A 72089-nucleotide genomic window follows, 5' to 3' on the forward strand; every position below is an offset into this window, starting at 1 on the left:
GAAGGTGAAAAAGCCTTGGTAATGCATGGGATTTAAGACACACTTTTGTTGTCATGGTTCACATGGGAGTGCTCCAGGGATCTTTTACAGCTCTCCCCTGAGCAGAATCTCATCCCAAGGAGTGCAGACCTCCATGTATGAAGACTAGAGGTAAGGCTTTGGATTCCCCTGTAGCATCAGGCATGGGAAAATAAATATTGCAATGCGAAAAGTGTGGCAGCCTCAGCATCTTTTTTAGTGAATGTCTTTATCACCACAAAGCAGTATGTTCATACAGAGATGATAGTGCCTGGATAGAAAAAAATACCTCATGGTAATAAATATATCTGTAACTGTGCATATCTTCACTTCTGTGAGCTATAGAAAGTTTGTGAAGACTTGAATTTTGGTATCTGAATCTGCAAAAGGCTAAGTTCTTCTCAAAATGACATGCCTGCAGGCTTGCAGAATATAACAGTTTCAGTTAAAACCAGGACAAATCCAAAGCTGCAACTACCAAGAAGAAATGAGACAGCAAAACTTTGAAGCTGCAATGCTTCAATGAACATCTGACATCATATTAGCCACTACAGCTTTCTAACCCGGTGAACATTTTGGAATATGAGTGCATTTGCTAAGAGAGAAGGACAGTCTCACAGCAACAGGACCTCTTCTGTAACTCTCTCGGTTCTTTATTTAAGCATTATCCCATTTGGTAGACACTCAGCTCTACATAGGTCAGTCATTGCATGGAATAATTACATTCTGAAAAGGAACATTCATATCAGAAAGGGAAACTGCCTTATTTAAATATGGTGGGAAATAATTAAATAAAGTCAGTGATAGGGAAAAGTTCACGGCAGGAATTCATGACAACAATAGGTCATGCTTGCACAGTGAAAGCTTTGACACAAAGCTTATGTCACAGTTAGCTCAATGGAAGGTTAGTCACTCTGTATTAGTAAGCACTTGACTGTATGATTTCCTAACAGAAGGTGCAGGACATGTCTGAACACTTTTAAAATAGTGAGAATTCCTTTTCCACATTGCAGAGCCTTGGCTTTTCCTGGAGGCGGGAGGGAACATGCAGTGTGCAAAGCTGTTCTGGTACTTTACAGGAATACATATCGATAAGGACGTATTTCTAATCCGTAACTACTCTCTATCTCTGTTTTCATTAACAGTCCATCAGGCTTCTCCTATAAATCTCTATTTTCATGCCTTCTAGCTCAACCATAAAAATTCACTGCAGTGTAACATTTGGCAAAAAGCCTCAGCCTCAGCACAGGTCTCACCTTCACATTTAAACCAAAAATTAAAACAACATCTTAAAAAAGAAAGAGAAAAAAAAAAGGAAAAACCGCAAATATATTACAGTGTTTCACTGAATTCGGAAAGGAAATGCAGGATTCACACAGAAGGCTAACTTAGATCTTGAATGCCACATCTAGCACTCAGATATTGAAATAATTTCCTACAGTGGACCATCTTCCTGTGCAAACAGTGTCTCATTGTGTACACATGCACTAAGTCTGAAACAGGCACAGGGTTGGGCTCTGCTTCTCCATCTGTGATGGTGAGAATCTGGCTGATCTTTGCAGCTCAGTCACTCACTGTTTGCTAAATGCATGTAGATGCTGGACGCCTCATTTTACTAAACCTAATAGTAAAGCAGATCTAGTACCAGGTCTTAGTAATAAATAGCTCCACTATCAAGTTCACCGATATGTTAAATTTTTTCACAAACTTGGGAAAGTGTAGTAGAGAAATGGCTATATCTTGCACTGACCAGTGATATTCTCCCAGAATAACATGCCATGAAGTATCATTTCTGGGTCTTCTCTTGTCTATACCTGTGCTGGAACCTGCAGGCAAAGGAAGAGGTAATGTCTATACCAGCAGCATATTCACCAAGGACCCCACCACACCAGCCTTCCCAGCTGGGTAGAGTCTATTTCTTTTGCAGTGCCTGCTGGTACAAGGGGATGGAAGAGGACAGACTTCCTTCATCTTCTTATTTATTCTAACTTCTACTGAAAACACATACACTCCAATGTTCCTGCACGCAATACAGCATACAGATAGGAAGAGCACTCTTCGGTTTCCTTTCATCTCTAAAATAATCCTCCACCTCAGTATCCTTAGGCACTTCCTAATGACACATCACTAATTAAACAGAGATGATATGGCCAAAACCCATGAACAAATGACAACATAACAACCAGGCTGGTCACAATATTGTAAGGAAAAATAAAGGACTGAGAGGAGAGTCTTCAGGGATCTGTGGTTTACTGGACATACATAGACTGAGAAAATTTCATAAGCTATAACCCCTCTTAAGCTGCAACACTTCAGGCTTTGAACCTCAGCTTTCCTGCAGGAGGTTTGCAACTTTTCACTCCATCGCATCTATGGCTTTTCACACTTGTCCAGTGTGACAGGCAGGGTGGAACTGAGCCTCCAGAGACTAAGACTGCAGTTGGTACTTGAATCAATGTTTGGAGGATTTGTTGTTTAATTTACGTGATGGTTTACATACTGGGTTTTTAAATAAACCATCTAAATATCATTAATTGTAATTAAAATATGTAGAGTGCAGCAAGATTTTAAAGAAATGTTCCTAGCATTATCAAAGCAATCTTTCACATGACAACTAAAGATTTGTACCTCTACCTCCAGTAAAATGAGATGCCAATGACACTTAAGAACTTCTTGGAGGAGCAGCTACTTTTGCTGCAAATGAAGAATGATTATGTCCCAAAACATCACATTTAAGTAGATAATACATATGTGACTAGACCAGTGTCAGGAATGATAGCAGTGGCCCTTTTTAGAATTTTTTGTTAGTGTGGTTATCTTCAGTATCAGTTAATGACACACAACGAAAAGCATCAGAGATCTTCCTGCATCATGAGCATATTCTAAAGAATGAAAGCATAACTGTATTTTCAATGGCTGGAATTATTATTAGGTCATCCAACTGAGGAAATGATAGATGCTACCAGAGAATGTAGCATTGCTTACTGTTGCAAAAGAAGTACCTGGAAAAAATAAATCTCAATGACCATTTAAGAGCAGGCTTTCCTTTTGATGTGTAGACGCAACTCAAATTTGCATTAATTAGAATTATTCTTGTCATATGAAAAAAAAACCAACAAACTTGTCTGGGAAACTATTTCACTATATTATAGTGTAATAATAAATAAAATAATCATACCACTTAAAAGGAAACTGTTGCCACAATGAAACCATTGGATTTGGTTTATATATACAATTTTCACAAAGAATTTTTTTCTCTTTTTTCAGACCTGATTAAGACAGAAAATACATCTGTCTGTTTATGTCTAATTTTCTGCTTGTAGCAGAATTTCTGCCGCATTCATGTACTTCTATAAATATGTCTGCATGGCTGAATGATAGAAATGTATACTTTTTACTGCATGACTTAGGAGACATAGGACAGAAACTTAGCCCAAGAGGGCTTGAGAAAAAGATCTACTGTTAAGCCACTGTACCCATCTGTTCACCTTTAAGGCATGATATCTCCTCACTCCATTTTGCTGGTGACTCCCTAGAGACCTTACAGGCTGCTTTTCAATCAAAAATGACCCCAGTCTACAATGTTTCAGCCACATCCTTCTAATTGTGGGTGCTATGAGGAGGGAGAACAGAAAATTATTATGTCAAGTCCAGACTGCATTTTACACAACGAGAAATCCTTGAGGTTTCATTACAGAGTCTTTGCGTGCCATCATGGAGGCATTGAGAGCCACTGTGGATGTAAAAGGAATTTTTCTCAAAAGCTTTTTCTTTTAAAGGCAAGTTACAACAGGTATCCCAGGTCCTACATCCAAATTACAAGCACTGACTCCCATGCAAGCTAACCACGGTGGAATTCCTGCAGTGGCAATTGCATTCATAGCATTTAACCAAGATGTGAAATTGATACTGTAAAAAAAATTTGTTGAAGCTTTAGACTGTTGGTTATCCTTGTCTGCTAAGCATATTTTATATTTTTGTTCTCCTCTTTTCCCCATCTGCAACTAGAAGATGAAATGCCAGACAGAGGCAAAAATGTTGCTTCTGCTATATTTCTTACTCAGATGTAACTTGCACAAAAAAGTCTTCCTTAAAACACTTTAGAGCGTTTTAAGGAAGTTTCCAGCAACCTGAACATTTGAGAGATTAGTCATTATTCTGAAGCCCATCCATTATTAGTGCTTTCACCCCTAGGGTGAAAGTCAGGCAAGTAGAGGTGATCTTATGCAAATCTCACTTATATGCCACAGCTGGAACTGAAAATGGTGGTAACCCAAAGAGGTTAAATTTATCTTTGCCCCAGAACACAGAAGAACACTTTTAAGAAAAACACAACTGGTAGTACTCCTATGGATCTACAAACTCCAATCACTTGCACAGCCTGAACAAAGTATTTTGTGGTTGGTTTTAATGCACATAAATTTAGGCAATGATATGCATTCTATCTCCCCACAGTTCCTCACCAGATAGAGAATTACTCAGTTTTGTGCTTTTGTTGTGAAAACAGGACAGAGAGAGAGCGGAAAGGAGAATTTGTAACAGTCATCATAATTAACTGTTCATAGTAAGTGTTACATTTCCACCTCCACATCAGTGTCAAGTGATGGGATTTAAAGATGTCAGATTGAATTAGTCTAGAAAAGGTATTGAAAATGAAGCTTTATTCCAAAAGGCATGATATAGGGGGAAAAAATGAAAAGTGCTTTGGCTATTGCTTGAAAAAAAATCCAGATTTCTTTCCTGCCACATTATGTTCTGTCTGGCAACATAACGTAACATATTTAGCAACACGTGGGCAATGCAATGGCAAGCCACAAAGTACCATGCAATTCTTTCAGTTACACATATTTACTTAAATATATATACATATAAAGAGAAAAAAATATTTTAAGAGACATTTGTTTAGCATTTCCCCTTCAAAGAAAGCAGGATAAACAACACATTTTTTTAATCCAGTAAAGCTGACTTGCAAACTAACTGCTGCAAAAAAGAAGGGTCTCGTCCCTGCCTTCTTGCTAAAACCTATTAAAGAGACAGGTGCTAAATAAGCTGTTGAAGCTGCTGAGTGCATGACAATCAGCGAGTAACAGCATCTCCCTTTGTTCTTCTACCTTTGTTTTCTTTTTCATTATGTTACTGTTCCATAATCACAACTCCTAATCTTCAAAACTGACAAATGTTGCTTGAGAATTTAATCAATGAACAAGTCTAGGACACTCCTGTGCCAGGCAGCTGTTCTTCTGTCTGGATTTTAGTGTCATGGTCACATCAACAGACTTAAAGTGCTGGCAGAGTGCCAATTCCACATTTCAGCTCTTGCTGTTATGTCTTTAGGTAGGGGTGGTATAGAAAAGAAAGATGTTTTGGAAAAAAAGGATAAGATAATATATTTGTCAATGTTATATCCAAGCAAGCTATAGGGAACTTGTGTTGAGGGCCTTTCTCCTCCTTCTCAAATAGGTCATTTTATATGGTTGCTTTTCTAGATTTTAATTGCTCAGGCTGCAATCCTGCAAACACTCATGCATGTGATTAACTCTGACTACCCACATGCATGAAGTGCTTGCAGGATAGGCGCTTTAATTTGTTGTGACAATGTCATGGGGAAGGGAGCTAAGTGGCAATATGTGAGGAGAGCTGTATAACTGAGGCCATCAAGAGCAGGCTGTGTTAACCCTGTACTGGGCAAGACTTTGCTAATGACTGTTCCATCTCCCCAGACCAGTAGTTCATGCTATACAGTGTTTTGTTTCTGGAGGTGCCAGAATCACTATCAAGTGATTCCTATCAGAATCACTTCTTGATAGGAAAACACAAAGAAGCTCATCATTATGCAAATTTTTCTATATATATGCCTTTCTATAACCAGTTGACTTGGGGTTTAAGCTTGGGAGTGTAATGGCTTTGCTCTCTTGTCCAGGGTGGCAGGTCAGAGATGCATCAAGTGTTTGGCATTCCTGAGAACTGACGTGTGCATAGCGAAGACTGTACCTCCTGCATTTATGAAAGCACAGTGCTATGGCCTTTTTCTCTGTACATGACTCCTGTGCTAGATGCAGCTTGTCCGCAGATTAGGGTGATTCTCTAATTGCTTGCATCTAGGACAGAGAGCAGGAGAGAAGTTGAAGAGCTGAGTTGTGTCCAATACTCAGAGGAGCTCTGCTTTGAGGCATTTTCCATAGCTGCAGTTTAGTGCCAAAACAACATGTAACTAGCCACAAGAGTAGCCCCTACGATAGGAAGACAAGAGGTACCACGTGCAAAATGGAGCGGCATACACACATCCCAATCAGGGAAAGATGACCATGCTGTCTCATGTGCTAGAAAAGACAAGACCTGCTACTTGGCTACCTGATTCAATTTAGTTATACCAGTTCACAAAATAATGTTTTTTCCTGAAGTTCTGCATGCTGTTTTTCCTGTGAAATGATGTTATTACTGTTTGGCTTGGGTTGTGCTTACTGGATATGCCCCACTGACATCTATCCCTTTTGTCTCAAGTGAAAGTTCGGTATTGCTGTCATCATCTTAAACATTGCAGGACAGAATAATTTTTCATTTTAAACACAACATAGTAAACCTTGGCAGAGAAAATGATAAGCAGCACTTGTAAGAAAAACATTGACATGTCACTAGGAAATGGAGAAAGGGCAGGCCACAAGCATTTCTTCCCAACCTGCACTAGCACAAGGGACTGTAAAGATCAGCTTGCTGTTGTAATTTAATCATAGCAATTTAATAAAAGCAAAGAATACAACTTTTAGAAATATGAGTAAACCTAATTTGTCTAATAGAAATTGGACAACATAATGCAAACGCTTATAATTTTAGCAAGTGGCTGAGCCTCTTATATAACTCCCTGCTTCACTAGACTGTGGGTGCCTGAGGAGATTCTGTCATCATAATGTATTATTAAATGCCTTACCTCCAGTTTTAAATTCTATGAACAATTCATCCACAGCTAGAAATCAAAACTTCCTATGAAATGACTGATTCACTCCAGAGGTGCCCATCACAAACATATAGGTAAAGCCATAAGGGATTGCCAGGTGTCAAACTGTAAATAATTGAGAATCAAGTGATAACATTATTGTGGTCATAATTCTGTACCGAAGATAGAGGGGCTTACAAAGCAAGTTCTATAAGCAATGGAATGGATAAAAAGTGGTTGCTCATGGCTTCCTGTAACGTGGTTAGATTCTTTCCCAGAAAGACCAAGCTCTGACTGATGCTTTTCCTCCTTTCAAAATGTCTGTCTGTCATGTAGAATCTCACATATCAAAAATAGGAAATGATACCACTGCAGAACTTCCGCCAGTGGGAGAACAGGAGGATCTCTCACTATATACTTGAGCCACTACTTCACGAGAGAATCATAGAATCATAGAATTGTTGAGGTTGGAAGGGACCTTTAAGATCATCGAGTCCAACCTTTAGCCTACCCTGACAAGAGCCACTTCTAAACCATGTCCCTAAGTGCCCCATCTACCCTTTTTTTAAACACCTCCAGGGATGGTGAATCCACCACCTCCCTGGGCAGCCTATTCCAATGTTTAATAACCCTTTAAAGTCCCCTTTCAGAAAGGGGACTTTAATCTCTCCAAGGTCTCTACATCACAATTGAACACAGAAGATATTGGCCAAAATATTCAAAATTGTTGGTAGAAGCACAGAGGCTCTGACTACAAGCTCTGCTTCTTTTGGAATTTTGCTGGTTTTGGCTGGGGTAGAGTTAATTTTCTTCATAGTAGCTAGTATGGGGCTATGTTGATAATACAGGGGTGTTTTAGTTATTGCTGAGTGGTGCTCGCACAGAGTCAAGGCAGAAAAGCTCCTCACACCACCCCGCTGGCGAGCAGGCTGGGGGTGCACAAGAAGTTGGAGGTGACACAGCTGGGACAGCTGACCCCAACTGACCAAAGGGATATTCTATAGCATATGATTTCATGCCCAGAATACAAAGCTGAGGGAAGAAGCAGCTAGAAAATCAGGCTAGAAAACTATTCATTAAAAGCTTTGTAATTTTTCCATATGGTCAGAAATTTTGAACCTACATCCACAGACAAGAAACAGAACATAAGGAAGGAGAAAAATCTTCCAAGAAGTATTTAAGTTGCAGCTTAGGAAACTCAAAATAATTGAAGGCACAACCTCACAATCTACTGTGTTGCAATGAGCCCCAAAGACATAGCCCCCTGTGATCTAACCTAATGTACAGTATGTCTACAGTATTACTCCCAAGTGTTCCAGTGCATAATCTGATAAAAAATCAAGGATACAATTTCACCTACAGTGTGTCTCAGCATATATCATTGTGAAGAATGCAAAATCTGAACCTGTATCTGGTGGTTTTTATGTCTTACAGGATTGAAATTTTTTTAAAATACTTATGGTCCTTTCAAAGTGGTTTTGCCCCACTAGACATTCAGAAGCTGCCATCACCCAGTCAGTTTTTGGATTTCCTTAATCTCTAATTTTGGATTTCCTTAATCTCTTATTTGGCCTATGGAAGCAGGGTCTATCTATTCACAATAGACAAAAGAAGCTTTCTTCCGGTCACATTCAGTGCAGTTTGGCCACATCAAGAGTTGTTGTTCTGTTGTGGATTTTGAGTTAATAGAATGGGGCAATGTTAGTATTGGAAAATTTTAACACATTCACACATAAATGTGCAGTCTGCAATGCAAAAACATTTTCTGAATTTGATTTCAGAAAACCAAAATATTTTCTGTTTCAACTCTAAAAGATTTCTGCTTCTGAAGTCTTTTAATTTTTTTATTATTATTATTACTATTAATATTATTATTTAAGTTTGATTGCAAGATTAGGCTACTTGTCCAAAGACAGGGAGATTCAAAGTCAGGCACCCAACAGACATGTTACATGATGCAGTCTAGGACCAAGTTACAGGTTCTGAACAACTTGGAACATTCACCTGATCCAACACAGCTCAAACACCATGTGGCTGAGAAGGCACAGAGCTGCATTAGTACAGTGCAACCAGAGCTAATTTACCTAACTCCTCTGTGCCGATTAATTAGGGTGTAGTGCTGGGCTGACATAGCAATTCCACATCCAGTTCCAGAGTTAGTTCAGATACCTCTGCCTGTCACTAAGTTGCAGGGTGTACACCCTGCAAAGTCATTTCTGGAGTATGTGATAATGTTCTGCACTATCCTATGCTCGTTATAATTCACCAAAGCTCTTAGCATATGCTTAAATTCTGATAGATGATTTTTTTTTCCCCTGAATCACAGCCTTTTACCCCTCAAATACAGAAGTATGGAAAAGACATAGGGCGATGAAACAGATTATCACAAACTGGATTCCTATCCTCCTATATGTTGTTAGCAGAAATGCCTTGAATAGCCAGCAGTACTTTTCTAATAACAAAAGTAAAAGAAGATGGAAAAAGAAGTCATTTCACCTCTTCTTTAAGTTAGGGTATAGTTAGGTATGTATAGAATATCGGGTATCCCTTTCGGCTTTTATACACATTGTCCTTCCAAAAGAAAACCCATTGAATATTTATACCACTTCTAATCAATCCATCAATTCCAGGCAGCATAACTGGTACCAATCAAAAAACAAAAACAAAACCAAAAAACACACTAAAACAAAACCAGAAAAACACCAAAACCCGAACGTAACTCCAGTAGCAGTGCCAAAATCTCTAGCAGACTTATGGTTTGTATTAGAGGTCTTTTGGGTTGAGTTTTTTGTGGGGGTTTTTTAAAGCATGGAAGCTTGCATCTTTCCCTAAAGATGGCCAGAGTCTGCAGTCAACTGCTCCCCTGTGGAATAAGTCTCCACCGTCATAACTCCAAGGCTTATTTTCTTCCCTCCTGGTCTTTCTGAACACAGGAATTTCAATTAGGTCTTTACTAAGATGCTAGGTATGTCTACCCTGCACAGATATGTGTACTCAAGCCAGCATTAAACATGCTAACTGAAAAGCGAGTAAGGCTGCCTCTGCACTGTTAACTTCTGTACACCTTGGGTCATTCTCAGCACTGAGACTTTAAATTAGCTGCCTGAAACTAGCCCATTTTTAGATTTTTAACTCCCTCACTGCCCCAAACATGATGATCACATTGCAGATGCCTTTTAGGAATGCTCCTCAAACCATGGTAAGTCCCTTACCACGTTGATGAATTCTCTGGGCCAGAGTTAGCTGGCTCAGGTTAAAGGTGTGCCCAAGTCTAATGATCTAACTGTATAAACAATTGAGTTTCAGTGCCCAGGAATGCTGTCTAGCACTTTTTAATTTAACTATATAGAGGAGTCCAACAGTCTACCAGTGAGAACACAGAATTCTGTACGGGTATATTTACTCTGACTGTCTAGCACAGCTGAGCACTCTGAACTGAGCCCTGTGGTGTAGCCACAGAATGGCTAATCAAATTGCTCTTTAAAAAGGCCGTGAGCTTCTGTTGTGTAGATAAGATATGCCCTATCTTGTTCCAAGCACTGTACGTTATTCAAAAGGGAACTGCAAAGACACTGTGGCATGAGCAGCCCCATGACATCCTGCAATCTCTACCCACAGTGTTCTCTGCATGTATAGTGCCAACCGCTATGCCCTGTTTTGCCTGACAGGAAAGACATTAAAAGTCCTTCTGTAGTAGATTACATTAAGTGTCCTTGATTCCAGACAAGATCAGGCTCTCTGTAGAGGCTTAGCCATTTATGTATTCTGCGATCATACAGGAGTGGCACAGTAACAGACCAGTCCTGTGGAGATTGTTATACACTTCAGATTATTACACAGCAGTACACAGTTAACAGCACGGGCATCTAGATGAACTACTTAAGAGGCCTTTTTCCAAGAGTGCCATCCAACAATGTTTGTATAAATACTTTAATTATCATCCCAGAGCTCTTTTTGGCCTAAATGTTTGCAACAAAGATGAATTATTAAGTTATGCAGTCTGTGTCTTGTCACTGACAATGGCCAGCACTAGACGCTCCAAGAAAGAGGTCTGAGAAAGCCTATTGCAGACAGTGGAGGAATAACTTCTCCAATCAGAAGTTTCATTCCGCTCTCAGGCAATTATAGATTGAGTCACATTCTAAAGCAACAATCTTTATATCTCCCCTGAAAAACTTACCATCTTTTGTGTTATTCGGGGTGATTATGTTTGTGCAAGTGCCAAGGGGCTTTTGAACATTTTCCAAGTCTTGGCCTCACTGCATCATTTGGCAAATAGTTTCCCAGGCGGAATATCTCTTCCCTCTTTAATGTATGCTGCAATTTCAGTATCATTGGATTCTCTCCCCATGGCATGTTCTTTGATTAGGAAATAGGACCACACAGTTTACTTTCACTCAACTATTCCTATCTCTACAATCTCCCTCTTGTTCTTTTCTTGCCTAAGTGTTGCTGACATTTTCCAAACTTGAGAAGGAAACTATTTCAATAATACATACTTGATAGGATATGTCACATACTCCCTGCAGCTCTGCATCAAGAAGATTTGAAAATAATCACCATCTGTGTGGATGTCTCTAGATCCATAATAATTTAGAAATTGCTTGGGGTTTTGATCCAAGGTTTGGGGTTTTTCTTTTTTTATATATAGTGAGAATCTTGCACAGGAGTTAGAAGAGATCTCCTGTTGGGAGGAATCTTATTTATGTTGTCTGCCCAACAACAATTGGAAGAAATAACAATAATTAACAGTCAACAATAATTAACAGTCAACAATAATTAAACGCGAAATTAGCAAAGATCAGTCATGACACAAGAGAATGTGTTACCTCTGTCCTCACACTTAATGTAATGCCTATCTTCATGCTCTGAATGTCAATCTGAAGTGGAAAGGAAACAGACTCATTTTTAAAAAAATTACAATTATATGATCTGCCTGAGAAAAAAAGGAAACCAGGATGCTAGCCCTACTCTTTTCCTTTTCTTCTCTGCAGGCTTGGTGACAGTGAGAGTGAAGGCTCTAAGCCCTGCTTGGATATAAACCTTGAAGGATTTGCTGATACAGAGAAATAACCTCAAACAGCTCCTCCACAAAAGGTATGTTGCACTGTTCTTAAAAGTGCCTCTTTGAATGGCTAGCTCAGACCGTTTCTTCAGGTAGAGAAGCTTCTAAATGCGACTTCATTTCCTTTCATCTATTGACATTAAGAGTATAACAGCATGAGAACCTGTGAAATGCTATCACAAATATCTGCTGTCCAGAGAGTATATTACCAGGGAATTTAACATGATAAGCTAAGCTTTATCTTAATGATCTAAACCTGGTCCCTGAGGAGGCAGCTTTAGATCCCTTTTATAGCATAGTTCCTTTGTCTACAAAGAAACACCAACGGACCAGTTTTGAAATTAGGCATTTATGATGATGAGTAAGAGGATCAGAATCTGGTCTTCAGTGAATAATGTTTATAAAGAGCTGGAAAAATGTACATGGCTCTTGGGCAGGAAACAATACCAAAGGAGAGGAGGCCTTTGGCAGATACAGCCTCTCAAGAACATCTTGTAGTGACAGTCCCATTTAGGCCCTATGGCTCGGCTATAGGTATCAATCTGTTTCCCTATAACTGACTGAAGAGGCAGACCTCATACTGAAAACATTATGCCTCAAGAAATGAAGAATTATATCTCCTAGGAGAAAAATCCTATATATTCAGAACAAACCAGGAGAGAGGGTAACATGGCAAAGATAAATGCAGTGCCCTAGTGCTGATAAGAGGGAACAAACATCCCTTTAAAGATACTTGTCCAAAAGTTTGTATCTGCATAAAGTGAAGACAGACATACAGACAACTCAAAGATTTAATACATACAATGTTTTATATTCTGCCATCAGGAACAAATCCACATTTAAAATACCTAAGCTTTCCTTACCAGGAGTCTCTCTAGCCTTTTTTTTTTCCTTTGAGAGAGAGAGACGTGTATTTACAGATTTAAAATTTTCAGTAGACAAAAAAAACTTTCTGTAATGTTTTGTTTAAGCTTTTGCAGGCAGAAGCTACAGAAAACTCCAAACCATCAGTGAAATCTTAATGGTGATGAGTACATCAAAATGGAAGGGACAAGATGATTTCACAGAAGAAAATTGTAATTTTCTATATTTAAAAGGGTTTGGGTGGTTTTTATTGTTTAAGCAGAGATGAGGTGTTGATTTGAACTCTAAAGTAGTGGGAGGTTTAATGATACAGAGATGGAGAATGTTTGGAGATTACATGATTCATCACACCAGCATGGTTGTTTTAAAGTAGATATTTACGTAGCTATATTGATGGCTACAGATCTTCCACTGTTTCATCTATTTCACTGTGCAATGTTTTGGCATGCAGGATATGCATGGATCTGAGGTCAAACAGAATCAAAATACCATATACGCATAGGGATCACTGTGCTTTCATTCCAGATTATTACATATTTCATAAAAGTTCTCCAGACCTCACAGTAATACAAAAGTGACAAGACCTTCTGTCCTCTTCCATGTTATGCATTAGATCATTAGATTAGGAAAAGCACAGAGCCAGTGCCATTTTCCTTACAGACTTCACATACATGCTCTCCTACTGAAAAAGTAGCACTGCTACTAAGTGCCAGCAGTATGGATCTCAAACAGACCAATCACTGGAATTTACCCAACACTCAACAGAGTCTTGCAGCCCATATGGGGCTCTGTGCTACTGATACCCACATCACGCAGTTTACACTGCTTTGGGTACATCTACAAGAGAGGCCACAACAACAATATCAGCTTCCCAGACTAATTCCCAGATTGTTAATACTATCAACCATCAACATCTTCTGTAGGCCACGAGGCACCATTATCATCAAAATTCATGCAGAAAACAAAAGCAGTGCTACAGACCACTTAACATGGCTTACAAAACTCTTGTGACACACAGGAAGCACTGATGGAAATGCAGTCTTTGACTTTATTGATGTTACGGGTGAATAGGAGGGCAAGAGGAACTCCGCAGAGGTGGAAGATGGCATGCTGCACCAAGTACTACTGAAGGAGATTCGACCTTGTCAGCCAAAGGGTATATCTGCATCTGGATCACTGCAAACAAATTGACCATGATAGTAACTTCTAGTATTTCTGTACAAATGACTATATTTGTATTTGCTTTCAATCATGTTTCCCCATCTTTGTCAACAATTCATTTTATAGCAAGGCAGGGAAGTCTTTATCAAAGAGGTAGTGAACTGTAAAGGGTGGAATATATAAACAGAAGCATCTCCGGTCTACAGAAATCACTGCAAATTAGTGATAGTTTCAGGATTCTTGATGTATTGGCCTTTAATCCTGGGAAGAGGAGAATATGGGTCATCCTTTTCACATTGTTCTGCAGAGAGTAAAATCTAGTGAAATAACATGAGCTTGTTAGTTTCAGTTGATAATTTCTACCCTTTTCACAAACTGTCAAATCAGTCAGCTGAGAAATGCAGTACTAATGGTATAAGAGAATAATGCAATCAGGGCAAAAAATACTGAAAGATATTTTTAGACAGTTCAATACAATGCAAAAAAAAAAAAAGTCACAGTGTACGGTTGAACATAAGTTAAAGAAAATGTGTCCATTCCCATAGGGGGCTTGAAATATATAGCAGAGGCACCATATGTGTCTTATGAGTAAATCACATATGGATTGAACTGTTTCTTACAAAAATAATTTTTCAAAGCTAATTGTCAAATGCCAATTTAAAAATACAATTCACAACATTAAATAATTTAATTGCACTTCATCTGCAAAATAAGCTGCTTTTCATCTAGAGCAGCTTATTTATACTTCAGCATACAAGACAAAGAAATTTATTACCTCAGATTTGTTATATTGCTTTAACAACAGAAAGAAGAAATCTGAAGAATAGACTAAGGACTGCTAATCCTGAGGAAAGGGTAAAGCAGACAGGTGAAACAACCTATCAGTCTTGGTCACAGACAAGGCACTTAGTTTTTCCTCTTCCTTAAGTACCAATCAGAAATTGTCTGAAATTAGAGGCCTATAGTATTCCAGAATTTAAAAACAGAAAGATTGACCCGTTTTTTTGGTGCTTCCTTCATTCTGGAAAGTGCTCAGAAGTCAGCTCAATCAGCAGTGTCAAGCAAAGCAGCTCCCAGCCTGCTCATTGTGGTCTGTTCCCACAGCATCCAACAGACTGGCAGTGGCAGCACAGAATTAAAGCATAACAATCCCCAGCCTAGATTACAGCATCTTGTGGCTACCTGCAAGATACTTCCTTTGCTAGCAGCTGGTAGATGAGTTCGCTTTGACTTGCCCTAGCTGTTCTACTGCTTCTATATGGTAACTTTATTGGGGTTTTTCCACTGAAGCTTTGCCTACTGCTTTATGATATCCCACTCTAGCCAGCCAGGAACTGTGCCCAGTGCGGCACTAGGAAAATCAAGGATATGATGGGTGCCAGGCCTGGTTTCATTCCAAATAAACAATGTCCAGACTGTGTTGTTTAAATAAAAGAGTGCGTGAACTCCTGCATTAGATATTCACATTGTGTTAGCCCAGAGCACAGCAATAAGATGTTCAATTACTTTTGCGGAGAACAAAAAGTGTATTAGCATATTTATCATTATACTTTAAAATAAGATAGAATACTCATTAAACTTGCATAAAAGAATGTAAATGAAATTAAATCCTCACAGGCAATTTTCAAACACAGGACATCACCACTTGAACAAAAACCTTTTGCCATGGTGCTCTGTTAAGATTAAATGTACATGTAAATTGATGTTTTCCCACTGCTCTGCAAGAAAGCAATTACATTTTCACAGTAGTTAGTATTTACGTCTCCTTTTGCCCCTGCTACCACCTTTTCATCCCTTCAAATCAGATGATATAAGAAAGTAGGCTACATTCTTTTTCCAGTCTGACTATCTACAGCCTTTGCTAACAGCTTCCTTCCTGTAACAATTCCTGAAAGCATTAGGTATTTAATAAAATCAGTACTTTTTTCCCTTTGTGATTTATAATCTATTCAGAATAGCATGGCTTGACTTAAAAGAATCGTGTTACTTTCTGTGTACTCACCTATGAGTGCCTGTGTTAAAGGGAACATATTAATTGTGATATTTGAAATTACTGTTTTTGGAAGCTAAATCTGTCTAGAGACTAACACTATATATCATCAAAATAAACCAGGCTGTTTGTTTATTTGTCAAATCTATGTTGTTATTATTTATTATGTATATGGCTTAATTGATAGATAGGATGCTTTAAAACGAATACAGATGAGTTCAGTTTTCTTTTGATTTGAGCCAGCATAGCAGTCTTAGGGTCTTGTACAACAAGTGCATCAGGCACCAGTTCGAGCTCCAGCTTTCCCAAAAGCAGGAACCTTTCTTACTAAATCTCCCTTACTATGCTAAATACACATTGAAACTCTACAGTTTATATCTAGTAGCACACTCTTTATATCTGCTGTGTTCTTCACAAGCAGTTTGGCTGGAGAAAGACTGGCTAAAATTTGAGAAATATTTCACAATTTGGACTAATGTCAGTAAAGAGTATTGAAGGAGTAAACCTAGCCCTGTTCTTTAAATGTTTTCCCTGCTTCTATGGACTGAGCACTGAAATAATCACAGTATCAAGTATGACAGATAGAAATTATGTTTCTTTCACTCAATTTGCAGCACTTATGTAAGAAAAAGGGTTGGTTTATCTTCTCTAAAGTAAGAAATTACAAATTTGATAACATACAATATTCAATTAGATTGCAACTATAGCTACAGAAAGGTGCAGGAGAAGACAGTGCTAAATGGGTCAGGGAAGGTGGAAAAGTACTGTATTGGTGTTCCTGCTGTAAAGAATTACCTTACTGTGACACTCTTCATTATTCATGCAGATGTTGGTTTGGCACAGAGAAACTGTCAAATTTGTAAATCTGCTCTAAAAAGCTGAGGTAAAACATGAGGTGGCTTAAGTTTATCTAATGAAGAACTGTACTTCAGTAGAAAACCAAAAAATTAAAGTGTTTTAGGAAGAAAATAATCAATATATTTGCAGCATTACTGTTGGAGAATAGTAATACATACAGCAGGGTAATTCCAAAAGATCCAGGCAGTTAAATAACAGATGCATATACTGGACAGAACATCAAAACCATCTGTATCTTCATAGACAATACGGTGTTAAGAGTAGATTTGACCTTGGAAATATAGCACTTAACATCCTTGGTTTAAGAGTACAATGCTTTTTTATAAAACTCACAGCAATGCTTATTAAAAGGCTTTGAAATTCCTGATTTTATTATTTCTAAGTACCAAGTAAAATAAAAATCAAGCCTTGCTCTATAGCAAAAGGCTTAAAAGTCAGTAGCAAGGAGACAAATGAAATTTGATCATACAATGAACACTCTGATCATACAATGAATGTTTACTTCAAACTGGAACCACCAAAATGCAAAAATGAGACACAATTGTTTTAATTGCTTCAAAAATTGAATCAGCAAAAAAGGTCCAAACAAGTGTGAACATGACAACGCTGAAACAGACTAATGTGTTAAAATACTGAGCACTGAAGTGTTTAACCATTAGCTGTTTACCACAAGTGGTATCCACAGTCCCAGGATAAGCATGAATACAAGGCACCTTCAAAAAGCTCTGCCAAATCAGGTATAGAAGCTTGCCAAACTCACCAAAAAGAAATATCGAGAAGGAAAAGTCTTAAACTTTGTACTTCTGAAGGCCTTGGACAACTTTCCCCAATCCATAAAGACGTGGTTCTGATTTTTTAAAGGTCAACAGGTCTGAAACCTCACTTCAAGGTAGTTCCCTACAAAAGCCTTTCTCCCAAAACCCTGCCAGCATCTTCCCTCCCTGTGCCAGTAAATCAATGAGTCAAGACCAGATTGTTGGGCATCAGTCCAACACTACATATGCACCAAAGTTACATCTATCACAAGTTTCTCTTCTGAGTTCATCTACCAACTTTGTATCCACTGAGGGGGGGGACTTTCCTTCTCCTAAGAAGTATTTTATCCTTCCCTAGCAGAAAAGACTGTCAGGTAATAGTATGGATTGGATAAGCTGTTACTTCCGTAAACTAGCAAAACATCTTCATAATAATTCTGTAGCACAGTGGAGTGTGGTCCACCAACATGGCCTGTGTATAATCCTCCACACCCAAGAATCCTTGAGCAGGCTATAACTAGAGAAGGTTGAGGAGGCATGGCAAAGAATAGAGAAGACTATTTCTGTCCGTTAGAAGGATAACATGAATGTTACATTATCTGACTGGTAGGAAGGGGAAGAAACTATGATGGCCAGCATCCAGGAACCTTTATGCAGGTCTCTTGTAGGTGCTTTTACAGTTCAGCATGGGATAATGTCCTTGTTCAACATATTGGGAGTGGCCAGCATGGATTTGCCAAAGCCAACCTGACCGTCATCTCTGTAGAAATGACTGGCTCTGTGGATGAAGGGAGAGCAGTGGATGTTATTTACCTTGACTTTGGCAAGGCTTTGGTGTGGCCTTCCACACCACTTTTATAGCAAAGTTGAGGAAGAGTTTTGGATAAGTAGGCTGCAAAGTAGCTGAAAAACTGGCTAGTAAGCAGGGGTTTACCATTGAAATTATAACCATTAGTTAGAAGCAGCATTCCTCAGGGGCTGATGTGAAGGCCAATATTGTTTAACATCATCATCAAGGACAGAGACGCCGGGACAACCTGCACCCTCAGCAAGTTCATGGATGACATTAAACTGGGGGAGTACTCAATACTCAAAGGGAAGTGGCTAAGGGGGAATTTAGCTGCAGTCTTCCACTGTCTGAAGGATCATTATAATAAAGACATAGTCAGACCCTTTGGATATTTACAACAAAATGACAAGAGCTACAACAAGGGAAACTGCAGTTGTATGTAAGATAAAAAATTCTTCACAATGAGGGTGGTTAAGCACTGGAACAGGTTGCCCTGGGAGGCTGTGGGATCTCCATCTTTGAAGAGTTTCAAAACTGTAGTGGACAAGGTCCTAAGCAAACTGGTCCACCTGTTAAGTTTGTCTTGCTTGGAGCAGGAGCTTGGACTAGATGGTCTAGAAAAATCTCTTTCATCCTAAATTTTTCTAAGACCCTGTTTATACATCCTTCAGATCTGCGCGTGCGACAGAGGCTTACAGGCAGGTACCGCTGAATCTTCTCCCCGAATCAGAATATTTCCTGGAATGAAGTTTGGTTTTTAACAGTTTGCATTAAAAAAAAAAAAGAAAGAAAAAAAGAAAAGGAATCTGCACTTCGAAAAGCATAAGTAGCTTTCAAAGAATCTGAGAACCTTCGACAGCTATAAAGACCATCTGTCACAGATAAGGAGCCCACTTACTTGAGATGCATTTATTTCTGTGTGGGCAACAGGAGAAAGACATCTTGAGCCTTGCCCTGTAAATCTGTTGTATAAAAATAAATAAATGAAAACTATTACATTGTTCTGACACCTTAGACTTCACCAAAGTATTTATACAGACTGGAAAAGCACCTGATCATTCATGACATCTTTGTTTTGTCAATGGAGCCTGGCAGCATGCAGAGAAGTTTTACTTTCCTACCCATGAATCTAAGACAGATTTCCATTTAAACACCAAAAATATAACATTAACATCTAGTATTACTTTGAAAGTACATAGACCTCTGCAAAAGCTCATGTTAAGAAACTTGCTTACCAGTATCACTAAAAGAAAGGTTACTTGATAGTGCCATGTGAACCATGACTTCTTATAATGGCCAGTGTCCTAGCAGGACATGGCAGAACAGTTGGCAATTTTAACAGGTCTGATACAGTCAACGTGTTTACGTGCAAACTTAAAGGAAAATTTCTGAAGAGCCTGAATGTAAGAAAATACCAAATAAAAAACGGCTTATGAGTGATCTAAAGGCAAAGCCTCATGAAACTGTTGAGATGTGAGCCACTGATGTTTACCAAATTTCTACTGAAATCCCCTTGGTACTTTCAAACATGTATGAGAATTAATCTCATGTTACAACTTCCTTTTCCAGATAAACAGACTTTATCAGACCTCAAGTCTAAAAACACTTATTTACATTACTAATATCATGTGAGTGCCTATGCTGGGAAAAAAATTGGAGTACTCCTATGATTACCTTCCTATCTGGAAAAAAAGAAAAAAATTGTCCTGTGGTTGCCTTTATGCCCAACAAGAACGTTTCAGGATCTGTTCCCAGCAGGAGAAATCCTCTCCAGCTAGCCAACTGCGCCCTGCAAGAAATTCTTCCCGTGTCCTCAGAGTACCTGCACAGCAGGGCAAAGATCTCAGAGAATTGACACAAGGGGGCTGGGAAACAAGACTGTAAGGCATTGGCACACATGGAATGCCTCCCTAGCATCACAGGGGGATCAGTACGCACTGTGTCCCTTTTCGGCCTATTCCTGAAATCTCTTCAATGTACACCACAATCTTACTAACTAGTTTTAAAATGCCTCAAATTTCCTTTTCATTATTATACCACCACAGCTTGGTTCCTCATGCAAATTGGCTTTATTGCTGAGGAGCTCACTCTAAACTTCAATTTAATCTGTGAATTAACCATTTGACTATCCATATATAGCAAGCTTGCACTGGCCTGTAAAGAACTCAGACAGGTTTTTTTGGATGACGCCATATAAAATAAAATAAATTTTTAAAAACCCCAACAAATAAACCAAACAGTTTGAAGGAAAAGTGAGGGGGCACTGTGCTCCCACAGTAGACAGCCTTCATTCAAGGCACCTCATTTTTTCTGTAAGAGTTCTTCACTATTCCTCTAGATGAACTTCCCTAAATTACCTATAAAGGATACAAAAAGGTCACAGAAAGCATCACAACGGGCATCATGCACGAAATGGCCATGCAATCCCAATCAGAATTGACAAACTTCAAGGAGAGAAAGCTGTCAGAATTTAACTCTTCAGTTTCACTTGGCCATAGAGTATGAGGGAATATTTTTTCTCCCTTTTTTTTTTCACCCGTTCCAGATATAACCTAGTTTTGCAGATTCACACAAATAAAAGATGGATAGGACATTTTATTTTTGAGAGTAGCATTAATTCTTGCTCTTTCATGGAGTAAACAAAAAATAAATTACATTGTATTTTGTGAGAGAGAATAAAAACTGAAACAGAGAAAGTGGCTAAGTGGATTTTAGTGTCATCAATTTGAATACAGAATTAATTTGGAATTAATTTGGAGTAGAAGTGTAAACCACAAAAAGAAAATGGGAAATATTTAACACATAAAAGCTAATGAGTCTTCTAGCTGAGTAGCTGCAGATAAGCAGAACAATGTGTTAGAAGAAGTGTTAAATTATCTGGTAGCATAATGACAACATTCTTAAATTTTCAAAAGAGAATAATGAATCTGAGTGTCTCAATTTTGTTTGTTTAATGAGGTTTCTTACAGGAACCAGAAACATTCACCCACTCTCTGAAAAACATATCTTCCTTTTAACCTGGATAAAGATGAACTGCTTATATTCAAGAGTTCAAAATTCAGCTCTGAGTGGCATCATTTTTTTGGTAATTAATGAGATTTTAGTCATTTTGTTATCATTTTATATTTTGCTGCACATACTATTTATAAGCCACATTTACTAGGGAAGGATTGTTTGCAAACCAGAAGGATTACTTGCAAACCAGAACAAAAAACAAGACTGTGGTAGGCAAAGAAATCCAGTATTTTCTGAGGAACTCCAGCAAGATCAGATGAAGGGGAAGCCAAAGGCACGCACATTCACAGCAGAGGTGCATGATATCTTTGTAGGCAAACTACAAAGACTAAAGAACAAAAGACTAAAGTAAGTGTCAGTTAAGATGTCAAGGAAAGCTTCTGATAAAGAAGTACAGAAAAGGTGGGATGTCAGCCATACTTCTCAGGTCATCCTATATAATAACAGTAAGTCCTGTATTAAATGACTAGGTCTTACTTAGTATACATATATTAAAAAAACAAACAAACAAAAAAACCCAACACAAAACCAACACAAAAACCAACCAAACAACCACCAACATAAGAGAGAGGGATTTTCTCACATTTTTGCAGAAACTGGCTACTTTTCCCAGTGTTTAGTATCCCACATTTCCCTAACTGATGCAGAGCAGACTGATCCAGAGTTAGCTGTTTTCCATACAATAAATCCAGAGTCAGACTTGCTGTGTGTGTACAATAGCATATGTTTGTTCTTATTGACTCACGCTTGAACACTTGTAAACGCTTAGCAGCTCTAAAATAAAAAGACAATTTCTCTCTATCTTTAAACCAGCTTTCTTAAATTGTCTTAATAAGAGAACATAACATACCTTCAGCAGAAAAAGGAAATGGAGCCATGTCCAGATAGACTAACATCCATCTAACTTGTGCTTTGGCATTGGAAAGAGCAACATATCCCAGGAGGCTTTGAAGAGAGAGTCAGAAGACCTAGCACAGGAACTAGCCCAGAAAGGAAACAAGACTTATCTGGAATTTGCACCTGAGTATGCATTTATATTATCAGACAAAACTTACCAGGAATTTTGGACAACTATTGCTTGTGTGAATTTGGAAGCTCTCCACAGCAGTTTCTTACGCTAATTTTAAAAAAAAAAAAAAAAAAGAGAGAGTGTCCAAAATTAGGAGGGCTAGTAAAAGCTAGGAGCATTCTTGAAACAGATCGAGTACAAGCAGCTATCACCACTTTCCACAGCCCAAAAAAGGCAAGTCTCATGCCTCACAGGAGGTGGCAAGTTTTGCATTAGTTCCCCCGAGGGACTCAGTTCCAACCACAAGAATCATGCTGAAAACCCAACTTTTCACAAGCCAGCTTTTGCATCTTTGCTCCAGAGCTCATCCACTGCATATTCAAGCCATGCAACTGGCAGGGGAGTAGGGGAGAGCACACTCTTTGAAGTGTGCTCCCAGGTGGTATGCGTGTATGGAAATTCACACTTCAGAGCAAATGTTTAGAATTACCCGTTTGTTGCAAATTTAAATACTTCGTGAAAACACTCTAGATCTGAAACTGAAGATTTCAGAGTTAGTGGCAGTCAGTATGTTTACACAGATGGGCACAATAGCTGTGATCACCACTGCCCATTCCAAACAGCCTAAGTGTAAGCCAGCTCTATCCACAAGCCATATAGCTATGCCATACCCAAGTTGTCGTTTTTCAGGGTGTATTTGGAATGACAACTATGAGGACCAGAGAGGCTTGCTTCTGACCAGCTCAGAGCAAAAGGAGCACGAGGTCAGGCCCATCTGCTTCTGCCTGTGGAGACATTCTCTTAAAAGTCATGTCTCTGGACTAGATCATGTTTTTCATTTGTGTTAATGGTTCACTGATCTTAGTTAGTGGTGTCAGGCCATATCGCCACTTTGCTGTGTCTTGTTACCCAGGTGTGTGACGCAATGGCCTACATCCCCTACTTTGCAAATACCGTCAGTCTCTGTATCTTGGTCCAACAGCTATCTCTGTGTTTTCTCCATATCACACCCTCTGCACAGAGTGCCTATCCTGAGTCGTTCTGCAAGCTCACTGTCCTGAATTCTCTTAAGTCCATCCCCGAGACACACTCCTTTCACAATACCTTAATAACACTAGCCAAATAGGACATACACCCTTATTAGAATAAAACAACAAACAAACAAACAATCCCCCTTAACTGCGTTATAGTGAGCACCATCCCTTGCCAAGTGACCACATAATCTTATTGTTGCTCCTCCTGTCATTCCTCACCGCCTTATTACTCAACAATTATTCTGTGTCTATAATTAGTTCACACTGCTGCAACAGGAGATACTAACTCAGCTCCTTGGGCCTGTCTCAACATTTCCTGAAATCAGAAGGGTTTTGCAGAGGACAGCAGCCACTGGTAGTAACTGCAAGTCCCTCAGGAGAAGGGATCTCATGTCCTTTCTCTTCAGAAAGACACTTAACCGCACCTAGAAATCATCAGTACTAGTCACATACCAAAAAAGGTCTGCTATCTCAAGCTCATACCTAATGAGAGCACTAGCAACAAATACAGCTTCCCTTTCTCAGTGCAGTTCTCCTGATATCAGTGGAACTGCTAATGTGACCCAGGTGAGCATGCTTTACCCATAATAAGCACCTAAGGCAATAAGGACTGTCTATTCTGTTTAAATTAGGTAATGATTTCGCATTCCTTCATTTTTGGGAAGTATTCTTCATAGACAGAGATTCCTTCTTTAAATAAGACCATTAAGTCAAATCTGGCTAAAATTATAAAACTTCTTTACATTTCTTTATTGCTCTATTCACAAAAGAAGTCAAATCTGTGCTGCAATTTCCTGTGCAGTATATGAAACACTGCAAGGTTCCTTCTAAATTTAACTTGAAACTGTGTTAGGGATTTACTCACCCCTAGGTAATATTAGGTAGAGTCATTCTACTTGTTCTCTGTGTCTGCTATAATCTTACTTTGTAAGCATTCCTGAAAGCATGAGATTTAAAGGACTTGGAGTTTTATGGTTGTTTGACATCTTTTCACTAGTAGAAAACATTGGATAACTGATCCGTTCTCCCTAGTGAACTCAGGAAGCCTTTTATAAGCACTATTGAAATTACAAACATGAAAATGCGCTTTAGGCCATCAAAGAGAGAATTAATTTAATGAAATTTCTAAAAGTCTTTTAAATGGCAGACAATACACTGATTACATTTTTCCTCCATTTTCTAGTTTAGCAGAGTCCAAATTGGTTAAAAACCAGCATTTATAAACCTCTGCTATTGACCATAATTATAATTGCAATGTCCAATACACAACCTTAGGAAATGGTAGAAGAAAGATTATTCATACAACATAAACTGGTCACATAATTACAGGATCACCCTTTGTTTTTCCAAGACCCTGGTTTCAGTAAGTCCACACCATAAATCACAGTTTGTGGAAAGAACCAAGGTTAAGTAGAAAACACCATGTCTGTTTACAGTATCCTTTCATGGGTTTGGTTGCTTTGGTTTTTTCCCCTCCCCCAAAACCAAGGTCATCACTAGTTGCAAGTTACTCATCCTCCAAGTTCCTACTTTGAAACCCTAGGAGAAACACTGAGCAAGACAAGTAGTAATTGATACAGTAAGAACTCCAAACATTTGAGAAACACTGGAGAAAGAGATCTCAAACTGATAAACAAATTCTCTCTAAGCTATGTTTTACTTTTTCAAAATGAATGTACTAGCACTCCTTATCCGACAGGCTTGTTCCGCATGGAAGTGTGTTAGTATCCAGGAAGAATTTGTGAAGTGGGAAGCCCTGCAGAAGGGCCCCTAAATACTGAACAGATCCCCAAGGGGACCATCAGCACCCCAGGTACAAGTTGGGTGGATATAACATTCAAGAAGGGGAACCACACCGTCAGCTATAGAGACAATGACGCTACAGACTCTCATTTTGGGCATGGCCCCTTTTTCACGTTGCTGAGTTGTCACTGTTTTCAGGTAACTGTATTTCCAATTTCCATACACCTCCCTGAAATCTGTTTATTGCATAAGCTGTCCCTCTACTTGTCTGTTCCAAATGTTTCAAATTTACTGAGCTCTGTATGCCAAACATGTGATACCTGGATACACAGGAAACATTACGGCTCCTGCTGCGTGGTATACTTGCTATTGTTATTCCTTAGGTTAGCTAATATGTGGGGCGTTCCCCCTGCTTCTGCAGTTATACAGATGCTGCATGATGCAAAGTTAGCCAGTAACTAGTAAATCCAGGAGACAGGAGGCTTACCGTTTTCTTCTTCAATTTACTTTTCTCATTGAAGGATGGGTGGTTACAATGATTTTCTATGGGGCTTCTACGTCAGAAACTATCTGAAAAGGGAAGACTAAGGCAAAAGAAGCCGTCTATTAAGAAGACACTAGTTTCACTTACTATGGATAAATTAGAAAACAGAAATTTTTACTTTGTCATTTATGCAGATGATGGGCAATCAAATGAAAGCAGCGACAACCAAAAATTCAGAAAATAAACTGTGGTAAAATACTTGGAGATAGGAAGCTCTGTACAGAACAGGTACAGCATACAAAAGTTACAAATCCCCATCACTGCTGAAAGCTTAGGCTCAGAAAATCAGTGGTTGGTTCTGAAAAGGCCACCCATATCTTACACACCTCAGGCAACAACCATATCCCTGGTGACCCACCCCACAGAGTCCCTGACCATTCGGGAGCTCAGCTTCATGGAAATAGGGTGTTTTCGTTGTTATGCCTGTTGTTTAGTCATTAGCCTTCTTCCCTATGAAGCCTTCCAGCAAGGATACCAATTAGTGCAAATGGCTTGTAATTAGCAGTGATGATTTTTGTAATGTGGATACCTTCTCAGTATGAACAGGAAAGAGCCACCAACTCATTTCACATAGTCCATAGTCAACCATCAGGAGGTAAAGATTTCCAGTTAATAAAGGCCCATGTGAGAACGAAACCAGTGACTCAGAGGACTAATGCATTGTCTTGCCATACTGGTCCCCAGTGCTAGCACCTCTAATCTAACTGGATCATTGTTAATCCTTTGTTTTACTGAGAATGTGAAAATTTTCTAAACACTTACTTCGCATTTAATGTCTTCAGAGATGCATATTGTGTGTAATAAGTGTGCTGCCTCCTGACGTGTCACCTTCTTCCATTATGTGGAGGGGAATTCACTCTCCCTGTGTGCCTCCTGCTTTCAACTGTCCCGCTCCACTCTCTTCTCCTCTTCCACCCCTTACCCAACCTCACAATAACCATCATCCATGTGTCAGAGGTGGCTGAAAGTTGGCCTCCCCCATGCTGGGCCTGCTGCAAGGCCTCCCTCAGGCCTTCCCTGTCCAGGCCTGCTGCAAGCCCTCGCTCCCCTGGGCCTGCCCCAGGCCTTCTCCAGGCCAGGGCCTGCAGCCAGACTGCTCTCAGGGCTGGCCCTGGCTCCTCTGGGCCTGCCACGAGGCCTCCCTTGGGCCTGCCTGCCCGCCCCTGCCCCATCAGGCACCTCACCTGGCTCTCTCCTTCCTCCCTGCCTCCACTTCCTTCACAACAGGTCTGCCCTGGGGGAGGGCCCAAAACGGTGCCTCTGCCTCCCGGGATCTCCCCTCCACTGGCTGCCCTAGCCATCCCTCCCCTATCTTTCCTTCCCAGGGCTCCCTCCCCCAAATTGTGGCTCTCCCAGCACCTTCTCTTCCGCCTGGTGTTATGATCTCCCTCACTTTTTACAGAACCCCTCTGTAAACCCACATATTCCCACATACCCTCCTGTGCCATGACTCACCCTCCCAAGCTAACCTTCTAATTATTTATAATTAACAATAACAAGAAGGAACTGACATGATGTGGAGATGATCAGATGTGAGGATGAGAAGCTCAGTGTAAATGCTTAGAGAGAAAGAAACAGCATCATATACTACTGAATAATCCTATAATCGCTCTGTGTACATTCCCCTTTCCATAACCCCTGCCTGACACCATCACGCCCTGTGTCCTGTTACGAGATATCTAACTTCAGTTGTAAGCAGAGACCATCCCCTCTCATTTCCATAGGTGCTCAGCACTAAGGGAGGTTGGCACATCTGAAAATCAGGCCATCTTTTTTCATTTGCTATGTAAAACATTACATACAACTGTTGCAGCCTGTGCTAATATATAATAAAAGGCATTTAAATTAGCACTAACTTGTCTCAGCTACCTTGGATTCCCTGTACTAAAAAGTCCGGCCTTTCCTGTTCTATCCACTTATTGTACCTCTCATGCATCTTTTACTGCACCTATCCATGACTTAATGTGATGGCAGACATAAGAAGCTGGCCTTGAGGATGATAAGCAAATTGCTTTTTTTTGCTTAGAAGATTAAACTTGCTTTGATAGCATAACCTTGCTTCTTTTCTTCCGCTCTCATTGACTATCCTCCTCTGCCACAGCCTACTTTATAACACACTATACTTCCCCCTTCTCCTCCCACCAGAACCAGTCTTTATTTACAATAAATAAGGAAAAAAGCCTATCACCATAAGTCATAAATTACAGAGGCTACTTTTAAAAGCAGAAAATGTCATATGTGTAGAATTTCTGTGAATTGTTATACTTCACCTATCAATTTTATTCTAATGCTGTGCCTGTGAAATCAGTGTTTGAAACACGAGCGGGAGCAGGTGAGGTCTTCCTGAGTCTGCAGTAAGATTGAAAAGTTGAGCTCAAAGCTTCTTTTATTCACCTTGTTAACAGTGTTGATGTGGTGGTCATTTGATGTGATATACTGTGAACTGAGTCCTTCAAAAGAATGGTCCAGAGGAATGACGTCCAAGATGACCAGGTTTTAAATGGGTCATTTGAATTACTATAGCACTTTGAAGTCATCTTTGTCTAGGAAGACCTAGCTGTGTGACAGGTTATCAGCCCCAAAGATCTTAAATCCAGGTAAATAATTGACACGAGCTGGTGTTTATTTCCCAGGGTGGGATCATGAGAAAAAAGAACAGAAAATCAGAGAGAGGGTAGAAATGAGATCTCCATGGAGGGAAAAAGGATTAGCTGATACATCTAGTAATAACAGTAGTACAGTACGAAATATGCTATGGAGCAAGTATCTAACCTTAATTATTTTTTAAAAGAAAGTTGTTGAATTTAAAAGAATTTTAATCTCAACAATTCATCCATTCAATATCCACAGTCAGAGTATTTCTCTGGACTGTCTAACAGGTCAGTAGAGAGATCGGGATTGTTCTCTGGTGGGAAGACTACAGAGGTTGTGCTGAAGTCATTGGGAAGGGTTGGTGAGCAGAAACAGAGCATGGAGCATGTTTGGGGCTCTCAGCTGACCTTTGCCTCCACTTTCTTTTGTCCACCTCTGCCTAAGATTCTTAGCATATGGAGAGATGCCCACCCACCCACTCATGGAGCACAGGTGTTCCACCCTCTCCTTTATCTGACTTTTGAAATTATCAGTGGAAAATAAGCAGTCATCTTCATGATCTTTCAAGATAAGTAAGGGAGACAGAGCATGGAGTAATCTTCATTTCTGGCCTGCCACAAAAGAAGGCAGCAATACATTCTGGCAAAGTGTTGGGGAGTTCATTCAGTTCTTCCACTCAGAATCCTTCATGGAAGCAACTGTAAAGTACCTTAGTTTTTTTTAACCTCTGAAGAAAAAGTGTTCAGTAACTCCTTACCTGGGCCAGCTTGGCACCAGTAATGCCTCTGTGCAAGGAATGGTTGATTTCTTGAACTCTTTTTATGTTCCCATCATAACAGTTTAAGGTGTTTCTTCAAATACTAAGTGGAAAAGAGCAATAAACGGTCAATCAAGGTAATCACAGAATCACAGAATTGTAGGGGTTGGAAGAGACCTCTGGAGATCATCTGGTCCAACCCCCTGCCAATGCAGGTTCACCTAGAGCAGGCTGGACAGGAACACATCCAGGCGGGTGTTGAATATCTCCAGAGAAGGAGACTCCACCGCCTCTCTGGGCAGCCTGTTCCAGTGCTCTGCCACCCTCAAAGGAAAGAAGATTTTTGCTTATGTTGAGACAGAATTTTCTGTGTTATAGCTTGTGACCATTGTCCTTTGTCCTGTCACTGGCCACCACTGAGAAGAGTTTGACCCCATCCTCTTGACATCCCCCTTTTAGATATTCATAAGCATTGCTAAGATCCTCTCTCAGTCTTCTCTTCTCCAGGCTAAACAGACCCAGGTCTCTCAGCCTTTCCTTATAAGAGAGGTGCTCCAGTCCCCTGATCATCTTCATAGCCCTCCACTGGACTCTCTCCAGTAGTTCCCTGTCCTTCTTGAACTGGTGGGCCAGAACTGGACACAGTACTCCAGATGTGGCCTCACCAGGGCAGAGTAGAGGAGGAGGATGACTTCCCTCAACCTGCTGGACATGCTCTTTTTAATGCACCCCAGGAGACCATTGGCCTTCTTGGCCACAAGGGCACATTGCTGGCTCATGGTCAACTTGTAGTCCACCAGGACTCCCAGGTCTCTCTCTACAGAGCTGCTTTCCAGCAGGTCAGCTGCTAATCTGTACCAGTGTAGGGGGTTATTCCTCCCCAGGTGCAGGACCCTACGCTTGCCCTTGTTGAACTTCATTAGGTTCCTCTCTGCCCAACTCTCCAGCCTGTCCAGGTCTTTCTGTATGGTGGCACAGCCTTCTGGTGTGTCAGACACTCCTCCTGGTTTTGTATCATCAGCAAACTTGCTGAGGGTACACTCTGTCCCCTCATCCAGGTAATTGATGAATATGTTGAACAAGACTGGACCCAGTACTGACCCCTGGGGAACACCACTGGTTACAGGTCTCCAACTGGATGCTGGGCTACTGATCACAACCCTCTGAGCTCTGCCATTCAGCCAGTTCTCAATCCACCTCACCGTCCACTCATCCAACCCACCCTTCCTAAGCTTACCTATGAAGATGTTATGGGAGACAGTGTGAAAAGCCTTGCTGAAGTCAAGGTAGACAATGTCCACTGCTCTCACCTCATCTGCCCAGCCAGCCATTGCATCCTAGAAGGCCATCAGATTTGTCAAGCATGATTTCCCGTTAATGAATCCATGCTGACCACTCCCTATGACCTTTTTTCCTTCTGCATGCTTAGAGATGACATCCGGGATGAGCTGTTCCATCACCTTTCCAGGGATGGAGGTGAAGCTGACCAGCCTGTAGTTTCCTGGGTCCTCCTTCTTGCCCTTTCCAAAGACTGCCATGACATTAGCTTTCCTCCAGTCCTCAGGCATGGAGAGCAGCTTTGCACTAACATCTGCCAGCTCCTGCAGTACTCACGGGTGCATCCCATCAGGGCCCATGGATTTGTGGGTGTGAAGTTTGCTTAAATGATCTCTAACCCTATCTTCCTCGATTGAGGGAGGGTCTTCCTTATTCCTGGCACTTTCTCCTACCTCCAGGGCCTGGTGTTCCTGAGGGCTGGCCTTTGCAGTAAAGACTGAGGCAAAGGAGGCATTCAGTAACTCTGCCTTCCCAGCATCCTCTGTCACCAGGGCACCTACCTCATTCAGCAGCAGGCCCATGTTTTCCCTAGTCTTGCTTTCACTGCTGTTGTACTTGAAGAAGTTTACATTCACATTTAGAATCCATCTAACCAGGCAGGAAATTCACAGTTACTGATGGGCAGCTGAAGGATCATTCTACAACCTATTTTCAGAAATAATGAAATAGCTTTAAAATGACTGAAACTTCTTCTAGTTTCCTAAGTAACCTGGAAAATGTCAGAAAGTTTGATCAATATTGCAGACCAGCATATAACCCAAATTATCTTTTTTTTTTTTTTTTGTCATATACAGTGTATGAAGTGATTTAATGAAATGGAATAATTTCGGAACACCTTAAATGGATTACAGAATGCCCTAGAACACTTGAGTGATGAGTGGCATCAGTGGGTAATACATTAGGTTAACACTGAAGCATGACCTATTTGAATCGTTTCCTTAGCTTGTTTGCTACTGGCAAGTTAGTGCACTGTGCTGTACAAATGTATACATATATATGTATATTTGCAAAAATATATTTTAACATTTGATAAAGATGTTTTGATAAGAGTACAAGAGATATTTTTTTTCTTGGCAATGTTAATTCCTGTGTCCACTACTAATACGTGTGAAACCTATGGGCCAACTTTCACCTAATCCTTTAATCCCTATGTTTTCATTCAAGTATGTATGTTCCCAAGCTAAACCCTTACACTGTGCTTGCTCTTGTTTTCAATATAAAAGATTAGGATTACTGCCTGACAAGCATAAAATCAGACCATATAACTTACTTTCAAGAGAAGGTAAGACATTTTTTATAAAGAGGAGTGGACAAGTACTTTTCTAATATTAAGCTTCCTATATGTGGAATTACAACAGGGATGTTACATGATGGGGTAAAGAAGGTCAATTTGTGAACTACAGTGTCTTATTTAAGACAGGATCCACCCTGGGAAAGAATTTCAGAACCTTTGCTCCTGTTGCAAGTTCTTATATTACAAATTTAAAGCAGCTTTCCTTCCTTGGGCTGAGGGGCTGGGGCAAAGGTAGTGTACTTTTAAATGGGTATTTCTCCTTAACCCGATCTAAACACCTCTGTTATTTTGCAATATGAAAATCAAAAGTGAGGTAAGAATATAGAGCACTTACCAGAAAGATACAGAAGGATTTAAAAAACGCCAAGCACTCTGGTACCACATATACACATTGCATACAAATAACTGATTCACTTAACTGTATTTGAGTGAGGTGCATTGCAACTCTCCACAACCAACTAGCCTCCTACAATAGGATTTGGAGCCTTTACATTGACTTTTAAACATCCCACACTTGAAGTCAGTTTATTTGCTGACACCAGCCTGAATTTCAGCCATAGAAAGATGATTTTGATTCTCAAAGAAATTATAGCAGCTGAAGTAAAGGTTCATACTTTCTCAAGCACACATACAGTCAAAAATGGAACTGTTTTTCCATTTGAAGAAGTACTATAGCTCGAGTAATTTTTGTTTTTCAAATACACTGAAACTGCATGCTTACTGGTGTCATAAACAAAAAGGGAGATCTTGCTTTGTAAAGGAAAAGGGCTCAACAGTGGCTGTATGCTTGCAGCAGAATTAGGTAAGTCATGGCCTCCCAAGAATAAAATCAACCATTATCCCTTCAAGAAAGCAGACAGCTGGGAAGCTGCTCACTATAGAAATTATATATATTTAACTTCACTGAACTGCCTAGAGTTACATTAATGAATCCATCTGGAGAACTCAAATTAGGTCTTCCTGTCTAGACTTGAGAAGTAAATAAATATTACCTAATGCACGGCATTCAATACAAGGAAAACAATCACATTTATACACACTTGCTGCAAGATGGAGCAAACCAGTGACACCTCCTCACTATTTTGGGTTGACATCTCTACCTTGTTTAGTGTGCACTTCATTAGACTGGCTGCCTGCTCCTTGCATTCAGCTGCTTTGAAACACTGATGGCAATAGAGGTCTGTCTTTCAGAACAGGCCTCATTCAGTTATACAAAGATTAATCCAAATAAGCAATTAACTACTGCTTGCTGCTTGAATACTGGCTTGAAAACTGGTATGTGTTTATGTAAGTACAGGTGCTATGCAATATCTAGAGAGAAATAAGCCCAGCCCACAAGTAGACATTCCCCCCCTGCACCAAGTCATGAGTCCTCAAAAAATCCCACCTATTTGCATAGTTTAACAAATAGCATTGCCTTCAGTTTGGGATAAAAATTGCTCTAATAAGTCTATGCTTACTAGCAATTGGATTGCATGAAGCAGCAGGCCATCTCTATGCTTCCTTAGCTGTTTTGAGCTGCTTTACAGAGAATTTAAGGCATACCATAAATGGTATCTGGTCTAATAATACTTGTGGTTGTCTAACATTATCAACTCCATAAAGTGAGGCCAAAGTTGATAGTAAATTGGCCTTTCATCTTGTGTTTTGATTTTACTTTGCTGGGGTTACCATTTAACCAAGGGCAGAAAGATATGCACAACAGAGGGGCAGTGATAGGTATGGACAATTCATTCTACCATTGAAGTGTCAGGATACTATGAGTGTGCCTAGACACAGGCAAACTACTAAGTGCTAGGGCCTTACATTCATATCCTGACCTGGACCAGACTTTTTTAAAATGGCACAAGGAAAGCAGACATGCAAGATTTTTGGCAATGCAAAGCAAAGCATGTTAAGTTGTCTTGTAAAAACAATGGAGAACAATGCTGCAGATTTCCATTCTCTTTATTGCCAACAGATTTATATTTAAAATGCCAAGGTCCAAAAAAAAAAAAAAGTTGTGTAATAAATACTTCACTTTAGGCTGCAATAAATACAAAAACATATTAACAAGGAATGCACTTTGCCAGCCACAAGTGTGGGTATTTTTGAAAAATAAAGAAAAAAAAGAGTATGGCCATAGTTCACAGTTAAGCAGCCAGAAGCTGCCTACTACAGCTATCCCCAACAATGGAGCTCTCCCTTCCCTCCCCTTTCAGATGCATATTCACAGTTTAACTCCATCAGAAATGCTGTCTTACAGAGCAAGCAGTCACACTCTGCTCAGAGTTCAAGTCAAAAATATCTTTAAACACACACATCAAGCAAGGAAAGCTATGGTCCAAAAAACTCCCTGTCAAACTATTATAGTCCAACAGTAGGTTTAGGCTTCTGTCCAATAGATGCGTGCCCAGCACACTAGGACAGTAAATTTTTCGTACCACCACACATCCATCACCAACATACTAGTTTCTCCACCATCTCCACTGTAGATTTCACAGTGAACAAGAACGTCCGTTTGGTTTAACGGAGTCAGTTCCTTCAGTTACATCGCTGCAGCAGCATGTTCAGAGCATATTCCATTCTGTGTTTTAGTTCCAATGAGCATCCAGAAACCAGAAGAGTTGTCAGACGACACGCTGTGGATATCCTCTCTTCATTGATGTAGGTAAGGAGATACTCCTCATTCTGATTGCAAATGATGATTTTTGTGTGATCATGATAGAAGTTCACCTGTAAAAGAGAAAAGTTCCTGTTTGTATACTTTCTCCTCTCGGTTTCTGGCACTTACTGCCATAAAACTACATAAAGTATTTTAGAAACATTGTCTCTGGTGATGCTACCAAACTTACTTGAAACGTGCCATCATTGAAGAGCATCATTAATGCTTTATCAGATTTAAGCCACTGCAAGAGGTAAAGCCTAGGCCTGCGTACATCTGTTAGGCTGGGCAAGTCTCCTCCCTAGGAAAAGGAACAGACATTACATTAATCTCTCAGTTCACATTCTGTGCATTTTTGCAGCTCAAGATCCAAAAGAAGCTGAACTTACATCCATGAGGTTCTCTTCCATGTAGTGAGAGAAATACTTCAGTACAGTTACTTGGCTAATGAACTGTTCAGGAGCCTCTGTGGCTGAGAAGACAGAGCACTGGCCTAGCTCAGCATAGTAGTGGACTGTCCTGTAGAGGAGAAAAAGTAAGGAGGTTAGAGATGAGATAAAAGCATTTCATGTTTAAACCGCCTTAGTGAGTTCTCAGTTTTGTAGTTATGCTTACTTTTTGTCTGGCAGAAGGCTCATATGCGCCCCATTGTTGAAAAGGACACCAACAGTGTGATCTGACAGCTGGTACCCAAAGCCATACTTGTTGGAGTAGTCCACCCATTTTGTAACCCACTGGAAGGATGCTGTCAGCTGTTCTTTGGGAATGCTGTCTGCTTCTGGCATGTTCTCCAGGCATCCTCGCAATACCCTTGCAACTGTATCAGCAACACTCCCCATGGTACTGTCTTCAAGGCCTGAAAGAGAAGCATTATTAGACTGACAAGAGCACACAGACAGCAGGTCTTCATTCTAAATGTTTCAGTTATCGAGACTGCAGTTTTAAGAAGTTTAGTCTTTATGGCTTTCCAGTTTTAATTCTTCCAAAATATTAGCTGTAAAATTTAAAGAATCAAAAATAGGGGTGGGAAGGAAAGCAGCTGTTCATTTCAAGCTTCTGAGTCCAACACGTGAACAAACTAAAGGTGGGATTTAGAATTAGAGATTACACTTTGCTGCACTTACATTCACTACTACTGCTGCAGCTTCCCAAAGTTCCCCTGACTATCATACGAATAGAGTCTCCAATCTGCTTAGTTTCTGGTACCGCTCCCGGCTTCGCTACTGTTGTGATTAGAGGCTGGATTTCCTAGAAGAGATGTCAGACATGTAAACATCAAACATAACACAAGCCAAGGCTTATACACAAGTTTTGCATGGCTCTCCTGTCTCTCAACAAATAAGAAATTCTAGGGGAACTGGTATTAAATGTTTCCAGCAAGTACAAAGAGCTGCTGTTAGACTGAGCTTAAAGCAGCACACCAGGTCTTTCCATTTCTTTAGATCTTCAGTTTGCATCTTACACACTATTAATCAGTACTCTGCTCTCCTACCCTAGCAAGAGAACAGCTGCATGCAGGTCTGAACACCAAATGGTAAGAGTTGGATCTCAGCAATGTATTCTTTAAGAAGTCCTAGTTAATCATGAACAGAATCCCTGTATGTGGAATACTGGGAAAGAGCACCTGGCAGACAAATTACCACACAGGTGACAATGGACTCTAGGCAGATACTATAATTACTCAAAAGCTAAAATTGATAGTCTGCCTACAAAGGCTAACATACTTTGGTGAAGCTTGGCTAAGCCCTCTTAAAACAACTCCTGCTAATCATTTAAGCTTGATTATGCTGTGTACAGCCCCAGCTCTGATATCCAAGTCAAATATAATTTAATTATAGCTACTCCACCCAACTGTTATTGGATTTGAATTGAATGGCACTTGCATTTACCTCATCTGTTCTGTGTTTGTGAGGCTGCTGGGTTATCGATGTCTTCTTCAAATCATGCCTGAGCTTGTAGATTTCTTCATCTTCTTTAGCTAGTCTGTCTGTAACTGTAATACAGAAAAAAAATAAATACTTAATGCTGCATCTGGAAGTACTGTTCAATTACAGAAAGCCTACTAAGTTAGCTGCAGAAAGTGCATTGTCTCCCTCCAGTACCTTCTAAACCTGCCACTGTTTCCCAGAACTGCAGTACCATTATACACAGATCACTAAGAGACTAAACTTTAACAGACACTACATATTAACAGATGCCCAATATAGAATTTTCAGTATGCCATAAGCAGCATTTACTTACGTAAGCTGGCATAAATTGCAGGCTACCATCTTTACTTATTGATAAAGAGGTCAAGACTAACCCAGGGAGGAGACATAAGTACAAGTGCTCCGTTGCAATCTCATAGCTATACATTACTAGTATGACATTGATAGCGTAAGAGATAAGTGGATTGTACCTATGCTTGAAACTTACTATGTGCGTCAAAGCATCTGGCTTTATCCTTTTTACCAAAGAGAGCAGCAGCTGCTTTCTTGAAGAAATTCTTAGCAGGACTTGACAAATGGAAATCAGGAACGGTGTGACAACAGATAGCAGAAAGTCTATCAGGTGTAAAGCCCTGTGGAAGTGAGATTCAAAAAACAATTATTAGACCACAGAGTGCATTTCTAAGGTGGATATTTTTCAGCCACAACACTAGACAATACAAACCTGTAAGAAAAATTCATGTCTAATTATTTCATCTAAACTGGGCCGATCTTCAGGATTTTTTGACAACATGCTAGCTATTAAGTGTTTCGCAGGTGCCAAGAGAGATGAAGGCAGGCTGTATCTTGCTTCCCTTATGCATCTGTACGTTTCTTTAAGATTTGTGGTCTCAAACGGGGGTCTTCCCAACAGCATTGTATACCTGTTTAAAAGGAAACCAATTTTATTTATTTATTTTACACACCCATGATACTTTTCTGCAACTACTGAAAAGGCTTTGTCTGTCTCCCAACACAAAGGGGCATTTCTGCACTTGGGCTAGACACGTATAAAGGGTGGCAAACTGTTGTAGTACTGCATCCCCTTTGAACTCTTAAAAGCCTAAGCCAATGATAGAAATATTTCATTTCAAAGGCACTGAAGTACTTACATTACACAGCCTAAGGCCCAGATGTCAGATTCACAGCCATGCCCTTGTTTGTTGAGGACTTCTGGAGAGAGGTAATTTGGTGTGCCACATATTGTTCTGCAAATCAAAGAGGCCACAGAGCCTGTTAGTATTTCAGATAGAAAGAGGAGGGAAGCTATTTTTCATAGGGCTGGTTTTCTTCTCAAGTTTGGACAAGAGCTTAGAGACTCCTAAAGAGGAGCTGTATGAATGTTAATATTGAAGATGTGATGAAACACATCTACGTGGTAGAGGAACAGCAGACTACCCGCACTATTCGTCAGTCAGGTACCCTGCCTCTGGCATTTGTTATTACTCAAATGCTCAGAGGAAAGCAGAAGTCAAAGCACAGCAGCCTGCTTTCTAGAAGGGCAAGCCTTGATCCCAGAAGCAATTAGCTTTTACTATGGAACAGGATTTTTCATTTCTAAATGGATTTGGTTTCAGTTACTACTAGACTTTGCATTTTTTCGGGCTCCTACCTCCTCCTGTGCTCCAGTGGTTCCAGCCTAGCTGCCAAGCCAAAGTCACCCAGTTTTAGTTCCATGTTCTCATTAATGAAGAAGTTACCTAGCAGACAGAAATTCCAGTTAGCCCTTTTCTTGCAAGGTAGGAATGCATTTGCCACAGGTGCTGAGTCATATGTTGTTCAAAGCCAGAAGCTAGCCAAGATATTTTTTTTTTTTAAGTAGGAATGCTTAATGTCATGCCTTAAGCACTCCAAGTTTCCACTGTAAAGACAGACTGAGCCAATTCTATTAATTAAGCTATCGCCATACAAGTGTAAAGTGGTACAATGCTGACAGGGCTGGAGTGTGTTTTGAAGTCAGCAAGGAGCAGACCTTACCTAGTTTAAGATCCCTGTGCAAGATTTCCTGTTCATGAAGATACTTTAGCCCTGACACAATTTGCCTGAGGTAGTATCGTACTTCTGGTTCTGTCAATACCTTCCTCGCTTTTAAGATGTGAGCCATTGACTGCAGAGAGAAAACAAATACAGAAGCGTCACAGGACATTCCCACACAAGATTCACCTTAAGCAAAACTAAATCAATGCATGCGAAAATGACAACTAAAGAAGCCACAAAAGATACCTTTTACACATCACACATTTAAATTAGTTGCAGATTCCAGGTAAGTAAATACTGAATTTCTCCTAGTTGATGCTCACCCTTCTACTGCAGTACTCCAGAAGAATGTAAATATTCTCTCTGTCTTCAAAGTAGTGGTAAAACTGCACAACGTGTCTATGATTAAGCATGCTGTGCAGCTCAATCTCTTTATCAATCTGAAGAGACAAGGCAGGGAGGGGGGGAAAGACAGCGTTGTTAGCCTTGCATCCACAAGGTTGAGCTCATATCAAAGCCGTTTCAGGAAAAGGGCTGGGCAATCCGGCACACAAAGAGAGTTTCAGAAGAAGAAAAAAAAAAGTCATTCACGCACACACACCTTTTCCCTTTGATGAGGTTTTGCTACTCTGCTGTGAGGAATGATTTTTGCAGCATAAACTTTATTTGTTGTCAAATCCGTCATCTCATAACATTTGGCGAATCCACCCTAGAGAGGCACACGAGAAAAAAGGCAATTACAGAAGGTATGAAAGAAGTCCCACACTTAGTCATTCACCAGCTCACGTATTAGTCAAGGCGCGCAACTTCCTTCGCACCGGGTAATTTAGTAAAAGACAGGTCTCGGGTTCATCCCCCATCTGCAGGTCGGCCCTGCGGCTCCCCCCGCCCCAAATGCGACACCGAAGTCGCTCCTGCAGGCTCGCCCCAGCTGCAGGCACGATTCCGCTTGTAACAAGGGGCAGCGATGAACCGGGGACGGGAAGGGTGCTCGGACCCACAGACCCGCTGGGACCTCCGTGAGGGCCGGGGTCCGGCGTCCCGGCGCAGCCCAGCGTCCCCCGCCGCCCGCTCCGCCGACCGGGAGGGCCGGGTGCCCGCCGCTGCCATTACCTTTCCCAGCACCTTGCCGCGGCAGTATCGCTTCCCCGTCGTGGGGTCGGTTATAATCCGGGAGACCTCGGCGGCGGGGTGGGCGTGCTGGTGCGGCTGCTCCTCCGCCTTCTTTCTCCGCGACTCGCCGCCGGCCGCTCTGCCCACCGCCGCCTCGCAGCCCTTGGCGGCGGCACCACCGCCGCCGCCGCCGCCCGGCGGGTAGGCGATGGTCCGCAGCAGCTCCATCCCCGTTCCTCGCCGGCTCCGTCCTGCCCGCCGGCCTTGCCCTGACGCCCTTCTCAGCTCACGACGCGCTCCAGACACCCAGCAGCGCCCCGGACCGTCGCTTATATTGCGGGCGGCGGCTCCGCCCCCGCCGCGGCGGGACGGCCCCTGCCGGGGACCCGCTCCGCCCGCCCGGCTTGGCCCGGCCCCGGGGCGGCCCGAGGGGGGCGGGGCCGGGCCCGGCCGCCCTGCCCTGCCCTGCCGTGGCCCGCCGTGGGCCCGAGCGGCTCGGCGGGATAGGGGTACATCCCTCCGGGAGGGAAGGCGACGAGGGGACCCTGGGCACAAGGGTGACTTCTCCTGACTTGTGTGGGGCAGCAGGGGTTTGAGACAGACGGTCGGTGCTGTGGCCTGTGCCAGCAGCCCCCTGACAAGTCTCTGTCGCTGCACGTGGGGGAGGGAAGGAGTTTCTCCCACCTCTGCCTAAGCAACTCCGCCACAGCGGAGAGACAGGTTTTTCTCTTATCTCAGTATGAAGCTGGGGCCCGTGGCCATGCTTGGACAGTGCAAGTCATTGGGGTGTGTGCCCCAGTGCCAAGGGTCTACCCCCTCCCTCCTTCTGCATGGAGGACCCACACTTAGTCCCTGGCGGGACACTCCTCAGAGCTGCCTGGTGACAGCTCTGAAGTCTTCCTTTCACAAGCAGAAACATTTCCTTAAAACATCCCAAATGCACACAAATTAATTTTGAAGACCCCTGAAGGCTATTGTAGTCCAGGACCTCTGATCTAGAGGTTTGAGTACAGATGATTGTTGGAGCGTGAAGTGTGTATATGGGAGAAAAGTTTTGAAATGTCAAACAGTTTTGTGTTTCTCCCATTCTGAAAATGCAAAAATGCCAAAGTTCATGACTTCCTTAGGTTTTTACACATTTCTGAAGTATTACTTGCATGTTGGCACACACTAAGAATACTTCTGCCCACTTTCATTGCTGATAAAAATCAAAGTCTAGTTGATTTAATACAAATGACTCTCAGAGCATGTAACTGTATAAATCATTTCAGTGTGAAACACCCCTCATTTCAGATCTTAAAATAACATCAAAATATACTTATGTTACAGTGTCAACATGAGGACGCATGCTTCATGAGAACCTCCCCCCAAAACAGCAAAAGTGCAGAGCAAGAATTTTCAAGTTTCCCTACGTAGGTATCACATTATGAAGGTACCAGTGCTCAAGTGTCAAATATATTGGATTGATTACACTCCAACTTCTACCCATCCATAGTTTTTTGCTGGAGACACGCTCCTGCACACAGGTGTCCTACTTCCTACCTCACTCTGCAAAGTCTAGTCAAGTCACATTAGTATTACGAGTGATTAACCATAGGGATAGAGGTAAAAACGAGAGGGAAAAACTGGGGTACGCAGACCATACTCAGACCTGTGCGCACTCACACCCTAGCCTTACAAGCGTTGCCTTCCCAGGCAAATATTGTTTCCCTCACACAATTAAACTTTCTCCAAAATAGTATCCGTTATTGCAAAATAAGTTACTTAATGTGAACGTGATTTTCTGTCAGTTGAGGTGCTTTGGTCTGCTGTCCTGAAGGGCGTAAGGGGAAAGGGGAAAAATGGCTGGATAAAGGTACACGTTTTCCCTCCGCTGGAAAGAAGTGGTACTACACACGGTAAACTGTAAATTTAAGAAAAACAGGCTTTGTCTGGTAAAGGTTTAGGGGAGATTGTTAAACTTGACTTTAAGAGGACGCAAGCACGTCGTTAAAGCTGAATATGCAAAGTGTTCTGCTAAGCAAGACTAGGACTGTTTATTCTCAGACGCTTTGGCGAAGCAAAGTCTTTAAGCTGTGCTCCTGCTGAGTTACAAAAGGCCATGAGGCTGTCGGGCTGCTCCATGCAGCCTGTTCAGTCGCTCTGAGATTACTTCTCCCACTTCAGCACAGGTAGCATTTACCTAACACTTATCTCAAGGTGCCAAGTTTACCGTACTATTCATTGCAAAGTTTTACAAAGGATAAGCTGTTGCAGGAATAAGAATTTTTGACAGCATTCTTAACCCTGTTGATGAATTGTGCTTCTGCCCTTTCTACCTCTGAATCTGCAGCTTCGACATTCCTCTTCTCCAGTCTTTCCACTCTCTTGCAAGTTCTGCCCTGCCTTCTAAGTCAAGATACACAGCTCATGAGGTAACTTTAGCTGGAGTTACTGAGTTCAATATTTAAGTGTTCCAGAGGCCTCTAAAAGCTTATGTACTGGCACTTACATTTCTTACACTTAGATTACTTATATTTCTTAGCTTCTGTGTAGAGCTACTGGATATTTTTCAATTAATATATTCAACTTTTTCCTTCTAAAGCTGTTATCCTGGATAAAATAATATTAATGTAAAGGCTTGAAACTAACCCTTTCATATCTCGCAAGATGAAAGCCATCCTAGCCAGTCCTCCGTAATATCCCACTTTTTCTTCCAAGTTACATTAGCAGAGTGCTCAAGTGTACCCGCAGCCTGCACGAGAAGCTTGTTTGCAAGCTAGCTGAGATAGCAGCAGCTTTGTAGCCAGATCAGTATGCGGTTACCCTGCCAAGACATATAGCCCAAACTCAGTCTTCAGACACACCTTCTGTCTCTGGCTCCAGAAAACTAGTAACCCCTTATCCCCACGGCTTCATTTTGACACAACTATACAGCTTTTTCATAAAAGCCTGATTATCAAGGGTCTGAAAAGCCTGGGCGTGCATAAATCCCTGGGTCAGATGAGGAATGGGAATTTGACAGAGTCATAAGTGGCCTAATTACAGGCTTGTGGGAAGAAGGTCTTGGCAGGAACCACTTGTTCTTACGCTGGCATTGGGAAAAAGAGGTGTTTGAAGACTTAAATTTCCAGAAACAAGTGCATTAAATCCTGGCTGTCCAACCCCCTGCATATCACAGGCCTTGGCACTGTTCATGGCTGCGAATTTGCCAGGGCAACCAAGTCCTTACGTGAAAGCCGTATCACCACCACCTACCTGGCCTCTAGACTGTCTCACAATTGGACTTCCTTCCTGTGATGCTGCTAACAGGCTTCCCCATCACCAGTGTGCCACGAGAGCCAATTCACTATGCTGCTGTAGTCACAGGCACCGACAGCCCTGCAGTCCACACTGGGCTCACTGGCAGCCGCCGATGGTTTGGCGGGCACAGCTGGCCCTTCAGCCGGCTACCAAAACGCCCGCCCTCCTGCCCTAGGTTAGGTGTCGGCAGGCCAGCGGTTGCCACTTAGCCGGTCATATAGTGCCCTCAGCTGCTGAAATGGAGTTATGACAGTTTGTCCGAAAATAAGCGTATTCTACTTAAAGATTGGGACAAAGTAATGAGCCCCACGAATAGCATCGTCACTGGCACACGTACCAACATAGGTGGGTGATAAAAAATACATGGCTTACTTCTAGAACGTCACCCTATACAAACTGTGTTATTAAAAATGTGACTTTTACTCAAAGTGCTTCACGATCCCTTGTGACTTGTCAGAGGATAGAGTAGTTATGTCTGGAGAAACTATTGCTAATCTTACTGTATTTTAGTGATTGATGAAATCTCATATCTCCTCTTGGCTTCTTCCCTAGCTCACCCCTCTCATTTCATTCTTCTAGTTTAACCTTTTCTACCCCACCTGCTCCATACCAGCCTTTTCCCACCACCACATATGGGTCTGTACGTGCTGTGCTTTGGTGTTCCCTGCTTTCCCTGTTCTCTCAGCACACTGCTGTTATGCTTCCAATAAAGCACCCATTTCAAAGCCTGTAGAGTATCTAGCATAGGCAGCCTCACCAAATAAAGTATAAAACACATAAAAGCTGAACTTGATACAGAACAAAACATCTTCTGTTATGCTGCCATGCAGTTTTAGTGTGTCACTCCTCTTTGCAGAATTTTATTGTCACAGAGCATCCTCACACATAGGTGTGATACCATTTGTCCTCCCTAACTGACTGCAGAGCTAGTGCAAAGCACTTGTTTCTGCTATAATTCATGTGTTTTCATTTCCTTTGTTTGAAGCTTGGCAAAGTTTCCAAAGACCTGAATTATTTCGCAGTTTCATTTGAAGTGATCTGCTAATTAAAAAGCAGGCAAACTACCAAGAGCTTAAGGCAATCATATGTTTTCCCAGAAAAATCTCCAGAAAAGAGGGTGCTTAGCCCAGTGGTCACATAGGCTGTGCTAGTTTTTGGTTCCTTCTGGGGTGCGGCCAAGGTCTGTTCCCACCTTGCTGGTTCAGTGTGAGTTCCCTGGGGCCAGCAGGAAGGCAGGGCTGCAGTTGTGGTGGTTTAGAATCCTGTATTAGGTCCCCAAAGACACAACTCTTTCTATTTCCTGGAGTTTAATGAGTACCTACATGGTCAGGAGGGATGGATGGCTCTGAAAGGTGTTCTCCCAGTGCAAAGATAGAGTATGGGAAATAATACAGCTCCAATCAAGTGTCAGTGTCAAAGAGACTCAGCTTTCTCTTATCCCTTGCTGCTCTCACACTCCTTCTCTGTGGTGCTTGGTTGACTAATGCCTCATGGGTTGACTTCAGGCACTAGCCCCTGCACTCAGGAAGAGCAGTAACACCTTCATACAGCGCCTGCTTCTAACAGTGAACTCAGACCACAGGTTTGCGCATTGTGGTATTTTTCTCATTTTGTTTTTTCACAGCTTGACTTGTTTTTCTTGCACATGCCAGACCAAAACAAAGATTATACTAACCTCAAAGTTATCAGTACTGCAAAAGTAAAGGTTTTAAAGCCTTTGCCTTTACCTCTAAAGGTTGACAAAAATTGTTATTTTAAGCTTTTCAAGGTTAATAGTTGAGGACGTGTTTGCACAGACAATACTGTCAGATACATCATTTCCTTCAACGACATTCTCTACGGCCTCTATTTGCCCCCCTTGCAATGCACTGGGGAGAACCAAGAGTGCCAACTGTATTTCCCCATCCGTAAGAAACAGTTTAACCTAATGACTGTGAACACGTGCACATACTTCATGCAGTGTCCTGTAGGAATCACACCCGCTCTGCCTCTGGCTGCAATGTGAGCACTCTTCAGTGCTCACTTAGCGAAAGACTGTCTGTCCACGAGATATTTAGTGAGACACCCTGGCCACCCATTCTGCCAGCAGCAGCTGTTTCCAGATGCTACTATTGCTTCTGCTGACGCACCGGTGATTTTCAGTACGCTGTTGAAGGTGCTTGAAACTTTGTGAGACCAGGACTTAAGATACCGCATGCTGGTGATATAACAGTTATGCCCAGAATTATCCTGCTTCCCATGTAAAAGACGGCTAGGCCCTTTATGCAATTGCATCAATCATGCAGGAGGAACAAAGGTCTGTGTGATCGTAAAGCATCATGCCCAGTATTAGAGACACTTGGCTTCAAACCTGAGGAACAATCGGAGTAGTGTTTTGTGCCCTAAAAGAACTGTCTAGATTCTTTTGTGCTTTTTTTGTAGCCCTTCTCAATGCCCAAATATCTTAAACATAAACCTCCTTGTTAAAAGAAATAATGCCAAAGGGTAGCCAAAATCCTCTAAACAGAACAAAGAGTTCACTGCTTCAGTCAGTTTGTTTCGCTTCCTGCTCCCTCTTCTCCTTACCAACTTCAGTATTCAGCTACTGCAGGACACAGGACAGGAGACAGTTTCCTACCGATTAGGCTAAGCACTTATTTTCTTTCTATGGGTAGGAAAGCAGTTTCCTGAACCCAAGGAGCAGGAGTCAGTGTTACTGGTGCTTAGATAACACGGACAACGCAGGAACAGTTATAAGATATACAGGGTAAGAGCCCATGTCACAGGTTATCTGTCTCCATGACACTCCTTTCTGTCAAGATCAACCGTATCTGTTTTTCATGCACATGTTACCAGTAACTAGACATGTACAGGCCACTTCCAACTATATATTATAAACATGAAGCACAAAAGAGGAGGGCAAGTATTTAGGAGATTGAAAGCATTTGTTGCCTTATTTTCTGCAATTAACTATGCTTGTAGAACAATACAGCTACAAAGAACAAAATGTTCTGGCAGACAGGAGTACAAGTCATTATTCCTAATCCTCAACAGCTGTATATAATGTTCAAACTCAACAACACAGTGATGCATGTCTTATGCATGCTTAGATACAGGGTAACTCTGGGAAGCTAGAGTTGAAGGTAGAAGAGCTGATGGTCTACAGAAAACTGAGTTATTGGGCAATTAGATACAAGTCAGCGCTTCCTTTCAGCACTGCAGGTGATACAGAGGCTCTTTGCTACCGAAGCAAGATGTGCCAGAAGCAATTCTGAACAGAGCAGAAGAGATAGCCTGCCCAGGAAGGAAAAGTGGCCTGAACGCTGCTGTTGTCACAGCCAGGGAAGGGTATCCTGTGCTCTTTTGCCAATTGGGATTAGATTAAACCCAGTTAATATTTATTGCCTTTCCTAGGTTTCTTCCGTCTACCACTCTAATATCAAAGAAACAGACTTAAACAAAAGCATGGAGAAAGGAGAGTTAGCACCATATGTTACCATCAAAGTCATCGTTTATCAGACACAACATGACAGAGGCACGTATTCAGAGATTCTGGGGAAAGCTTCTGAGAACGACATTTTCCAATAAGCTGTTTTCTGTTTTGTATACATTAGAAGTTTTTCTAAGTGTTTCTTACCTACGATCTGTTTTATACATAGATCACTACAGCTTTTCTAGGTAAGAGTACTTTCTCTATTTATGTAAATATTTGAAATTGTCTGGCACTACATTTAGTTTATTTGAGTTACGCTTGTCCTGACTGCTAATCTGAAGAATTGAAGCATGTCATTAGTAAAGTTAGTGTACCCAAAAAAAAAATTTAAAAAATCCCACAGAAAAAAATGGCCTCTAGTGAAAGTTAAGGTATCTAGGAAAGAGAGACATATAAAATCCGGTCTCTTTAAGAATAGAAATGAGAACAGGTGGTGGTTAAGACAGGATGGATAAAAGAAAAGATGAACAAAAAGCATGCCCTAAATAGCTAGGTGCGAAAGTGAAAATCCCTACGAGATTTTTTCCAGCAACTCACTTTGATCTTTTCGTTCTAGCATCCTTTTCTGATTGAAGCTATTATTAGCATCAGCCACCCAGAGAAGGTAGGTAGGCCAGTGCGGTACTTTCCTCTTCCTGAGCTTATCTGTGTGCTCCACCAGTGGCCGAAGACTTCAGGCAGTTATTGTACATCTTCTATTCTAACTAGGGAAACCAGTAGCTTGAATAAAGCTCCTCATCAGTACAAAGAAAAACCCAGGGGAAGCTATTTGACAAGTGCAAAGCCAGTACTATGAATGCTGGCAAAATTACTTAATCCACTAGCTGGAAGGGTAAATATTACCCTCTGAGCACGGAGAATCTGTCTGGGTGCAGCCACTGGCCCCACACACTGGACACATGCTGGGGAGTAAAAAATATGTTTGCCTCCCAGCACCATAGCAGATGCTCTTCTGCACACCTGTATTAAGAAGAGAAAGTCAGGTGTACCACAAGGGAAAATGAGAACTCTGTTCCACAGCTACAAACCGACCCAGGCATTTTGTCCAGCCCAGGGGATGTTTTGGGAAACTTTAGTTCTATCTAATCTTTAGCTCTGTTTCAAACTGAGATTTTAAGCAGGTTTGAGTTGTGGGTTCTCAGTTGGCCTTCAAAGTTCTGTATTACTTGGCCTTCAATGTTCTGTATTACTTGATGTGGGGCAGCTGTTTTTGAGAGCAGTTACTATTGGTTCAGATCAACCACAGTTAATTTGTTGTACATCACACTTCCATGTCTAAAGTGCATAGTTGTAGCCCACAGCAAATGCAAAATCATGTGGAAAGATAACGCTTGACTGAACCTGTGGCAAGGTAAAAACATGAACACAAGTAGTTATTGCGGCTCTGTGATGGCAAGAGAAGCTGTGGTACCTGGCAAAGAGTGAGCCTTCAGAAAGGAAGTAAAATATTGTAAATATAAGTTTAGCAACAGGATGTGATAGCTCTGCCCACAACATGGATTATTGGACTTTTGAGATAGGGCTGAGCTAATTTTAGCTCTCATTTCAAGTAGAGCAGGGCACTTCCTCCAGTGAAAGAGTAGCGGTGACCTTCACAGCAAACTGTGAAGTCTCTCCTATCAAAGTCTGCATTTAGCTTTAAGAGCTCCTGCTTCTATTTTAGACTTCCAGGAGGGCTGGTGCGCTGAAAGACCTGTCTCTATTTTTAGATGCATCAACCTGAGTAAATAAAAAATATTGCCTCTCCCTTGTCTGCTTTATATCTTTAGATTCTCATGGTGGAGATACTGCCACCACAAGCTTGGTGCTTTTTTCTTAGTTAAGTAGCTCATCGCTGCTAGCCTTAAATGACAGATTTGAGAATGGTGGTATCAGCAAATTTCTGACTCTAACAGACATGGACAGCTTTCAGTAATCTGTCAAATGGAGACAGGCACTGACAGTCAGGGTTCCAAGTAATACCCAATTGATAAGTGAAATGCGTGACGGAAATCCTCCAATAATCACTTGCGCAAAACATACCTATTTTTAAAAATTAGGAGTTTGTTTTCCTGCCCTTTGGCTTCTTGGTGATGGTGTTTCTGGTTAGACGTATGGTGCTTAAGAAAACACGGCTGCTTGTAGAAGAGCAATACTGATTGAGAGGGGCAGAAAGAGTGAGCAGCTTTAAGTCCACTGATGAAAAACTCTAGTTTCCTGCCCTTTTGGCAGTCACTTGTATGTGTTTTGCAAAAAACAGGAAAAGGTCACGTAAGTGGAAAACAATGTGGTGAGTGTTATTTTGCAACTACCTTAGAGTGCTTTAAAAAGACTTACGGAGACATTAAATATACATGGCCATTTGTGGTTGGAACAAATATTTTCAAACACACAGAGCACTGCGTCAAAAGCCCACTTCAGAGCTATCCCGAGTTCAGTGAGACTGGTCCCCAAGCGTGTCTTTCTACAGAAAGAAACAGAGCAGATAAACTGCTTAACAAGGTCTCTGACCAAAAAGCGCAGATGCCCAAGTCTATACATATTAAAGACTACAGACTTAGAGGACTTTGTTAGTCCCAGGCTTTCTAGGTTATTCTCCCCTGTCAACTCAATGCATGGAAATATTTGTCACGTAAGTCTGCTAGCAGAGTTCCTTCTCCTGCACAGACCTTGCCATGCGTGACAATATTTACCAGGTACTGGAGGACTTGCTGCAGCTTTACAAGCACAGGTCTAATTCAGACTCAGATAAACTCTATTTTCTTATGTCACTGTTCCCCATAGATTACCGCCAGATAACTGAGACTTTTCATAGTGACGAACTCGGTGCACAATCTCATCACTGATGAGAACAAAGAACTGACCTGTCCTGGTTTCGGCTGGGACAGAGTTCATTTTCTTACTAGCAGCTGGTATAGTGCCGTGTTTTGGATTTAGGGTGAGGATAATGTTGATAACGCACTAATGTTTTTAGTTGTTGCTAAGCAGTCAAGGACTTTTTCAGCTTCCCATAGAAGCTGAGAGGGAGCACTTTATATATTATTTTACCTTTTTTTTTCTTTCCTCTTCCACTACTGTTCTATTAATCTCAACCCAGGAGCTGTTTTTTTCCCTTCCTCGTCTCCCTGTCCCACTGAGGCAGGGGAGAGTGAGTGAGCGGCTGCGTGATCCTAGTTGCCAACTGGGGTTAAATCACACCAATCATTTTTGGCACCCAACGTGGGGCTCAAGAGGCTGAGATAATGACAGATCTGACCACAGTGTGTTAAAACAATTTTTTTTCCTATTTGTTATAAGCATTCATTACATAAATTTAATAGTCGCTGGTGACAGTGTTGCTTTGTTTGCTCTCAGAGCTGTGTTGTGTAATACCTTCCTTGTTGTACACACTGTTTACCAGTATTTATGTGCTGTTTACCACCTGCGGGAGTTGGATTAAAGGTGCTGTTCGCTGTACGGTGTAACACTGGTTTATGCTGTGATAAAATCACGGGTAGTAAGACCAGTATTGTAGCTGTATTCGGCATTGCCGTTATCTTCGTATTTCGGGAGCCATCTAGCGGAAACTATTAATAATTACACTTTTTACCTTCTCAAAGAACTGAGCGGGGGGAGACACCTTCCTCCACCTCTCCCTTCTCCTCTAGGCTAATTACAATAGCTCTTGAGAATTTTGAATATCCTTGGGATGTGTAAACCACCATGTTCCTATTGCCATGCCTCCTGAATTTGTTTCTGGTGTTGAGATTGTTTAAAGTTAATAAGCAATCTAGGAATGTGACCTAGGCTCTGTGAGAGTACAGTCATGGGTGGGGTGGCATGGCATGTGGGAGAATATAGGCAGGTATCTAGGGAACTACTCACCTCCAATGGTCTGGATCTTCACTCACGAAAAACTGCAGGACCCCAATAAAGTGACAGAACGTTTGAAAGGGAAATGCTGTGGTTATTCCAAAGAGGCACAACTCACCGCACTGTGCCAGGCCCTGGCCAGTATCTACCAAATGCTGCTCGATATTGTGCAGCACCCTCAGGGAGAAGAGACGGAAAGTAAACCAAGCACTGCGGCTACTCCAACCCCAGCAACAAGCACTGCAGCTGATCCAAGGAGCCAACCTATGTCGGTATCAGTCACCCCATACAGAAAAAAAAACAGTTCGCTTAGTAAGTGATGAAGATGAACCAGGGTCATCACGAGCACAGGAGGAAGAGGCAGAACCAGAGATAATCTCCCGATCTCTATCCCTGAGTGAACTGCGAGATATACAAAAAGATTTCAGCATTGTCCAGGGGAGCACATTGTCACCTGGCTGCTCTGATGCTGGGATAACAGGTTTTATGGTGACATGGCACCCCAGAAAGAATCAAGAGAGACAACAGGATTCATTTCCTGGGCCAAAGAGCATGGCATTAAGTGGGTATATCACATTCCCGATCGTACACCAGCCTCCAAGAAAACTGAATGATACAATGGACTCTTAAAGACTACACTGAGAGCAATGGGTGGTGGGACCTTAAAACTTTGGGATACACATTTAGCAAAAGACATCTGGTTAGATAGTAGTAGGGGATCTATCAATCGAGCTGACCCTGCCCAGTCAAAACTTTCACATACTCTAGATAAAGTCCCTGTAGTGCACATAAAGAATATGTTAAGGAAGACAGTCTGGATTAGTCCAAGGTAAAGGCAAACACATCCATGAGATTGCTTTTGCTCAAGGACCAGGGTGCACTTGGTGGGTGATGAGGAAAGATGGAGAAGTCTGATATGTACCTCAAGGAGAACTGGTTTTAGGTGAGAAGAGACAATTAATTAAATTGTATGATGTCAATTGCTATATAAGCCTGCCACTGTATGTCATCACTACTACAGTTGTTGTATGCTGTATCTATAATACTACAGTAAGAATCACCCAGATTAATGAAGAATTAATTTTGATGAAACCAAGCGAAGTGCAGTGGAACCAGAACTGACTTCAGAATGCAACAATCCAACACTACACACCATTTCCCTGCAGCACCCAGCGTCACCCACCGGCTGCACCACACCACAGCCTGATCCTGCTCTGCCGACTCAGCAGACTTCGCACCACCTCTATTGCTCTGAAAGATTGTTATGACAAACAGAGCCCAAAGTCATGGGCTAAATGAACTCAAGAGACATTTTTAGAGAGATGGCCCATAGACTAAGGGAATGATATCTGTGTGTATATATATAAAGACAGGAAAAGTGATGATGATTAATTGCAATGTATTAGAGTTGGTATAGAATATGCAATGTATTGTATTGGTATAGAATAATGGGTGGATACTGTCCTGGGTTTGGCTGGGATAGAGTTAATTTTCTTACTAGCAGCTGGTATACTGCTATGTTTTGGATTTAGGATGAGGATAATGTTGATAACACACTAATGTTTTTAGTTGTTGCTAAGCAGTGAAGGCCTTTTTCAGCTTCCCACAGAAGCTGAGAGGGAGCATGGACAGGACAACTGACCTGAGCTTGCCAAAGGAATGTTCCGTACCATAGATGTCATGTGCAGCATATAAATGGGGGCTGGTCGGGGCCAGGGACCTGTGATCCTTGCTTGGCACAGGCTGGGCAGTTGATCACTGGGTGGTGAGCAATTGTATTGTATTTTGTATATTCTTTTACTACTATTATTTTTGTTGTTGTTGTTGTTATTTTTATTATTATTATTATTTTCTCTTCCATTGCTGTTCTATTAAACTGGCTTTATCTCAACCCAGGAGTTGGTGTTTTTTCCCCCTCTCTCTTCTCACTATCCCACCAAGGCTTGAGGAGTGATTGAACAGCTGTGTGGTCCTAGTTGACAGCTGGGGTTAAGCCATAACGTGACCAAAGGAAAAAATAAAACAGACTGTAGGTATTCTGTGCTGAAGAAACAAGGGAAAGAACACCTGGAATTTGTATTGACATACATTCATTCCTGGTTGAGAAAGAGACTTTCTATTAGGACTTCTTTGTGAAAACTGATGGGAGAAAACTTTGGGGATAATGATTCTGTCCCCTAATCTTTTCCTGCTTCTCCCATCTGTGAACTGTTGTTTTGTGGGTTTTTTTGGGTTTGTTTGGTTTGGTTTTGTCTTTCTTTTTTTTTCTGCTTTTAATCTGTTTTACCTTCTCTTAGTCACTGCTTACCTCTTATGATTTTTAGTTGAGTGATAGCCTCTGCTTCACTAATTCCTGAAGCAAAACCGGCCTCCATGAGTCAGTCTCTCAGGCAGCTCTCAAACCCTTCTCTGCCTAAACCCTTTCCAGCAGCTGCCTGGGGCTCTCACTTGCATTAATTCAACCTGTTCACTTTGCTCTGCGACAAAGTGTGAAAAGAAGCATCTTCAAGTGGAGAGAAAGTCACACCCAGCAGCAGTCTTGGGAAAAAGCTCAAAACCAACTTTGGAAACATCAAGAAACAGAACATGTGGAAGCATACAGAAAATTGAGCTTGCTATGAGAGGAAGGGAGAGTAACCAAGTTGTATAGCAAGTGGAAAGAACAAAAAAATTCAATAAATCCAGAGGAGAGACAGTATTAGAAATTGTTGCTTTGCAAGAAGTTGATGCCAAACACTAAGCTAGGTGCATTTTAGGGTTAACAAGTTCGGGACCAAATGGATGTGAGTCGCCTTGCCTGAAGTAACTCCTAGGTCCTTTCTCCCTCACTGTTGTCCGAGAAGGAACAGTGTATTCAACAGTCCCCCGAGACACTGCATCAAGCAGCATTTACTGAATTACAAGGGGTTTTAAAAGAGAAGAGTATTATGTGGGGATAGAGAGCGCATACCTCAGTGAACAGCAACAGGCTCAGGAACTGGCAAACACCTTGCTCCATGAAAATTAATTATACAGCTGCTTGTTCCATGGGCATCATCCTGTGCCTGAGGAAACAGCCATTTCATCAAGGGAACAAAGCAGTGCCTGTGAAGGAGGTGAGGTACTCTCCATATAACAGTAATGAAGATACTCACCCGCTGCATAGTCTCTCAACAGATTTGATCCATTAATGTTCAAATTAGTTGCAAGGGAGAAAGGATAATAAAATCTATCACCTCCTTTGTAATCTTATGAGAAATTATGAGCAAGTCCTGTCTCAGAGACTGGAAAATTCAGGAATGAAAGTTGTAAGGTGTTTATCTACAGTTAGAATTTGTTGTATGCATTCCTTGAGGCTAAAACAAGTATTTTCCTCCTAAATGGGAAAGAAAGCTTCACACCTGCAGAGATGTGCTGACTGATCTGCTTGGGACATCTGAGTGACATTGTGCCAGGGCCAGAGAGAGCAGGTACATGCAACTGGGAACTGTTCCCCCCCCCATGGAGGGTGCAAAACAAGTAATCAGGCAACTCATCTGGCTGTTTTGAATTAACACAGGCTGAGTTCATTGTCTGGCCAGTGGAGGGATAGGAGGGATCTTCTTGCTGGGTGCGAAATACTTTTTTTTTACCATTAAACAGGACCTTATTGCAAACAGTACAAGAAGGGAATAGCTAATGGTATATGCTCTTTCCTCAACTGTGTTGAGCTCCAGACCAGGTAAACTTCTGGCCCTTTCTTCAGGCACTGCTTCTTCCAGGTCCACAGCTATGACCCCCTCATCGTCCTCCCGCAATTGAACTGGTGTATGCTGGCGCCATTTGGCTGGTTCCTGGCTGCTCCATCCCCCGTGCACTCAGGGATGTGGTTCAATAGGCTGCAGCCAGCAACTCACAAGAGCCTGCTTACAGCACAGTGAAAATGTTTTAGCAGAAAAAACCCACCACATAATGCAAAGGAAAAGAAAATAATATTAAGAGACTCCACATGTGGTTTTTATTTAAAGACAAATAGGTATAATTTATACCCCCACCCCTTTGGGGTATGAAAATGTGATTCCCCATTCTCCAATGTCATGTCATTTCAGTGTTTCCCAAGAGGAATGGCAGTTCGTCTTGCAGCTCTCGGTGTATGAGGCTTGGTAATGCTGCTTCCAAACAAGTCCAATAAATACATCCAGCTACCATTTAAAAACTCATCATTAATATTACCCTTATGAACTGTTAACATGTAACTGAAGATTCATTACAGACTATGCATAAAACTCCCATGTTTGTATAAAATCACCCAGGCACAAGGAATTCAGCTGTTCCCAGTTCTAAAGAACATACATCTTCTTGTGAAAGCAATAACTGCAAACATGAACAAACTGTTCTTCTCCCATCCATGGGAGGAATACTTTTTTTTTTTTTTCCTGGCAATAAGTGGACAGGACAGAGCCACTAGGAGTTTTTCTAAGACTGTCTTGCCATAGGTCATTCCAAATAGATGTCAAGCACACCTGTGTCAGCCCACACTCCCCTTCTCCAGCTTGTCAGGAAATGTAGGCACTTCCAGAGTAAGAACACCAGAGGTTTCTCTTTCTCAGCACTTTCCTCTGAGCAAGAAAGCCAGAGTCCAATCTCCCTCTCTGGTGTCTGGAAATAGCAAAGGAAGGCAGCCAGCTTAAGAAAAGCTTAAATATTTTCAGCTGCCTGTTTCTGAAATAAGGCCCAATGCTTCTGCTTGCTGTGAAGCACAGACACATGAACAACTCCTCAGTCCAGGACTGGAGCAAAGCCGCCTGTCTTCCTCGAAATGCAAAGAGCTTCCTATGGCAACAGTCAAATCATCCATCTTCAACCCCCTGAATTCAAATCTGTTTCAAGGTATGAATAAATGCCTTGGGTCCAACTTTTTGTTGGCTCTGCCTCTCTACATTCAAGTGGAACATTGCACCGAGAGGCAGAACATGGCACGTTCCTCTAAGAAGTACATTGCTTCCTTCCAGCCACTTGACTGGCAGGTCTGAGAGATGAATGTGTATAATTCTATCCTCAACAAGTGGCTCATGTTCATGTAATTAATAGTCCCAGTGCCTACAGGTCAGACATTTCTTTAATTTTAATGCCTCCAAACAGCTCAGCTGATGTTATCCACCTCCTTACATGAATTACATGAACTGTGACTGGTGGAAGTCAAAGCAATATAAACATTTACCGTCCTTTCTTATCCAGAAATGTTTATGTGGACCCTAAGGGAAGATTAAAGGAAATTTTTACAACCAGCAGTGTTAAAAATTGTAGCTTGGTGTTACAGGCGCAATTTTAGCTCATAATTGATTTCACTTACCTTTCTTTCCAGTACACAAAAGTTACTAGCAGGGTTAAGCCTTAGTTCTATTTTGAATATCTGTCTGTCTGAACACATCTGGTGCTCAAATAGACCTCAAATGGCTTAAGCTATACCAGGAGAAAAAAACATGCAAGACTTAGAGGACCTGACATAATATTTGCCTGAAAAATATTGGCGTCAAGAAGACGCTGCACAGATGGAGATACATGGAACTCAAAAAGGGGAAGAGAAGACACAATAAGAGATTAAAAAGAGAGCAGTGACACCTACTAAATATTTCCAGGTTCCACCTTTCACAGATTTATGAGAGATAAACTACTTTAGCTAAAGGGTTTAGTTCATGAGATAGTGCTTATGAAAAAGTAAAAAATGTTTTCTTAAGTCTGACTAGCAAGAAGTGCTCATACTTTTACTACAAGTGAAGCAACTTGCAGTTCCATTTTAAACCATGTATCTGCAGGCTATCACTTCCACCTTCTTGTGGAAAAACTCATTAATACTATACATACTCAGAGTAGACAGTGTTTAGCAAGAATGGCCCCAGGCAAAGGATTCACCCACTGCAAAATTCATTACAGTTTTCTCTGCAAATAACACTCAATATCCAAAGTAAGCCCATATTTGCTGGGAGATGTCTCAGCAGTAATGACACATTAAGGATAATGATTTTATGTCAGAATCTGCAGCCCTGGATTGGTGATCATTTATTTAGAGGCTTCCTTACTAAGGAATATGGCTACTGCTACAGTCTACATGTCACTGTTCCAAGGAGAATTTCCAACCCTTATAAATAGATATTATTTTGGAGACACATGAGCTTTCAAGGGCAGTAATCTCTAATTTAAAAATGTTCTACTACAGAGAATCTTCGAGTGAGAAAGCCTTTGAAAATGAAGCAGTTCCCAAGCAATTCCTCACTTCCAAGGTAATTATCTCCTTAACAGAGAGAATTTTCACAACTGAATATGTTTTTTGGAGACATAGGCTCCCACAGGTAGGAGAGAGATTCTCCTCTCCCCTGAAGAGTCAGTTCCCCCTGCCCCCTCCCACCCTCATTCTCTAAGCTTTTCTCACTTTTGGAAGAAAACATACAGAAAAGTAGGGACTACAAAGAATTGCTGTAAAAGTTTCACTTTTCATAGTCTCCCCAACTTCCTAGAGCAGTGACTTCCACACCTTTGTACTCACCACTCGGAAAAGTATTTTTATAAAGGTATACTATATCTGCAATAGGTAATAGCACCTCTTCATAAGTTTTAAGAAGTCAAACATTAAAACATTACCACAGATGAATGTTAATTTTTAATTGAAAAGGTCTTATCACATTGTCATAGTATCTTCTAAAACCAAAGGGGAAGAAAACAGAGAAATCTCTGGCAGCTAACTGATTATTCTTTCCCATTCAGATAAGAAACCAGTAAATCATTATGGGTATGTCTGTGGTGAGGTTGTTTTTCTTAATAACAGCTCTACTAAACTCATATTGTGTCTGACTTGTTGCATCATTGTTTGTGGGTAACAATCTCAGTGTTTGAGTTCTTCATACTTTTGAAAGAGGAATTTAATGAAAGACAAGTAGTTACACTCAAATCGTACACTTAGATCCCACAGCTGAGGTGGAAATAGCCCTATTAAGATACAGCTGGCTGTATAGTTTTAAATGGATTTATTTGCTTTAAAAATATAAAGCTATTGCATACATTTATTAATTCCAAGTTGTACACATTACATCAGTTTCTGATTTCAGCTTATTCAGTCATTGAAGATACAGAGGTGGTTTTGTCCTGCAGTATGTAACTATGCGCTTTCTTTATATATAAAAGCATTCATTTTCCTCTTTTCAATATTTCCAAATCACAGCCATACTGTTCAGGCCCCTTTAAGATGCGCTGGTTTTGATAAAATGCAAATTCTAGGTAAAAGCAGGAAGAGATTTTTCTGTCCTTCACTGTCACAGCCTACCTGCGAACATCAGGCACCTGCTCCCTTACCCTGCCCACAATTCAAAGCAGAGCATTAAGGACTGTCAGTGCTGAGTTCATTGTTTTCAAACATCCCTGAATTCTGCTGGACTACCACGACAAAAGCGTTAAGACATTTTGGAAATATTCAGCCTTACTGAACCAGACTTACAGTAGGCTAGTACTGCAGAAAAAAATAGCTGGCTTTCAGCAAGAGGGGAAAACAGCATTCAGCTGTTGCTACACAGCCCCTGCTTTGTACATGGGTGAAGCGTGCTGGCCAGGGGTCCCCAGAGTCTGGACAAGGATGAGCCAGGGAAAGCAGCAGGAGTAGTTTTCAGACATCTCCTCTGGAGATGGATAGTGGGTTTAGAGACACCGTATCCTGATTCTCCAAGTGAAGCTGGAATGGGTGGCATTGCTAAGGGGTTGCTTTTTGGTGTAGCCCAATACAACCACAGCCGCCAAAACAACTAGCCCTACACTTAACCACTTTAACTGCTTTTTTCATCTGTGTTCTACAGCACTTTGGAAAACATTGATTAACATGCACTAGCAATGTTCATGCAATACCGCTTGCTTATCAAAACACAGAACAACTTTAATACTTATTAAACAGGTGCTATCTGAGAAGATGAGCACAGTTTGACATGTGCAATCCTGTTTATTGCAGTGGATTAGAAAAGAGAATGAGGTCTGGAGCATAAAAATCTGCTTTTGGGTGCCCACTTTTGTTGAGGTGTCGAATCCTGTGTTTTGCCTTACATAAACATTAATCAAAGCTCCGGTACCCTGACTTTTTTGTGTGTTTTGATCAAAAACATAGCAGCAAAAGTGATGCCATTTTAAAAGACCTCTGCTGATCCCAGCATGACAGACCCATTGGGAAGCCTGTTTTCTCTGGGAGGCTGAGCAGAGCAGCCCCCACTTGCCAGGGAGGGCTTCTTTCCCTCCCTGTGCACCGATGCAGCCGGCACAGAGCCGCTCCAGATGGCACACCTGCGAAGGAAACTTTGTGCTGCGTCAATGGCAGAAGAGGAAAAGGAAAAGTAGAGAAAACATCCTTTGTGTTACAAGAAAGCTCAGGCAGAAGAGAGACTATTTTTAGCAGGCAATCATTTGGACACTGACATGAGAACCTGTTGTTGCAAGATGTGCAGTAGCATGAATAGTACAGTTTGTTCCTTATCAGGCTTCACATTGTTTAATATCTGCATTTAAAAATAACATTTTCCAGCTTGTTTAATCAGCTCTTTCCTTCCCAATTTTATCTGTTATTAATTACAATTGGAAGCGATAAAAGCCATAGGAGAGGGTCAACTATATAAAAAGCTATTTTTTTTGGTGACTTTTTCAGCAGCGTACTGGTGTGCAGAGTCTCAGGTAGATTGAGTTACATCTAAGATGAAAAGATTGAAGAAGGAAGGAAGGATTTTATTATTTTCCTCAGGCAAGTGAAGGCTGCAGAAAAAAATAGAAAAAGACTTCTGGGTAGATAAGATGTAGTTACAGAAATACTAGTCTAACAATTTGTGAAGTATGTAGTTTCTCACAATTTGCGTGGCTGCAGATTTTTTTCCTCTTTTGGGTTTTCTTCCTCTTTTGAAGCAGGAGTGACTCATAGCCTAGGTGATGTTTGTGTTCACAGTGTTTGTGTGTACCCTGCATGAGAATAAACAAGGTAAAATAAACCTTTTATTCTTCTGAATAGACTAGGTGTCATGAGGAAAGCGCAGAGAGAAAGATACATGCTGTATTAGTTACTGCTCCAAAGTAGCTTGATTATTTTGACTGACACAGTCTAAGTATAATAACATAGTCAAATATGGGTTGACTATTTTGATGATAGGGAAAATCAAAGATACAACGACATTGTAACTAATACATTTCACAGGGACTAGGCATAATATTTTCCAGCATCTAAACAAGATTGTGGAGAGAAGGGAGTAGACTCTTTAACTACCACAAGCACCTGGCAGGAGGGTTATGTCTCAAAACTGGATTATCTGCTGCTTTCTTCCAAAAGCCTAGCTGACAGCAGCCAGAAACCTAGCTCGTAGTCTGGGCAGCAGGATGGTACTTGTAACAAGCAGCACTCTCCATTCTCAAGGATGAGCCTAGAGGCTTGAAACAAACAAATCTTACGGCGTGTGAAATACAAATCTGGTTTTGCGCTTACAGTACTGGTTTTATTCTGTCATCAATATTGCTATGTTGGCAATGGCATTGGGAGAGTTTGCCCAGAACAGCTGAGAGCAACACAGGCAGTGTCACTGTTATGCGCTGCGCATGATCTATGAGGACAATTTTTTTAATGGTGCGTTGTGCCACAGTAGTAAGTGGGCACAGAATCATAGAATAGTTTGGGTTGGAAGGGACCTTTAAAGGTCATCTAGTCCAACCCACCTGCAATGAGCAGGGACATCTTCAGCTACATCAGGTTGCTCAAAGCCCCATCCAACCTGACCTGAATGTTTCCAGGGATGGGGCACCTACCACTTCCTTGGGCAACCTGTTCCAGTGTTTCGCCAGCCTAATCATAAAAAATTTCTGCCTTATATCTAGTCTGAATCTACCTTCTTTTGTTTGAAACTATTACCCTTGTCCTATCACAACAGGCCCTGCTAAAAAAGTCTGTCCCCATCTTTTTCATAAGCCCCCTTCAAGTAGTGAAAGGCTGCTAAAAGGTCTCCCTGGAGCCTTCTCTTCTCCAGGCTGAAAAGCCCCAGCTCCCTCAGCCTGTCTTCATAGGAGAGGTGCTCCAGGCCTCTGATCATCTTCTGGACCTGTTCCAAAAGGTCTGTGTCCTTCTTATGTTGGAGGTTCCAGAACTGGACGCAGTACTCCAGATGGGGTCTCACCAGAGCAGAGTAGAGGGGCAGAATCACCTCCCTCGACCTGCTGGCCACACTTCTTTTGATGCAGCCTAGGATACAGTTGGCTTTCTGGGCTGCAAGCAGCCATTGCTGCCTCATGTCAAGCTTTTCATCGACCAGTATCTACAAATCCTTCTTGGTAGGGCTGCTCTCAATCCCTTCATACCCCAGCCTGCATGCTGGGACTGCCCCCATCCAGGTGCAGGACTTTGAACTCGGCCTCATTTAACCTCATGAGGTTCAGATGGGCCCACTTCTTGAGCTTGTCCAGGATGGCAGGAATAGCTGTGATTTTTTTTAGCATAGCTTTTACTCAGGTGAGGAGTCTTGATTTGCTCACTGCCTCAGAAGACATCTCCATGTTACAGACGTCGATTCACTTTGCCTTTGCTCATCTTTTCAGGGAGGAAACTGCAGTACATTGAGTTTTCTGTTTTAACAGGAGTGCTATTCTTCCTGCCTCTTGCCTTCTGCAGGGCTCCTGCACCCTATTGCTTCAGGCTGCGATAAGAGACCACAAGTGTGCTTAATTATAAAGCAGGGAAAATGTTTTTATTTCTTGCATTTGAAGTTTGCAATTGTGGAAATTTTGTCAGATTATGTTATTATTCAAATGTCCTTGTTTGTTTTTTAATCCTTTGGTAATATCATAGTTTGAAATTTTAAAAAGAAAAGAAAAAAAAGGTATGTTACGGTCCTGAATAAGATTTAAGGTAGATGACTTTAGGACCAGACCTCATTTGTATTCTGCTTGCTAGAAGCTGCCATGAGAATATTGTCTCCCAGTCTGAGATCTATGTCCATTTGTCTGGACTTCTCAGACAGGCTTCAACAGTTCTTTTTCCTGCTCACCAGCAGGCACCATCAAAATGAGCTCCCTCCTCTCTGAGCAGCTAGGATTAAAAATGTCTGATAGAATGCACATTGCCCTTTACCTGAAAATCAGAGCTAAATATAAAAGAGATATGAGGTAGAAAACTCTCTCCTCAAAAATTACATCTCTCCCCATGAAACACAACCTAGCCCCTGTGACATTCATCTTAAAACTGCCTAAAATTATACTGAAGTATCCCTCATACTTTATCCAGGTATAGGTGACTTAGACTAAGCAATCCTTATATGAAATCGTGCTTCCTAGAATGACTATAGAATTAAGATTTGCTTCTTAAAGTTCAGATGAGAGGTTTGTTTTACTTGATAGTCAACAGAGGACATTTAACTGAAAGGTTTTTATTTTACACCTCCCATAAGACAGCCAAATATATCAATTACTCAATTCTTTGTGTCTTCGCTGGTGACCCGCTGTTTGCAGCCACTCAAGGTTGTTACAGAGACAAAAAGTGAAAGGTACTGGTGAGAAGATGAACGTGACTAGGAGAGGCAAATTCATATCCTAAGCCACAGTTCGGACTTTCCAAAGGAAAAATGCTAACACACCACATTTCGTTTGGCCTGTACTGGAAAGAACTGCCCAAACAAGAGCAGTTTTCCTCTTCATTGGGAATCTGCTTCCTCTCTACTACAAGTTGCTTAAGAACATGCATTTTTCTATCCCCATTGTAACAACAAATGAGGGGTTTGCTACAAAACCATTTTTAAGAAGTTAGCTATGGTGTGAATTTGCAGTGCTCTCATCACGTGGTAACTGAGAGGGAGCTCGTAGTTCTCCTACAGGGACAATCAAAGCATGAATACTGATACTTCTAGGCTGCAAACATTAAACTCATGTTTTGAACTGCATATGGTGCTATGTCCTGAGTGTATTTTAAAATTAAAAAACCCAACCAACCAATACCAAAGATAGTGACATTTCATTCATTCTTTTCTCTTTTTATTTGTAAAGGCAACACCGAAAGTGACTTACCTAGCTCTAGAAAGGAATTGTGTAGCAAACCAAGAGCATGAATCTGTATCTCCCAAGTGCCATGCTAGTACTTTGTTTTCATATTGCTTTTCCTGTGCGTTACAGAATCATAGAATGGTTCGGGTTGGAAGGCACCTTAAAGATCATCTAGTTCCAACCCCCCTGCCTGAATGGTCTTAATTTGTTAGGTAATGGAAGCTTCATTATCTGCTCAAAACACAAGATGCAGTGTATTTCAGTCGTGTGTTATGTTTCATTTAGCAGAATTAGTAAGCTCCTTTCTGAAACCTGTATTATGTTAACTGAAAAAAATTAATAAATCATCAGGGGAAGACTCAGTAGGAGGTTCTGAAGCCTGATCTATTTCAAAATATAGGCTGGTTATTAAAGGAGGCTAACTGGAAAATTAAAGGGTAGAAAACACGTCCTGCTGTAATCCTTTCAAACGCTGCAATTCTCAATCCCCCTTCTTTTGGATTTGCAACACTTGATATTTCTCCTGAGGCCCTTCAGTGGCAACAGGCCTCTCAAGAGCACCATGACCTTTCCTGCACCTCGACTCCCTCCCAACTGTTTCTAACATTCCTCAGCACCCCTGGTCTTGCCAAATACCATTCTTTCACTGGCATTTTCACAATGCCAATCGGCTTATCAAGGAAAGCTAAATCTTCTTTTTGCAGTGCGTGGTGATTCAGCCACTTCCCCAGTTCATCCAGGTGTGATCATCAGTGCTGTTGCTATCGTTAGTCCTGTTTCCAATGGTGGTAATTTTACCAGTCCCTGGCCTTCCTGCTAAAACACACAGGGTGCACAGCCCAGACCTCCTTTCTGACACGATACCCTCAGGCTATACATTTAGCAGGCTGATCTGCAGCTCTCATGAAGAAAGTGTCTTTTTTTTCTCCTCATTAAAGAACTTTGCTAATTGTTGTAAATATCTTTGCCTGAGCTTTATTTGCAAGGACAGGCTCCCTACAGGGGAAATTCTGAGCCCAGAGGAATTGGTGGCTTTGCTGATACAAGGTGGACCCCTGATGCAGAGCTCTGTGGCTTGTAAAGGCTCGGTTGTTTATATAGAAGCAGCTTCCAAGTCTCCAATTACTTTGAAGTCATTGGCAACTATGATGAAACACAATTAGGGAATATGAAATATTCAGGTTTTTTATTTCCTTCAGGATTTTTTATTTTTTCACTAAACCGAGCAGTGACCCAGATTTCTCATCAGATTTAGGTTTGCTTCTGTTGCCTGGGAGCTGGAATAACAATTGCAGTTTTCTGGTGCAGATCATGAGCCCTTTGCCCCGATCCCAGACATCTAAATAAATTCTGACACCTTGCAGGAGCACTTTAGCCAACAGTGGGCAGGGTAAGTATGCCACTTACGCACTTTGGGTTTGCTCAGTATATAGAGTCAGTGATATTAAAATGAGCTTCCATTAATTCACCCTGAACTGAAGTTTGCATATTCCCCAGGCTTCCCTACATTTACGTCTACAGATGGTACATGTTTGTTGTGCTGCTGAAAGACAGAAATAAGATTTTTATCTCCTCATCTTACGGAAATGTGCAAAGAAATATTGGACAAAAGGGTGTTATTTGCTTTTGCTGGATGGGGATTTCAATAGAGCATTTGAAGACTTCCCAGACTGTGTTTTTGTTTTTCTCAGTTTTTAATAAGGTGACAAAGTGGCTCTGATTTAAAATGATGACAAGGACAAATCTGCTCATATTCTATATCAAATTGTGATACATAATTTGACCTCCCTTCACCTTGGAGGATGTACTTCAGCTGTATGGCCCCAATTGTTCCTTTTGTGTGTGCCTTCCTTCAGGGTAAAGGAAAAAAGGAGTGACTTTCTTCAAGCTTCAAAAACCTCGACAGTGATAAAGACTCGCTTTAATAAGCAGAGTTTTCCATGCTTTAAGATCTTAGGCAAACAGCACCAAGGAAAACATGTCATTTCAGCAAGAGATTATAGTGCTAAAGAATAAAGCAAAAGATGAAAATGGAGGGGAGGGGGGAATAAAAATAAATTTAAAAAAAGTGGCTGAGTAGCAAAAGCAAGTAGGAAATTACATTATTTCCTTCTCCTATCCTAATACAAGACCAATCACATAAACACCCATAGCTTCATGTTCTGGTTCCAGCAAATGTATGTGTAGCATGAAAATCACTGAAATGGCCATTTTAGCCTGAAGACCAGGAACTGAAAGAAGGGCCAATTACTTCTCATCTTTTGCAGCACCTTCCGCTCCATGACAAGAGCAATCCCAGCTGAACACTGTGCCTTAGCAACTCTTCCCTTCCAGCCTCAGCTGGTGAGCCACCCTCCTGAGAAATCAAATAGACATCTTTTTCCCTAGTCTAAGTTATGGAAAGCTGTACGTAGCTCCTAAGGGTGAAATTAAGGCTAAAGGAGGCAAATAGTGCCACACTTAGCGCATAGGCATTCGTGGAACCATCTGTAGGGCCCATTTCAAGCTTGTGCTTTATGGCAGAGCTGTAGTTGTTAACATTGAACTGGAACCAATTGCAATTAGGAAGTGAATCAACGACACCAAGACTATTCCTTGCAGGTTACTGTCCGACCTATTCACAAATAGATATTGCTAATGCTTAACTAGCCTTCCTCTTCAGAGTTTTCCTTGTGGTTCAAACTTTGCTGCAGTATAAGCCCATCATTCCCAATGCCATTTCTGGTGAATACACAAAAGAATTTCTTACTTTCCTCCTTTTCAGATATTTGAAGAACGTTGTTTTGCCTCCCAGTCTCTTCTTGCTTAAATGAACCAAATTTTTTGGGGTCTTTCCTCACACAGTTTCTAGATCTCTGCCTGTAATTGCTGCCTGGACTTCTCTGGTTTCTTTGCAATTTGCCCATACATTTCCAGAAGCAGGATCACTGTGTCAGGACTGCAACCAATGTTTTGCAAGCGTGTCATGCAACAGGAGGACTGTGTGGTATACCTCCCCAGCCATGCTCTAGATTTCATGTTTTAGCAGATCCCATTTTTCAAAGTATTGCTCTTTTTTGCACAGTTGTGTCATTTGATCTTCTTTATGCTCTGGATACTCTATTGTAGAAGTGCAGCACAGCCAGTTGTTCCATTTTGTAAGCCGGCGCTCTTGATTGCTGCTATTTCCATGTGTGGAAATTACTGCTTTCCCTTCACTCATTCCATCCTATTTTTTCAGTCCAATTTAGTTGTTTTTTGTCTCAGAGGTAGCGTAGAAGAAGGGAAACACCTTGCACAATTTTCACAGCTGATATTTTCAATCATTTAATTGGAAAAAAATCCTCTTTCATACCTTTGTCTTTTCCCATTAGGGCAGTAAGTGACAAATGCTAAAGAATTCACTGCCTGGGGTAATCCTGGGTGGTATCAAAGACAAGGAAGAGGCACGCAGACGGTTGGCTGTGTCTGTGGTGATGTTCCACAGACAAACATGGAGATCACATCTGGGGTCTAAATGGAATCTTTACACAGCAAAAATCCCATCCTATCAGTGAAACCACATGGCCTTCTCTATACGGTCTTCCATAAAGGGTCCCTGTCCTCTGCCTTCCCCGGGGATGTGCCTGGGCACTGCTTTAGGGGTGCCGGCTGCCTGTGCTGGGGGGCACACCAATACTTATGCACTTGGGGTGGCCAGACCCCATTCTTTTGCTCAAGCCCTTGCCCTAGCCTAGTTCATTAAGACTCACAAAGATGTAGCTGCAGATCCCCTTGGTGGTTGCTAGCTTATTTGCTGCTGCCCTACTGACTTACTATTCAACCTCCCTGATAATCATGACCAAGGAACTGAACAGCTGTAACTGAATCCTGGTTTTGGAAGGATCATGTCCATCCACAGTGCAACCTCTTTTACATAAAGATGTGGTTTATGCTGGCTTATAAAGTCAGTTTGCTACCCTCTGCTAGCCAGGACTGCCAGTGACCTACAACATGGTGGCACCTCTGCTTTGTTCTTAAGTCAATTTAAAGGTAAAATGTCAATTCCCCTGAAAGTGGACTATTACAGGACATTCTTTTCCTTGCATTTGCAGGTGATTAAAATAGCCCAGAGTGACTTGCTGTAACAGTGCACTTAGGAGCCATCAGCCATTTAAAATCCCAGAAATAGGGAGAGGGTTGTTATATCCCCCCATCCTCTGCCAATAACTGTCACTCCCATTAAGAACCATGATAGTAAGTTAATTTCCATAAAGGACACTGTTAATTCAGCAGACATGAAGAGAAAAGTACAAAAAATCTAAGATGAAATGACAAAAGTGTTAGGACAAACAGGTCTTCCAGAGTGGAAAACCAGCATTTATTAAAATATGTATAAACGTATGTATGCTTCATGTTTGTACTCTGAACTCTGAACATAGACAGCAAGGTGAGTCCTAAATGGATTTAGTCTTATTAAACACATTTTTGGAATGTTTTGATTATGTTTTTTGGAAAGCAATTGTATTTGTGAGTAAGACAATTGTCCTGAATGGTCAAGATTTCACATCTTGGCTACCATAATACCTTGTTAATCTGTGAAGCATATGCTTTTTTTTATTAACAGTTACTGTATTCAGCAGGATTCTTTCTCTTTTTAAAATGAAAACAGCAGGCCTGAACTAGACTGATCAAAACATTTAATCTGAAACAGGTAATAATGGTTAAAATTAGCTTGACCTTTTAACTAAAAAACCTTTTGCAACTAAGGGAACATTTAAAATAAGGTTAGCTTGAAAAAGCCTGGTGGCTCAGAGATGGTTACTGTGTTCTTATAGGTTATGGTTTCTTTGCACACTTTTTGGGTGCCTTGTCCAACTGCTGCCCCATAGCAGTTCTCAGGTAAGATGTGTGAGAGTCTGTGCTTATTTTATATAATGTCAATAACAATAATTAGAGATGAACTCTATTTCTACACTGTAACGTACAAGGCATTTACATCAGACTAGTTGATGTTTGTTACTTGGGATGATGAATGCTATGGGCTATCTTGAAGTGAAGTGTATTTTGTTGTCCCTCCAGTAATGACAGTTCACCTGCCAGAGCTTTCTTGGATAAATAAATCTATGGTTTATCTGCTTGTTGTATTTTGCTAGTTCCCTAATCCTTTGTCCCCACTGTGTTTTTGATTTTTCCTATTTTCTTCCTCCCTTGCAACCACTTATTTCGTATCTCAGATAATAATAAACATTTTAACCTATTTTTAGCCCAGAAAAGGTCATTTAGTCTCTCCTGTCCTAAAAATACAGATCAGAGAATTTTGCCTAGTGGTGTTTCATTTAGCCCTAACTATCTTTTTCTTGACCTGCTGGGTTTAAGTTATTTTAGAAAGTCAACCAGTGTTGATGCTTATATTCCACCACTTGGAATTTTTTGTATCTTGTTATCCCTTTAAATGCTTAATTGTTCTTTCTGTTAATCTGGAATTATTTCCAGTTTGAGCTTTGCTGACTTCAGTTTCAAAGTTCTTACATCTTGCCTTTCTCTGCTATACTGAAATAATGTGCCACCATCAGCTGTCTGTTAGCCACGTCTGCAGAGTGCAATTAAATCTTCTCTTACCCTCTCTCTCACAAGCTAAATCAATTAAGCATCTGTCAGCTGCTAAAAAAAAATACTTTTTTTTTGACATTTCTGAAAAGTAAGGTCTTCTAACCCCAGTGCATGTCAGGGATGTTACTGATACGGGAAGACTCTATAAGGGAGACCCATGCATGTAAAATACTTTGGTGGCCTGAAATGGTATGCCTTGGTCTCTGACTTTCCATATCAGTCTATCACATGTGGAATAGCATCAGCATCCTACATTTTAGTATGCTTCTGCCAAAAGCCTCTTTGTTCATTAAGGCTGTATTAAAGACAATAGGCAGAGAGAAAGTGTCACCTTAAAATGCCTGATGTTAATACTTTGAAAGCCTGAATTAGGATGAAACCATCTAGCCACTAGAGGCCCTTCACGTCTAGGAGACTGCCTGAGTCAAGATGCCGTAGAATATCCCTCTGGTTTGATTTAGTGTACCCAGAGGGGAAATATCAAAATGATGAACCACCTACTGAGAAGTAGCATTCAGAGTGTCTGGTTTAGGCACGTCTGAGAGGATTTGGTTTCTTCTCAGCTGCTGTGTTATTCAAAAAACACCCTTGATATTCAAGTCTCTTCGCTTAGGCATATCTTTTCACCCCCTCCTCTTCATTGTATTTTCTCAATTACTTAAATTGATGCTGATCTTTTATAGTGTTTCTGGTGTTATTGCTCAAGGCACTTTATCTGGAAAGCAGAAGGGAACCCTGGGACCCAGGTGGGAGAAGCAGCAGCAGGGCACGTAGGCAGCCCTCCCCAGTTCAAACAGACAAAGTAAATTAGGTTGGATCTGCCACAAAATGGGGACTCAGACCTGTGAATATTTATTGTGAGTGTTTAGATGGAAGCATGAGTCATTTGATGACACTTCTCAATACACTCTTGGGAAAGGAGATTCACAGTGAATTACAATTATTTATGTGACTGCTGTGCCAGACTTTCAATCTGAATATGGTGGTGTTGTGCTGGATGCTTTTCAAATAATAACACATATTGTCAGCATATGATGCTGGTCCAGCTCTCAACTCTAGAGGGCAGTGCTTGAGATGTACTAATATACAGAGAAAAGTGGCTGCCAGGAGAAAAAAATACCCATTTCCTTGTAAATAGACTAGGATATTCTGCGAATCTACTTCCTGAATACCAGGGCTGATGCCTGGCCACCTGTGCCACCACGGCCCACCACCTCTTTCACAACACACGCAAGTGACAATGATGAAAACCCTGTGTTTCTCAGGCGTCATCTGTTGGTTTGGGTTTTTTTACTGTGTATTGTCTCTATGGCAATGAATTATCACTGTTGTGGTCTTTAGTGTTGTTATAATATTCATACAGAAATTAAAACAGGTTCCCAGCTGGAGACCAAATGACTTTTTAAGATTGTAGTTAAGTGAGAGAGGAGTCCTTTCAGATGACTCACACCTTGCTCAGGATCAAAATAGCCCTTTGAAATGGACCAGCAAAACTTTGAAAGGCTGGTAAGATCAGAGTAGTCCTTGGGCTACTCAGACCAACAATAATAATAAGAAAAGCTATGTGTTATTGTAACATATGAAGGATGATGTCACTTCTCACTGTGCTATCACCACCACAAAAGTAAATCTGTGTGAAAGAAGGACGCTAAGCTTCAGCAGGACAAGATATACATTACTCAACCGAAAACTAAAAACTTGTACCAAGTCAACAATCCTGTTTGGGGTGGACAGACCATGAGCTGTAAACTGCATGATTAATGTGGAGGGCCTGTTAGTGATTACCAGATTTTGAGCTTTATAATAAATAAACTGTTCTGTGATGGAGATGTGCCCAGCTTTGTGCTTTTCTTTAGTTTATATTCCTTCTTTACACTTTTCAAAAGAGTATATTTCAATAGGAGCCTTTTCTTGTACTTGGCTATTAATGTGACACCAGGTCACATCACCTTGCTCATTAGCAAGGAAGATAAAGTAAATAGAAGCAGCAGAATGGACAGTCACTTGCCCAAAAATCCTCACGGGCTGAACAGAAAGCAGATTGAAAGTGATGAGGCATAACTGTGGGGGCAAAAAAGGCTGAAAAGAGGCTTGTGCTATTTTAAACTTCCAAAAGGTACAACAAATGGAAAAAATGCATGGCAGAGGATATCTATCAGCATTTTCATTTCGCTGCGATATACATTTATGCAGTGCAGATCTTCCTTTATCTTTCTTTTCCCTTTCCTTTATTATCGTTACATATACGAAGTTGTGAAGAGGGAGGGAAAACAGTTGTAAAACGTTTGAGCTGCTCTCCAGTTTTTCTCCCAGATGAGCATGGCAGGGCATAGCTGGAGGGAGGGCATGAGAGACTTGAAGGACTACCAGCATGTCTGCCTCAGCCTTGCCAGATGGCACAAAGCCCGTGGGCACTCACTGCAGGTGCAGTGGCACATCGGCTTTAACGAGCAGACGCGGCACAACATGCGTGTGAAACCATCACAAGCTGCGAAAGGTTGGTGCTTGGACAGGAACCAGGGGATGCCCAGGGAGGTCCTGGGCTTCATGCAGCAATGAAGGCAGGGGCAGATCTGGCTTTTATTCTTCTCTTTATCTAGATGTGACCTTCTGAGGGACTTTTTCCTGGAAAATCAAGTCGATGGGGATTGATGAAAATTCAAGCCCCGGGGCAATGGAATGGACTATTTCGTTCTTTCTGTGTCATGATAAAACCCATCTGTGCCTTGTCTCTGACAGGATTTTCCACTGCAGGCAGACACCGTGCTGTGAAATGAAGCCTGAGATTATTTTCTTCCACCCTTTCCATCTAGATCCTTATGGCCCTGTCCTGAGTGTGTATGTGTAAGTCCAGCCTAGGGAAGAATGAGCACAGCTTAAGGGTGTTTGAGGTTCTTGGGTGAACCTCCTTTTTCCTTAGGCCTCTGCTTTTTCAACACGAGTAGAGATGCGGAGAGAAGTAGTTCAGGTAGGCCAAACTCAGAAACAGCACCTGGTCTTTCATAGACAACGCCAAAGAGTTATGTCAGTGTTGGGCAAAAGAACAAGGAAAACTACAGGTCTTGCACTGACAAGGTGTCCTAGAACAGAGGTGACCAGGATCTCATGTAACACTTGAGCACAAAATAGTCCCTATGTGGCCATCATTGTGGACAACAGGAGAGGGTCAAGACTCATTGTCTGAGAAGATAAATCTGGATGGAGATCCAGAGTTTTCATGGACTTTAATTCTTCCAGATCAGTCTGTACAAATATATACAGAGGAATCTTTACAGTATCAAACTGCACGGAATGAGCACCGGGAAACATTAATACGTGTCAAGCACCCCAAAATGACAAAATTAAGGCTGTCTCTGCAATGTAATTCAATCTCCTTGTGTGGCTGCTTTTATGATAATCTTCTCAATTTCATATTGCATGTGACTTTTCCACTGTCTTTACATACAATAGGCATAGGCAGCACTCAGCTAATGAGCTTCTGCTTAATATTTATTGCCCACGAGTCAGAATCTGCTCTGAAGAGAGTATTATTAATTTCCTCCTTGGTTTTCAATAGTTCTTGTCAATATATTGGCTGTACCTGGGAAACTTTTTTTTTTTAAAAATAAAATGGTAGAGGTTAGTCAGTCCCATCTTATAGTTGGTAACAAAAACATTTAGATAACACTCACCTTTTTCTCGTATGCCCAATCACAGATCTTTTAGATGCCATTTAAAGAAAAGTTGTACTATTCAGTATGCTCAGAGTCCTGTTCTTGTGAGCTAGACAGTTTGCCTTAAATTCAGTGCTGCTCCGAAGTAGATCCTATACATTCATGAACTGAATGGATAGCCCTGTTATTAGACGATGTTCAGTTTTGATAAAATCAAAGGGTCACTCAGGGACACTGGATTCTTAATTAAACTTTGAACAAGAAAGTGTAACGTTATTTTGAGATATTTTCTGCCCACAGAAATGGAAAACTTCAGCACAACTACACAAAAATTAGAAGCTGCTGACAACTGTCTTACAATGGTGGGTGTCTGGCAGTGCTGGGGTAAGCTGTCAGTCCCGTTTACTACAAGTGCAGGACTTGCTGTGAAGCAGAGTGTGGATAGTGTCTTCACTTCTCTCATTCATTTTCCTTCGCCATTGTAAAAGCAAAAGAAAACCAAAGAAAAAAGAAAAAAAAAAAGAACTTTCAAGAGCCTAGAACTGAACTTTGGTAACTCATGTCAGGCTCTTCAATTTATATTGATGTCTGACCTTGAAGGCATTTCTTTTAAAAGCAATTTTCATTATTTTAATACATTTCCGCCCAGTGCTCAAACGTATACAAGTTGACAATTACTGAGAATGGCTTGATACACAACTGTATTCCTGCCTTCAGTAACAATAACATTATGCCTAATCTTTGTTGATAAAACTATCATTTTAATTGAACAGTTTTTTATGACACATATTAAATGAACAGTAAAAAAAAGTAGGGCAAAGTCCCTAATA

General features: G+C 41.2%; 1 protein-coding gene across 1 annotated transcript; it reads right to left on the minus strand.

Annotated features, from left to right (window-relative positions):
• Positions 1–33687: 33687 nt before the first annotated feature.
• Positions 33688–39801, minus strand: PLK2 (polo like kinase 2). The gene is made up of 14 exons (XM_074569898.1): positions 39460–39801; positions 38948–39055; positions 38670–38786; positions 38347–38476; positions 37982–38069; positions 37482–37577; positions 37055–37253; positions 36818–36962; positions 36292–36395; positions 35527–35650; positions 35018–35258; positions 34792–34921; positions 34593–34703; positions 33688–34473 (listed from the first exon to the last, which is right to left on the minus strand). Exons 1-14 carry the CDS (start codon positions 39685–39687, stop codon positions 34282–34284), a joined length of 2013 nt encoding a protein of 670 aa, XP_074425999.1. The 5' UTR covers positions 39688–39801; the 3' UTR covers positions 33688–34281.
• Positions 39802–72089: the final 32288 nt, after the last annotated feature.

This window comes from Larus michahellis, chromosome Z, assembly GCF_964199755.1.
Source record: "Larus michahellis chromosome Z, bLarMic1.1, whole genome shotgun sequence".
NCBI classification, from domain to species: Eukaryota; Metazoa; Chordata; class Aves; order Charadriiformes; family Laridae; genus Larus; species Larus michahellis.

Coding starts and splice junctions, on each gene's coding strand:
- PLK2 (XM_074569898.1), bottom strand. CDS start 39,687: ATGGAGCTGCTGCGGACCATCGCCTACCCGCCGGGCGGCGGCGGCGGC. Junction 36,396..36,817: donor CAGATGCTTTGACGCACATA/GTAAGTTTCAAG, acceptor TCTGTATTACAG/TTACAGACAGACTAGCTAAA. Junction 35,651..36,291: donor ACAAACACAGAACAGATGAG/GTAAATGCAAGT, acceptor CATCTCTTCTAG/GAAATCCAGCCTCTAATCAC.